The sequence below is a fragment of the Panthera uncia genome, assembly GCF_023721935.1.
Source record: "Panthera uncia isolate 11264 chromosome B2 unlocalized genomic scaffold, Puncia_PCG_1.0 HiC_scaffold_24, whole genome shotgun sequence".
Taxonomy (NCBI): domain Eukaryota; kingdom Metazoa; phylum Chordata; class Mammalia; order Carnivora; family Felidae; genus Panthera; species Panthera uncia.
In genome coordinates, this window is record NW_026057580.1 from 88,162,185 (window position 1) to 88,234,273 (window position 72,089).

Below are 72,089 nucleotides of genomic sequence, written 5' to 3' on the forward strand. Positions count from 1 at the left end.
TATTCAAGTTAGGGATTGTGGCTTTTATCTGCGTTCTTAGCACCTCGCACTTAGATGCCTGGCACTAGAAGGTGCTCAGCAAGTCTGAGTGGAATGAATGGACGTGATTTTTTCTGACCTAAATTTAGAGTTCTGTCCTTGACCACTGTGCTGATTCCCCTGGAGCAGTGTTTCTCAAAAAAGGGGTCTGTAGAAGAATGACAGAATTGTGTGGGATGCTTGGTTGAAGAAGCATATTTCGGGTTTTACTTCAGTGCTAGAGAGAGGTTGGAACTTTGGGGTGTAGCAACTGGAGAGCTTAAGAACCTCACATGATTCTAATGAGGACCAAAGTTTGAAAAATTGTCCGTTTCTATGGAGGGCTGGCTTGGAAGAGAGAGTGGAGATAGCCACCTACCTGACAAGCTTTCAAAGTGTTTGGTGTGGGGCTTATTTTGCAGGGATGGGGGGAAGGGGCTAATTTTGTTGGCAAAGGGGCTCATTTTTAAAGAGATACTTCCTTCTGGGCATTTACCGACTCAGCTTTTGTTTGGGCTGCCCAGTACTGTTCAGAGTGACCGCTAAGGGGCAGCAGAGTATGGGGGAAAAAAATGAGAGCGTCGTAAAAGAGAATGGAAACCTTACTTTTGAAATAGTTCCGTAAGAAAGACAGGGCATTCAGCCATCAGAAAGAATGAAATCTTGCCATTTGCAACAACATGTATGGAGCTAGGGTGTATGATGCTAAGCAAAATAAGTCAGAGAAAGACAAATACCGTATGATTTCACTCATATGTTGAATTTAAGAAACAAAACAGATGAACACATGGGAAGAAAAAAAGAGAGACAGAGAGGGGAACAAACCACAAGAGACTCTTAATGATAGAGATTGGATTGAGAGTTGATAGAAGAGGTAGGTGGGGGGTGGGCTAAATAGGTGATAGGTGCTAAGAAGGGCACTTGTTATGATGAGCCTGGATATTATATGTAAGCGATGAATTGCTAAATTCTAGTCCTGATACCAATATTACACTATATGTTAAATAACTAGAATTTAAGTAAAAATTTGAAAAAAAAAAAAAAAACATGCCAAGAGGTAATGAGTTAATATGCCCCATTCCCCTTCACATTTTTACCTATCATTTTGGGGATCCAATTTTCAAGCGTAATAATTTATATTACTATTAAGTATATGATTTCTAGATTATAAATTAAATCCTCTCAAAACCAAGAATATAGTGTTTAGAAACACAGTTTTGCCTTAAAATCAAAGAAACTGTCTCAACTGACGATATGTTTGACACCGATAAGTCAAGAAACGGAAATTTTTTTAATGGCTGAAAAAAACCCTATAATATCATTTGAACTATGTGACGGAAAATACTGCATCAATAAGATTTTGGTCCAGAGAGAATCTAATAATGGAAATTTCGTCATTATACCTAATTTGTTCCATGCTCTACAAAATAAATCTAGCATCTTGGAAAATTTTATTCAGGCCATAATGTAGAATTGTAAAGTCATTCACTGACTTGTAATTTTATGGTGTTATAGTGACTCTCAGTAGATGTCTGACACATAGTATATTCATAATAAGTAATCATTCCCTTAGCACCGTCAGTTTCCTCAGTGATTGATGATGACATATGATGGTCCCCAATAACACTTGCTAGCCTTTTGCTTCTACAAAAATCTATCCATTTGTCCAGTGGACAAGTCCCAGGTTGTTTGTCCATAGGCATCTCAGCTTCAACAAACCCCACCTGAAAATCCCCTCCCCTCCCCAGCTCCTACCCCAACTTTCTCCTCTGTGGGTAATCTAAGCCCCAAAGCAAGCAATCACCCTGGAATTCTCATTTTTTCTCATTCTTATTTCTCATTTTAAGTGGTTTTATGGAGAAATTCAACTAATTAGAAAGGTTTAGGGTAGGCAGGAGATCTCTAGGAAGATTCTTGAGCTCCAAAAACTACCAGGCATAAAAGGAGATGGGGGCGGGGGGCGGCGCCTGGGTGGCTCAGCTGGTTATGCATCTGACTCTTGATTTCAGCTGAGGTCATGATCTCAGGGTCATGAGATCAAGCCCCCAAATCTCTAGGAAGGCTGGAGAACCAGATTCAGAGAGGAACCAGAGGAAGATTCCTCTGCAGGAATTTTCTTTCTCAGCTGGCCTCTGCCACCCTATTAATGGAACAACATTATTGCCTGCTCTTTGGACTCTACTGCAGCTGCTGTGAAGAACCTCTTATCCGAGTTCTGAATGGTTATGTGCATTCACCCTTTGGGCATTGGTGTAGGGAGAGGGTCATAACACAGGTGTTGATTTCCCCTAGCTTGGTATCGTCACAATAGGAAGAATATTTGAATACTGGGCATTCAAATTAATACATGTCGCCTACAGTCAACATTCTCTTTTCCCCATACTTACATTTTCAAGTGCTTCTTTTTCTCTTCACATAGTATTCCTTATATAACCCCACACACATTCACTTCTTACCCAAGTGGCAACTCGGTCCTCTTAATTACTGCTTCCAGCTCCAAGTTTATGATTTCTGGATGGCATACAATACTCTCTCAATGTCCAATAGCTTACAGAGTAAATTATAAAGTTAAACACCACTAATACACCCTATGTAAAGTAGTGAGATAGAGGGAGATAAAAGAAATGAAAAAGGGAATTATACTATACATGTTTTAAAATTAAGATACTGGGAAAATTACGTTAAGTGAAACAATCCCCTTTTCTACAATTGATCATGGGGTTGTAGTTGACATATGTTTTTTTTTTTTTTTTTTTTCCCACCACTGATTTCGTCCTCCTTTGCCTTTGGCCAGTACCTTCGCTGTTAGGTTTATTTACTCAGTGGGGGTGCTTCATTTCTGAGAAAATCGAGCCTTTAGAAATCCTACCTTTATTTGACTAAGTTATTTCTTTAACCTTTGCCACTGGTCAAGAGTTCCAGCCATATCATTTACTGTGCTCACTGCATGGGACAGCCCAGGGTTACTGCTGCAGGAGCAAATATCCTAACCTCCTTTTTTTTTTTTTTTTTTTTTTAGGTTTATTTATTTATTTTTGAGAGAGAGAGAGAGAGCACAAGCAGGGGAGGGGCAGAGAGAGAGGTAGAGAGAGAATCCCAAGCAGGCTCCATCCACACTGTCAGCATGGAGTCTGACGTGGGGCTCGATCTCATGACCATGAGATCATGACCTGAGCCAAAATCAAGAGTCAAATGCTTAACCAGCTGAGCCACCCAGGCTCCCCCCTAATCTCCTTTTATGCCTGGTAGCTTTCAGAGCCCAAAATGACCAGATAACAATCTCAGCTTTGAATTAAATGATTACTCACATTTGTTGAAATTAATATGGAAGGATTCTTCTATTGAATGATACATCTCCAAGCTCTCAAGGGCCACAGTGATTATTATGGGAAGAAGCAATTTTCAAGTGGATGGTCATGGAAGTACCTCTCACATCAGGTGCTTGATAACAAGATGGACACTTAGGCTCAAGTTTACCTAGTTTCTTAGGTAAAAACTAAGAAACCGTGGTGATTTCTTTTCTCTGCTTCACAGTTACATAACTAACTTTGCTTTTGTAATTTTGTATTCTTTTTCTAAAGGAAGATCCTGTCCATGAATGTTCCATCTACCTCTTAACATCTTTGCACCTCATTTCTGCCTTATTCATGCATTCTTTCCTAATACTGTCTCAATTTTTAGATATTAAAATGACATTTGGTTGAATTATGACAATTGCTAATGGCTTTCACTATATGGTCACTGAATATACCTACAATGTCTAGGTTCCTTACATGAAATTCTGGTTCTGTTGGTGTAGGATTATATTCTGGGCACCCGAAAAACCACTTCGAAGTCAATTTTGGGTAGAAGCACAATTACCCTTTCCCTTTCTCTGGTTTCCTAAGTTCCTCCATGATTCACAGCCCTGCCTCTCGGATGGGGCAAACTATTCCTCCCTATTCTACAACCGTAGCCACTCAGATAGACTCATTTTACGTTCTCTGTCGTTCACAGAGAAATCATGAAGTTGCAGAAATACGAGTGAAGATGTGAAGCGTTGTGCTTCGGGGGTGTAAAAGGTAGCATTATGTTAAAATGAGATGCATCTCAAGGCTTTCTGCACTTACAGCGGCGGTGTGAACAGGAGAGGTTGGTTCACTCAGGCAGGACACCAGAACCACTGCTGGCATAGAGGTTTTCTAGGGGCAAGGTGGTGGGGGGTTGAGAGTGGCTTGCGCATGATGATGAATAAAAAGGAAGCTACTAAAGGTCCAAGTTTTCAAAATTGTGTTTTGCAAAAGAAAGTTTTTATTTGGAAATAATTTTAAACCCGCAGAGAAGCTGTACAAAGTTGTACAAAGCACACTTACGTACTCTTTATCTGGGTTCACCTAGGAAAATTTTGCCCTGTTTGCTTTGACATTTGCCCTCTCTCTCTCCATCTTTATCGGTATGAGAATATAATTTTCTTCCTGAACCATCTCAGAGTAAGTTGTATACATCATGGCCCATTAGCCCTAAACATCTCAGTAATTTAATACTGACACAATACTTTTACCATCTACCACTCATATTTCCATTTTGTCGATTGGCCCAGTAATACATTCCATTCTAAAACCACACATTTCCTTTAGTTGTCTTGCCCTTCAGTCTTCTTTATTCTGGAAAGGTTCTTCAGTCTTCTATCACACAAACATTTTTGAAGACTATAACCTTCCCTCCTCCTGCCTTTCAAAAATAGAATGTTTCTCAACTTGGTATTATCTGAAATTTCTTCATGATTAGATTCTGGTTATGCATTCCTGACTAGAATACCATATACGTCTTATCGTGTGCCTCTCAGAATATCTCTCCAGAGGTATATGTGGCCATGTCCTCCTCAATCAACATCATTAGTGATGTTGATTTGATTACCCAGTCAAGGTTTTATTTAGTTTCTTCACTGGATAGCTACTATTTTTATTTCTCTTGCAACTAATAAGGACTCAGTAGGAGATGACATTTTATACCATATAAATACCAGATTCTCATCAAAATTCTTCTCCCCTATTCTAAGATTTAGCATCAATAGATGATTCTTGCTTTAGTCAATATTAATGTGATGCTTCCAAAATTATGATGTTCCAGCTCTAGCACTTTCTCTCTCTATGTCAGTTGTGCTTGGTATTCTACTATAAGGAAGAGCCCTTCTTTATCTATCTATCTATCTATGTATCTATCTATCTATCTAATCTATCTATCATTAGCATGGCTTTATAGATTCCCTTTCCCCACACAACACACCCATTTACAACCTTTTATTCTCCCTCATTATTTTGGCACACAAATTATCCAAATTTGACTAGTGGGAGTCTATTCAAGTTAGCAACAGTGTCTTTGTAAAATGCCAACATTAAAAAAAAATCTGTCTTAGTTTCTGATATAAAAATATATTCCAGTTTATTCCTATACCTTCCCTGTCCCATCACTTGGATGAACCATGTTTTTTTGAAGCTCTATTTCATTTTACTGGCGAAAAGTATTAAGCACAAAGATGTGGGTCTTAGGAGTACTCGTTACTTCTCAAGGGTCTTTGCTTCTATGGAAGGACACATTTTAAGACCTTCTATAGGACTGAAATCTGTTATTCTAAGGTCCGAGTATGAAGGCCTGAAGAAGGGCTCAGGGTTTTTGTTTTTTTTTCACAGTAGAAGCATTACTTGGACACCAATGAAATGGCGGGGGGGGGGTGGTTAAAGGTTGGGGAAGGTTGGGGATATTATCTTTTACATAGACACTCAGACTTTCAGGTAGGGCATCATCTATGGTGGCAATGGTAAAATTCCTTTAGTCAGATTGAGAATAAAATAAGAGATCTGGTAGACTTTATCAGGATAGCTGAGGAAGAAGAAGAAAATACAGAGCATGTCAAATGGAGATTTTATTGGGTAGACTAACTTGTGAGTACATGGATGCACTCAAGTGGGGAATCCCAGGAGTAAAGATGGGACATAGATTTATGCCATCAAACCAGTGAGGGCCTAAATAAAGCATTAAACTGAGAAATAAAAGGAAAAATGAATTGACTTAAAACACCCAGAATGGCAAAGCCTGAAAACACCATGGGTGTATACCCCCACCTCCCACACCCCCCACACCAACATACCCCTGTACACAAACACTTAAAATTTACAGACTAGTGGTTTCTACTACCTGGAGAGTATAGATAAATAGATAAAAGGTAAACACACCTATATGTATGCATATAGCTTTTTCTTTTCTTTTTTTTTAAATTTTTTTAACCTTTATTGATTTTTGAGACAGAGAGAGAGAGCATGAATGGGGGAGGTTCAGAGAGAGATGGAGACACAGAATCTGAAACAGGCTCCAGGCTCTGAGCTGTCAGCACAGAGCCCGATGTGGGGCTCAAACTCACGGACTGTGAGATCATGACCTGAGCTGAAGTCGGACGCTCAACCGACTGGGCCACCCAGGCGCCCCATGCATATAGCTTTTCCTAGGATCCTTCACTTTCAACAGAGGTCAGACCTATGATATGGGATACATGGCAATACAAATACTCCACTCTCTAGTTCAAACATTAAGATTTAGATGCAAGATTATACCTTTTCATGATTAAATAAAGTAAAAATTAATTATTCACTGTTACTTGGTGAGATCTGCAAACTGTTTTAAGACTGTGTGTCTCAGGATTAAAAGAAAAACTCTCAGATACCTAAAGAAAGAAACTTATTCTCTATTTGAACTTTGGGTAACTTTGCTTGAATCCATTCCTGCCAGAGACGTGACTAATCTACAAATTAGATCCAGTGTACTGCAGGGAGTGCCTACTTCTCTGTGCTAGTTTTACAACTATACTATTTTTTTTTAAGAATGGGGAGGTGAAGGTCTAGAGGAATTATTGTTTACTTTAATCAATCTTATCATCTAGGGGAATTATTGTTTATTTCAAACAATCTTATCGAATTTAGACATCTGAAACTAGCTATTAGCCTGGAAAATACTTACACACAAATTATATTAGTATCACTTTCTAAGAATAGTTCTGCAAATCATCTCAAGCTGTCCAAACCATGAGTAAATAAAAAAGAAAAAAAAAACAAAACACCCAAACTCTGAAAATATAAGCAATAGAAGAAGTGTGTTACCTAAGTAAGTTTAGCAAGCTATTATGAACAAATGTTTCCTCAGTCTTCACATGCTATACTATAGGGATTTGGAGGTCATAATTTGAAGACGTAATTTATTTTTCCCTTCTTGAAAAAATGGAGTATAGCTTGTCATTACTGCTGAAGTAGCTACTCAGGGGAGATAACTTAGTGAATATAACTCAACCTTTGGTAGCCTAATTATTTCTCAACTCAGGTGGTTACAGGTGAAATTTCCGAAGGTAAAGTCACACAAAAAAGGGGATTTTTCTAATGATGAGCCAATTACATTTTAATATATATTAATCTATTATTATCTGATATCAATCTAATACCTAAGATGTACATATATATCGTTGGACTAAATGTATTGCCAATTATTTATTTTGTACTATACTTGACTATACTTTAATGGCTTTCTGAAACAAGTTCCCACTCTAAATATATTAAAAACATGGGGATACTTTTTAGAAAGATCAAGGGGTGGTAGTTAACATGCCAAAAAAAAAAAAAGGTAGAAAATTACTAGCCTCCATTTTAACCGGATATTTTCCCCCTCCTAGACACTCTTGAAATTAACCTCTTCTTGTTTTAAATCGCTTAAATAGGGAATTTGACAACTTTAAAGTAATTCAAACCACAGGGCAATGGTGAACAATTCCGCCCAAGCTGCAGCTGTGGAACTTTGCTATGAGAATGTGAATGGATCCTGCATTAAAACCTCGTACTCACCGGGTCCTCGAGCAATTCTGTACACAGTCCTTGGTTTTGGGGCTGTGCTGGCCATGTTTGGAAACTTACTGGTTATTATTGCTATCCTTCACTTCAAACAGCTGCACACACCTACAAACTTTCTGATCGTGTCCCTGGCCTGTGCTGACTTCTTGGTGGGGGTGACTGTCATGCCCTTCAGCACAGTGAGGTCTGTGGAGAGCTGCTGGTACTTCGGGGAGAGTTACTGTAAATTTCATACATGTTTTGATACTTCCTTCTGTTTTGCTTCTTTATTTCATTTATGCTGTATCTCCGTTGATAGATATATTGCTGTAACCGATCCTCTGACTTATCCAACCAAGTTTACTGTCTTGGTATCAGGCATATGCATTGTTCTCTCTTGGTTCTTTTCCATCACCTATAGCTTTTCCATCTTCTACTCTGGGGCCAATGAGGAAGGAATCGAGGACTTGGTTGTTGCTCTCACCTGTGTAGGAGGGTGTCAGGCGCCACTGAATCAAAACTGGGTTCTACTTTGTTTCCTTCTATTCTTTATACCCACTGTCGCCATGGTGTTTATATATGGTAAGATCTTTTTGGTGGCCAAACATCAGGCTAGGAAAATAGAAAGTTCAGCCAGCCATGCTCAGTCTTCCTCAGAGAGTTACAAAGAACGGGTAGCAAAGAGAGAGAGAAAAGCTGCTAAAACATTGGGTATTGCTATGACAGCATTTCTTGTCTCTTGGCTGCCATACATTATTGATGCCGTGATTGATGCTTACATGAATTTTATAACTCCTCCTTATGTTTATGAGATTTTAGTGTGGTGTGTTTATTACAACTCAGCTATGAATCCCTTGATATATGCTTTCTTTTACCCGTGGTTTCGGAAGGCAATAAAACTTATCATAAGTGGTAAAGTCTTAAGGAGAGATTCGTCAACAATCAATTTGTTGTCTGAAGAAGCAGATATAGAGTGACAAGATGGCTGCAGGGATTTGGAAACTAACGTGGAATTAAGGTCAAGTGTGAAATTAAGCACTTCAATCAAGAGAGGCAAGTGTTATCATCTGCCAAGTGGGAGGATGTTATATTCAACATTTAGTTGTTCTAAAGCATTTGTTGTCCTTATGTACTTCAGCATTTTTTTTTTTTTGAATTTAGTTATAGACCAAAAAAAAAAAAAAAATCCTGATTACTTCCTATTTAGTATTCTTAGTTTTCCTCTATGGGTTTCTAATTTCTATGGTGATTTCTAACATCTTCTCTGAATTTCCTACTTGTTTCTTCAAACAATTTGAAGCTTTGTAGTTTCTCCCACATTCATTACCAATGTTCAGTTGTTCAAAAAACAGAGAAACAAAAGAAGAGTTTCTGCCTAACTTGTAAGTTAGATGTTTTAGGGACAAAAATCTTTTTTTTTTTCTTTTAAAGTTTATTTATTATTTACTTAGAGAGAGAGAGAGAGAGAGAGAGAGAGAGAGAGAGCTGGGAAGGGGCAGAGATAAAAAGGAGAGAGAATCTCAATCAGGCTCCACGCTGTGAGAGGGGAGCCCCATGCAAGACTGATGACCTGAGCTGAAACCAAGAGTCGGATGCTTAACCCACTGAGCCACCCAGGCACCCTGGGGCCAAAATCCTCTTTAAAGTATACTTTGTTTGAAAAGTAAATACAAGATTAAAATTCTTGGAACTTTTTTTAGCCTAAAAGGACTTTGTAGAGAGTTGAAATATGGAATTTCCTAGTTACTGAACATTGTGCAAAAAACCCTGGAACTCCTGTGTTTTCTGAACCCTGACAGTGCTTTGTCTCCATTTCACAGAGGCTGCCTTCACAAAAAGCGTGTGTGATGATTATGTGATTACACACTACATCTTACTTTTGGGTAACATAATTTATTACAATCAAAAAGCAGGTGAACAAGAAAATGGTTTCTGGACTTCTTGTTTAGAAATTTGGAGTAAAATATGTATAATTTTCACATTCACAAATGTGTGACTTTTGAGTCCTTTCTTTGCACCAGACACTGTATTTGACATTGGAAATATAAAGCTGAGTGACCCAAATATAACCAAGTATTATTTTGGAATAGCTAACACCCAAACTGGCATTATACATTTTAGGAATAGCTCCAGTTTTCTCATACGATAGCTTGTCTTAGCCACATGAATTTTTAAAAATATATGTTTATTTATTTTTGAGAAAGAGAGAGACAGAGAGAGACAGAGACAGAGTGCGAGTGGGGGAGGGGCAGAGAGAGAGGGAGACACAGAATCCGAAGCAGGCTCCAGGCTCCGAGCTGTCAGCCCAGAGGCTGACGCGGGGCTCGGACCCACGAACGGTGAGATCACGACCTGAGCTGAAGTCGGACGCTTAACTGACTGAGTCACCCGGTTGCCCCTTAGCCACATGAATTTTAATTCATTTTAACTAAAAGAATATATGTTGACTATTTTAAGGTAGAGTTAAAATTTGAAAGAAACTAATAATAGGGTGATTCGCCTTCTCAAATCTTTGATTCACAGCCTTAAATCTTTGCTTATTTTCACAGACTGTTCTCTACAAATCTGTTTTATGAAATGAAAAGAAGAGATAGCTAAGTAAATAGAGGTACATAAACTTTACATGTTACAGATTTTGTAAATAAATTTGTTTGGAAATATTTTATATGAAATTAAGCTGTTTCATATTGGCATGTTAATATCTTTCAGACAGAGCTCAGAGAATTTGGGGGGAAGTTAAAGATAACTTAAAGAGGATGAAAGGAATACGAATGAATGCCTTTGTAGCATAGTACCTGTTTGTGATTGAGATGGTAAAGTCAAGGAACAGGTGTATTGACCACCTTTCAAAGGCTCACAGCTCAGGTGCCCCGCCCACATTCCTTCCCTTTGATGGTGAGTCAGGAATGTTGTCTTCATAGAAACGTGTCCTTCTCTCAAGTGCAAGTGTAAACTTACACTGACACTCATAAACAATAAGAAAAATCAATCAGGGAGGCTTAAAAATATATACTAGACTTCTGGTCACTCGCACTATGTAGAGTGTAATCTTTAGATAAAATTACAGAAATTCTGTCCAGTGATGTTTTGAAGCTGTTGTACATATCGGTAAATGGAGAATAATACTTCAAATGTGCTCTCTCTTGTTTATTTTTCTATTCTTCTTGTAGGAAGCTTTTTATAAAAAAATAATACTGACTTATTTTCCCCCAAACGAACTAGACCATTGCTATAGCATTACTCCCCTCCTCTACACCTCAATTATTTATACAAGTAAGCTATTAATTTCTTGGCTAGCTGCATACCAAACGGCATCAGGGCCATCGATCCATTCGAAACAAGACACATTGGCGATGGGAAACAGGCTTCATTCTGCAAGACTGTCCTCAGAGTAAAACCTGACCTTGACACTTGTTCCTGAGCTGCGTCTCTTAATCCTAATGAGCTCTGGTTCCCAAGTTGTCTGCTTCAGCCAACAGGAGGCAGCAGAACTCTTGCAAAGAACTAATCAGACCACTTATGCCCCATGTTGTAGGGCACATAAATACAATGTATGTACTACTATTTAAAATACGTTTTTATTTTTAATTCATAAACTAAAAATTCACATAAAAGCCTTACTGAATCCATAATAGCTTTTGTCCACATGTATTTTTCTCAATTTAGTAAATCCTGAAAGTACGGCTGCTACATTGTATAAGGTTTTGTATAATTAAAAAAAGAAAAAAGTTGAAATGGAGAGCTCAGACATTGAAAGTCACAGAACAATAGCTGTGGTTCAGGTGATCATCAATTAGGACATCAGGAATAAATGAGGAAATGCCGTGACAGCAGTGCCCAGTTGCACTGCTGGCTCTCTGAAAGCACCTAGTCCTGGTCTACGCTGTCTTTGTAATGTGTTATTGACGGATTATTCACAGCCCTGCCACTTACTGATAAAGTTGCCCTAAACCCACCCAACATAATATTTTCTGATTAGAAATCAGAGCTCATGCAGGAATAACTGCAGGGTTCTGTGGAATGAACCACTTAGCTGGTTCAGAAAATGACGTAAGGTCAAAATAAACCCTTCATGGAGAATAACTTCTCTAAGTGTGTTCATAAGAGTCAAGGAAGGCAGAAATTTAAAAATCTGAATCAAAAACTACATATAGCTACATAAATAAAAGGACATGTGTATAAACTGCTTACCTTGCTTTCCTATTATGTGGATTATGAGGAGTATTTTGTTTTTCTTGCTACTATTAGTCATAGGAATAATTAATGAGGAAACCAGCTCTGCAGAAATTATATGCACTAAGTGCTGGAGCTACGTATTTAGACCTCTGTCTGTCAGCCTTCAAAGTCAATGCTTTCCTACCATTGTGACCCAGCCAGAAAAACCAACAATATTTCTCAGAAATGAAAACGCATGAACTATCTTCCCAAGCATTGCTTGGGTGCTGACATATTTATTGTGTATAAACACACACACACACACACACACACACACACACACGCAGCCCAAGTGTAAAGATAAGCCCTCAACTATGTCTCATGCCAAAGGACAAATTTCATTAGCTTCTGAGGTTTGTACTAAGCTAAGGAGTATAGACCATTTCAAAGGTAAGAACGGATAAGATCCTTGTTATGACTCATCCTGGTTGCATTTACGGGACAGACAAATTCCACTTGAGTCCCCAGCCTGCCCTGCCTCTACTTTCTACCATCTCCTAGGAGCTCCCTTTCACTGCTGGCTGGGAACAACTATTTGTGCTGTGTCCTTTCCCACCAGTAATTTGAGCTCCTAAGCAATAACCATCGGCTAAGTTAATTTAATTGTTCATATTCGAGCATTCACAATAAAACATACTATTCTCAGAGTTTCCCTTTGGAGTGGATGAAGGCCCAAGAGACACTTTAGGGGACATTCAGAGAGAAGTACTTTAGAAAAAGAATAAAAAGCTAATGAAGAGTGAAGTTCAGGTAGAATAACTTTTTGGTGTCCTTCAATTAATATAATTAGTCAAAACAAATGTCTTCCTATTGAGAAGATTTTCATCCCTGGGCCAACGCAAGTCTGTAAGGCCACTGCTGTCTATTTTTGGTTTGCACCCACAGACTGAGACAGCTTATCCATAAACCAGGCTAGGTCTTTTCATCCTCTTCAGTTTGCTGAGATGTGAGACGGAAGGGACACTGGTGCAACTGTGGTGGGTGACATGGGCTCCAGGCTCATGCTGTCCGGCTTTGCTCAGTCTTGGTTCCGGGTGTATAGTTTCCATTTCACCAAGAATTTGCCAGACCCACCCAACTTTATGACTTTGAAGATTCAAGAAGACCTACATAACCATGGCTAGTAAGACACAGATGATCACTTGGTATCACAATGTCAAGTGTCCCATCACTATTTGGCCTCTATAGCACCCAAAGAGCCATCTTTCAAAAGGTGTTTTATCCTTCGCTTTAAATAGCATAGCCTTGCTCAGAACCCCAGAGGAATGCATTATAGTTCTCCCACTGAAAACTTCCATAAAATCTAAACTGCATTTTTTTTTTTTTTTTACCATTATGAATACCTCTAGCACCACTAGGCCACTAAATTGCATGGCAATTAACTGTAGCCCAGACCCAGACTCCAATCCCTATACAAATCTGGCAGACTTTTTTGTTACTCAGTATATGGACCCGAACAGTATTCCTAAGGGTGGAATAAGTTGTTTTGGATCCCGAAGAGGTCCACCAGGTAATGTGCTTCCTTCTTTGCCATAGAAAACACAAGATTGTGCGCCGTCCAATCCGAACCTAACCCATCATCTTTCCTCACCAAATGTCGTCTTTCTTCTACACACTGTATGTTTCCTGTTGGCAAGTTAAAAATCTGGGAGTCATACGTGTTTCCTGCCTCCATCGTACATCCCTGGAGCCCTACATTCTTTCAGCCTTTCAATTGTGTGTTTCACATTTTCAGAAAGCAGGGAGGCAAAGTTACTGAATTAGAGTGGGATGGAATCAAGTCAGGTTTGAGAATATAAAGAGAAGATAAGATAGTATCACCGAGAGGAATTTGGTGGATGATCAGTTGAATAATTGTTTTCATGTCACACCTTTAATATCTGTTCTGTTCTTATTCCAATATATTTTATTTATTTATTTATTTATCTATTTATTTATTTACTTTTGAGACAGAGAGAGCAAGTGGGGGAGGGACAGAGAGAGAAGGAGAGAGAGAATCCCACAGAGGCTCTGTGCTGTCGGTGTGGAACCTGGGCTCCATCCCAACCAAGTGTGAGATCGTGACCTAGACCAAAACCATGAGTCAAACTCTCAACAAACTGAGCCACGCAGGAGTCCCAATATACTATATCCTAAGTGACAGATCATATTTGTGTTTTCCAAGTCTTAAATATATTGTTGTGGAGGACAGAAGTGTTTAGCACTTCTTACTTGCCTTATAAGATCAAAGGTAGCTTATTTCCTCAGACCCGAAATCTTTTTATGTAGCTTTCAGTATCTTCAATTTCCTACTTGAGCTCCCTAAATTCCTATTAATATTGCAAGGGCAACGTCTGTGTCAGGAAAGGCTGCTACTATTGGAACTCCCTGGCTCTCAGCTCCTGTGCCTTCCCATCTGGCAGTTTCACTGTCACCCCCGTTGGATTTTCTTTGCTTCATCATTTAATTGCTATTGCAGAGCTCATTTAATCTCTGAAATGAAATAGGCAGGGCCCTTCTTTGGGCTCATGAACAGCCCAGTGGCACAGAACTCTGCTATTGGGGTTTGATGTCTGTTTTTTGTCATCTTGAAATGTTCAAAAATTTTATCTTTGACTTGGAGTTTGTATGTAAAGTCCTAAGACACAACACAGCATGCATGGGGGGCTTGGAACCCTTAAAACACATTACATGCGATTATCCTGCATTATACAACTTCCCCTGCTCCCTTGGACTAGTTCTTGGCCGCCTGTCCCCCAGCCCCTCCACCACCGGCACCTTCAACTTGGTCCAGCCTCCCCTTCCTCACCCTGACCTACTAAGACTGCCCTCTTGGAGGACCGGATACAGGGCAGGGAGGGTTGAAGCAAGATGGCGCTCCATGGTCTTAGGGTAAGTCACGGCAGTTGTTATCCCATCCAGGCTGGTAGGTCCACAGCACATTAGAAGGGTGCCACAGCAAGTGCAATCCTTTTACCCACCCTCAGCCCACGTTTTGAGTGGGGCCCAATGTGGAGGTTACAATCCCGAGGGTGTCAGCAATCTGCCTTTGGTTGAGGTGGCAGGCCCGGGGGAAGGGCAGATGCCTTCCTCGGCTTCCTAGACCCCCAGTCTGGGCACGCACATTGTTTCAGCAGTTGGTGGGAGGGGAAAACTGGCAATGGGTGGGCCAGGTGTACTGAGTCCTAGGGCAGGGTCTCCAGGCATCTGTGGGGGTCTGCACTTGCCCTGCAAACACCTCCATATCTGAGGAAGTGGGACATGATAAATAAAAATCAAACATCATAGCAGCTCAAGAAAGACTGCAGAAAAAAGGAAAAAGCTTTATACTCAAGGGCACTTTTGTCCATATTGTTGAGAAAAGATCTCCATGTTTTTATTTTATCCTGGTCTCTACAAATTATGCAGCCAGTCTTGTAAACAGGTAATATACTGCCAAGTACTGGATGAGGCTATTTTGGGACAGTTGAACTTAAGGAAATCTCTTGGTTATGAAAATCATGTCTTTCTGCGACATAATAGAACACCAAGTAATACATTCTGCAGAAAGACTTAACTAATTATAATTAGCAAAAGTTTCCTTTCTGGATTCACACCTTACACTGTAGGGATTCCTAGTGAGGATTTATAATGGGTGAAGTTTATTGGCTGGCTTCCTAAAACATTCTAGGTGTTAACTTCTCAGACAATGTGAAGGTGGAAGTCTATTAAAAGGTGACTTTTCAAATATGTAATTATATTATATGTGATTATTCGTTGCAAGGAAGGACCTCACAGGTATAAAGAATCAGGTATTTAAATTGCATTTCTTTAATTTTTCAGATACTATGGATTCGGGCTTGATGAAAATTCATAATAGATTAGCTTGGAATTCAGTATCTATGAGCTTTAGATGTAATTACAGAAATAATTGCATGCATTAAAGTCAGAAAGGATGCATTTCTGAGTTTTGAAATTCTTTTAACTTCTCTTTATACTTAAAATGGGGAAAGGATAGAATAGGAGGCAATACTTAAAAGCAATTGCTCAAATATGCGATTTGATTTTTTTGTTTTTAATTCTCAGAACTGAAAAACTTTATTTCCTACTGCAAGGAAGGGCAGAAAGACAGCAGGCATCAAACTGCAGAATCCATGCCCGGCCATCTTTCCCCACCTCCTGTTGGGCAGCTTTGCTATGAGAATGTGAACGGGTCGTGTGTGAAAACTCCCTACTCACTTGGATCCAGGGTGATTCTGTACGCAGTGTTTGGTTTCGCGTCTTTTCTGGCTGTGTTTGGAAACCTGCTGGTGATGACTTCCGTTCTGCATTTCAAGCAGCTGCACTCCCCTGCCAATTTCTTGATTGCGTCTCTGGCTTTTGCTGACTTTCTGGTGGGGGTGACCGTCATGCCCTTCAGCATGGTCAGATCTGTGGAGAGCTGCTGGTACTTTGGGGCCAGATTTTGTAGCCTGCACAGTTGCTTCGATGTGGCGTTTTGTTACTCTTCTCTCTTCCATCTGTGCTTCATCTCCATCGACAGGTACATCGCTGTTACTGAGCCTCTGGTCTATCCTACCAAGTTCACGGTGTCCGTGTCGGGGACATGCATCGGCATCTCCTGGATCCTGCCCCTTGTATACAGTGGTGCCGTGTTCTATACAGGTGTCAATGACGATGGCATGAAGGACTTAGTAAGTGCCCTCAACTGTATAGGTGGTTGTCAAATTGTTGTAAATCAAGACTGGATCTTGATAAATTTTCTGTTATTCTTCATACCCACCCTTGTTATGATAATTCTTTACAGTAAGATTTTTCTAGTAGCTAAACAACAAGCTATAAAAATTGAAAATACTGGTAGCAAAGCAGAATCATCCTCAGACAGTTACAGATCCCGAGTGGCCAAGAGAGAGAGAAAAGCGGCTAAAACCCTGGGTATCACAGTGGTAGCATTTATGATCTCTTGGCTACCATATACAATTGACACAGTAATTGATGCCTATATGGGCTTCATAACCCCTGCCTATATTTATGAGATTTGCTGTTGGGGTGCTTATTATAACTCAGCCATTAACCCTTTGATTTATGCTTTATTTTATCCTTGGTTTAGGAAAGCCATCAAAGTTATTTTAAGTGGAGAATTTTTAAAGGAGAGCTCATCAACCATCAGTTTATTTGTTGAATAAGTATGAACACTAAGTCGAGAAATTTAAAAATATTTTAAAAATGATACATTTATGATGAAATTAGATATAAGAAATGAATAAAGCCTTTCAAAATTGGGGAAATAGCTATATATTTCTCAAATTAGCTAGGAACAAAGTCACAAGAAGATAACTCCATTAAATCATTGCAGAAATATTACTGAACTAAACAGTAAATAATGAAGTGGTTTACGTGTGTAATCTGCCTGGGTGCTCTGTACACATCCTTGTTATATGTACTTGTCTCTTCCAATTTCATTGAATTCTGAATCTCATTTCGGTTGTGATCTCTCTAATCATTTTCTCTTTTATGGTCACCTCTCACCTCTCATGTATCTTCAAATGGTCTTTTACAACACTGTATTAATTTCTAGGGCTGTCATAACAAAGTACCACAGACTAGGTGGCTTAAACCAGAACAATTTATTCTGTTCCTAATGATTTCAAAGCTAAACTTCCAAAGTCAAGGTGTCAACAGGTCTGGTTTCATCTGAGGGCCCCCTTCTTTGGCTTATAGGTGGCTAGCTTCTCTCTGCGTCCTCATATGGTTTATGCCATATTTATGTCCTTGTCCTAATCTCCTTTATTAATACACATTTTAAATGTTTATTTATTTTGAGAGAGAGAGAGAGAGAGAGAGAGAGAGAGCATTGCACCCACACATACAAGCACGAGCAAGAGAAGGGGAAAGAGAGAGAGAGAGAGGGAGAGAATCCTAAGCAGGCTCATGCTGTCGGTGCAGAGCCCGACACAGGGCTCAATGACACAAAGCGTGAGATCATGAGCTGAGCTGAAATCAAGAGTCGGAGGCTTAACCGACTGAGCCACCCAGGATCCCTTTATCTCCTCTTCTTGTAAGAAGCCCAGGAATATTGGGCTGGGGATCACCCTTTAAAACTCTCTTTGATTACCTTTTAAAAGGTCTTATCTCAGCACATGGTTCCATTCTAAAGTACTAGAGGTTAGGACTTTGATATATGAATTTTGGAAGGATACCATGCAGCCCATAACAGGCACAAGCCCAGAGTTGGTGACACTACCCAAGGGTCTGTTCAGCAAATGATTTGTGATACTGTCTGTACCTTCCAGGAGCTTTTGGGGCAGGAGGTAAGCCTTTCTTGCTTAATGGCTGGGCAGTATCTTGGAATATTCACCTGTAATATCCTGGGGTCAGTAATTTGGCCTTGGAATCAGGTATTAACTACGGACATTGCACAGAAGTGAAAAACCGCTAATGGAAAAATGTGCCACAAGAAAGGTGGCCCAGCGATCATTAGCAATTGGAAATTCTGCAAGGGAAAGAATGATCAATTATTGCTATCAGTGACACTAACTTTTCTCACCTGAATATACTGCATGCTTCCCTTTCCCAGAATGTTGTGGGGGTGAAAAAGTCTTTGCTGGTGCTGCAAAAACTTCTAATAAAAAGGATATAAAAAACGATGCTCTAATTTTACATTTTGCTCTCTGGAATATTTTACATTGTTGATGTAACAAAAGTATTCTGGAATGCATATGTACAGTATTTTGTATAGTGAATCTAAATTGTAATAGAGTACTGGTTTCAAAACCATTTTTTTTTCTCTTTTTGGTTTATCTTTGGGTCACTCAATTAAGATGATTGAAATCTTTTTTTTCCCATTGGCGTTCACTGAGATTTTTCATTTTTTTCAAGCAAATATTGAGCATAAATTACAGGCAAGTACCTGAGTTAGGAACAGCTAACAATAAAAAGTATGTTTTATATAGTGTTTTCCTCAAGGAACATGATTTTGTAGGTAATAGGGGCTACACATTTTAAATTACGTTATTGAGAATGAAAAAAGTGTCAGAGATGCTCAGTCTTGTGAACAGAGGACTCATTGTCACTATTTGTCATAAGGGTGGTGTTAGGTGTTGGGCATTTCTAGGACATTGTCTTCTCACTCACATGTGGTCTCATGAACTGAGGGCTTAAAAATTGTCAAAGACTCTACTTCCTTAGTAGGAGGGCCTTTCGATGAGTCTTCAAGCATTGGACTTTCATAGGCAGACAGGAGTGTGGACATTTTTTGACAGGAGGGTTAATTTCCACAAATAGAGGATTGGCTTGGCCAACCGTATGACAATGAATACATTATAGCACAATGACCAATTCATGCTGCCACTTACTATATACTCAATAGATCAGATTGGCTGTCACAGCTTTTAAAAAGGACTTCATGTTCCTTATTTTTAGAGTATAGAGGACAAACATAGAAAAAAGTAACTGAGAGAGTAGAAGGGTCCCATTTTATAAATGTCTCATAGCATTACATTGTTGCTAAATTACAACGAATATGACAGAAGTTCGAAGGCAAATTAAGGATTTTTGAAATTTATCTTATGGGCAAGCAAAATATATTGTGGCAAATGCTACCAAGACTTCCAATACAATTCTAAATATGAAATCTGCTGGGTATGTGAAACGTCACAAAGGAGAGAAAAGAAAGAAATTAGATTCTTCCATATATTTCATGATAGTCTTTCCTAGGAATGACTACCCGAGATATGGATTCAAAAATTCAGGATTAAATTCTTTGTTGTATTTTATCCTTAGTTTAGGAGAGAATTAAAACTTAATATAACTGGTCAAGAAGTAAAGAAATGTAAAGTAAAGAAATGAACATAAATATGTTTTCAGGATAAAACTAAGTTAAGATCAAGGAAATTGTGGGATGTTGGGAATTTCCGATGTATTATGATGTAGAATACAGTGTTGATTATGATATCAAATTTGAAAAAAGGTGTTCTTCAAGTTCAATTAAATATTGTTTAGAGTGAGCTTCTCCAAGCATCTACAAACAGATTGACTGACGTGGTGAACGAGGTCCTATTTCCTACCGCTGATTCTGCCCATTTCTCTGCTCTGTCACTTTTCTGCTTCCCTGTCTTTGGTGGTGGTGATGGCGGGGGGTTCGGGAGGGTGGTGAATTTCTTGGTATTTTCACTTTTTATGCTTACCTTCCTGTTAGCTTCAATGCTCATTTTCTTCTTCCTCTTCTCTATTAATGTCATGTGCTCTTGGCCTTCCCCTAGACTCTTGTTTTTTTCAGCCAACTTTCATTCCAACATTTTCTTTTGCTGGAGTTCTTTTCTTAAATGTCCTCAGCTCCCTCTGCTTCATGCTCTAGCGAGGAGTTGAGTTCCTCTTACTTCTCCTCTTCCAACAGTAAGGGAATCGGATGTCACATTCAGATCTGGCTCAAGCCTGACATTTAATGTTTAGAGGACATTGGACAATTAACCATGACAAAATGATACATTCACCACAATAAATAGTTCTTCAATATAATTACTTTCATGTGGTATGTCACTTCATTTCTTCCTCATGACATGGGAATAATTGCCCTATACTGGCATATTATAAACATCATCTACCGCTGTCATAATTGATCATAATGCAAACTTATGATGTCACATAGTCATGAGGAAAGATGAGCCAGTCAAGAAGTTGTGTTTGAATATTTTGATATCTATTTGGGAAAAAAAAAAAAGTTCTGATTCTCACTCTTCCCTTACTCACACATGTGCCCTTACATACATATTGTTCAGGACAGATCTTAGTGTAAAATATAAAGCCAGGAAAATTTAGAAGATAATGCTGGAGATTATTTTCATAGTTTCTCATGGAAAAGATTGCCAGGTTAACTATAGATTTAATATTTCCACATGGTAAGTCAAAATGTCAAAAAGATAAACTTGAAAAAACTCTTTAGAATATTTATTTTATTCTAATGGTTTTTGTTGAAAATGGAGGAAAAAAAAGATGTTTGGGGCACCTGGGTGGCTCAGTCAGTTGAGCATCCGACTTCAGCTCAGGTAGTGATCTCACAGCTCGTGAGTTCGAGCTCCATGTCGGGCTCTGTGCTGACAGCTCGGGGCCTGGAGCCTGCTTCGGATTCTGTGTCTCCCTCTCTCTCTGCCCTTAACCCACTTGCATTCTGTCTCTGTCTCTCTTAAAAATAAATAAAAATCAAAAAAAAATTTAAAAAGAAAAAAGAAAAAGATGTTTGTTTTCTTGGCCTTGAGTCTCAAAAGTCTAGGCCCTGGGAGAAAGGAAAAAGAGCCTACCTTGAACAGATTTGGGGAAGTAAGGGCTATAGAAAAGCTTGCCTACATCCCCGAGCAAGAGTAGAAAGATAATTGGAGTACAAAAATAAGTGAGAAAATAGTGAAGGTCTCTGAGGGAGGAGCACCCGATTTCTCCTGGATACGGTCTGGTTTGAGAAAAGGGGTGATATGCAACTGATATGCAATTGTGGTGGGTTGAATAAGAACCCCACAAAGAGATCCATATCTAGACCCTGGAACCTATACATATTAAAGATTATTTGGAGAAAAAAAATAAAGGTCGCTGAAGGTGTGATTGAGTTAAGCATCTTGAGATGGGGAAGTTAGCCTCGATTGTCCAGGTGGGTCCAAAAGGCCATCACGAGAGTCTTTACAGGAAAGAGGCTGAGAGAGATGACACACACGGAAGAGAAGGCAGTGTGATCACACAGGTAGAGACTGGAGCGACGAGACCACAGCATGTCAGCAGCCAGCAGAAGCAGGGAGAAGGATGGATTGTCCCCAAGCCCCCGCAGAGGGCGCACCGCCTTGCTTTGATGTTGGATTTCATGCTTTCAGCCTCCAAGACTCTACAGGAATAAAATTTCTGTCGTTATAAGCCCCCAAGTGTGTGATGAGTTGTTACAGCAGTGACAGGAAACTAATATATCAAGTCTGTTTGCAGGGACAAGCTCCAAATGCAAGGGGAAACTCGTTCTCCTTTCCCTGGACAGAACTCAGTGTGTATAAAGACCACCGGGCAGAAATGGCTGCATAGGCTGAGCTCGTAGCCTGAGACAGCACCACAGAGCACCTCATTGCTCTGCGTGGTACAGGGACAGTAAAAGATTCTTGAGCCCCTGATCATGCCTTGGAGTCATGACAGGTCCTAGAAACCCCTCCAAATGTTCCACCGCCCGTGATGCCACAAGTATAGCTGAATTTTTCTGAAAAGGGAAAGGAATTGGCCGATAAATGTAAGAGCTAAAGAAGCCTTACTACCAGGTAGGAACGATGACTGCTCTGTGACAGGACTGGGCCCACGTCCAGAAACCAGGCAGGACATCTCATTGAATATCAGGGAGAGTGGATGGTCACCCAGACCAGATCTCTAATCTACAGAGTCATTGGTGATGTGTGGTTGACTCAGAGAAGAAGGTAGGGAAAGCCCAGATAGACGGAGAGGAAGTTTTTATCACTTGGAAGTTAGGGGCATGGCACAGACCTTAGGTTCATTTATAGTTGTACAACATAGGGGAGCAGAACACAAAACCTGGGGCTAAACTGCTTGGATACAAATCCCCAGTTACCATTTACTAGAAGTTCACGCTGGATAAGTGATCAACTTGCAGGGTTTCAGTCCTTCATCTGCAGAATAGGGTTAGCAGCTATGCTGACCTCATTGGGTTTTGTGTGTGTGTCAGTTTAATAACTGAATACATGTAAACTCCCAAGATATAGCAGGTGTTCAAAAGTTGTCTGCTACTGTGAAAATGATAGTTGCCTAAACAATAAAGTAACACGTTTTGCACACCTGTGCCCTGTGTTCACAGAAAATACTTGTGGGTCTTTCTAGATTTACTACCATGTTTTAGGAAGCATTTCTGTAAAACAGACAATTAAAAGCCGTAAGATAAGAGCTATTACCCAAATTATAAGAAAAAAACTTTAAGTTTATTTATTTATTTTGAGAGAGAGAGGGAGAGAGAGAGAGCTTGAGCAGGGGAGGGGCAGAGAGAGGGGCAGGGGTAGAGGGAGTCTTAAATAGGCTCTTCACCATCAGTGCAGAGTCTGACCCGGGCCTTGAAACCACGATCTGTGAGTTCACGACCTGAGCCGAAATCTAGAGTCAGACACTCAACCGACTGAGCCACCCAGATGCCCCTCTGAGAAAACTTGTATAAAGATGTTAGGTAGGTGCTCCGCAGTTACATGTTGAGAAATACCTGGTTACTATGATGAGACAGAGTTGAAAGAGAATGTTCAGAATGTTTTCGATTTCGTGGACGGACATGAGGTATTAGCAGAGGCTGAGCGGAGGCAAGGGAGGGAAGGAGGGAAGGAAAGCTAGAGAGAAAATGGCAGACTACTCTGATGTAACTCAAATCTCTGAGTCAAGGACACCGAAAAGGAAGGGGCTTGAGACTCAGGTTTAAGACCCTCAATTAATCACATACTCTCAAACAAAAGAGTGGAACTCTTTCCTGGAGATAGAGGAAAGACTGATGAGGCTGTGAATTCTGAAAAAGCCAAAACAGCATGCCATTCACTGAGCCACACCTGGATGGACTGGAGCAGTGTAAGAGGTTGCCAGATTCATAGTCTAGAGGGGGGCTATTGATAAGCACATTATTCAGAGTTTAGGGTCCTGTGAACATCCGTGTTTTCATTATGAGATAGACGGCCATTTCATCCTAGAGGACACCTACAAAGACAATCCCAGTCTATGCATGCAGCATCGAGGCAGACTGCATAGGACCCTGGAATTTAGAGGAAAGCTTGGAAGAAGACAGTGGGATCCCATGACATAGGGGCTTACAAGAGAGTTAAAGACATGTTACCAAAAAATCAAGAAGACTGCCTTCTGTGGTAGGTGAGATCTTCACCTGCTAATATGTATGTTTTCTCTACCTCCACGCACTAGTCATCAGATAAAATCTGAAATGATCATTGCGATGTACAAAGCTGTGCACGACATCTGAATCTTTCCCTGTTCTTTACATTAGTACCTTCCTTTCCTCCTCATCCTTCTATCCAGGCCCTAAATTTATACCCTCAGTGAATTCTATTTATTCACCCCAGTTCTATTAGTTGTTGACGTCATTTCTCACTTTACACTTTTTAAATGTGTTTATTTTATTTTATTTTTTATTGAAATCCAAGTTAGTTAACATATAGTGTAATAATGATTTCAGGATAGAATTCAGTGATTCATCACTTACATGTAACACCCAGGGCTCATCCCAGCAAGTGCCCTCCTTAATGCCCATCTCCTATTTAGCCCTCCAGCAACCCTCAGTTTGTTCTCTGTATTTAAGAGTCTCTTATGGTTTGTCTCCCTCCCTGTTTTTATATTGTTTTTGCTTCCCTTCCCCTTTTGTTTCTTGAATGCCACATATGAGTGAAATCATACGACATTATCTTTCTCTGACTGACTTATTTCGCTTAGCATAATACACTCTCGTTCCATCCACGTTGATGCAAATGTCAAGATTTCATTCTTTATGATTGCTGAGTAATATTCCATTGTATATATATACCACATCTTTATCCGTTCATCAGTTGATGGACATTTGGGCTCCTTCCATAATGTAATTTGGCTATTGTCGATAGGGCTGCTATAAACATTGGGGTGCATGTGCCCCTTCGAATCAGCATTTTTGTATCCTTTGGATAGATACCTAGTAGTACAATTGCTGGGTCGTAGGGTAGTTCTGTTTTTAATTTTTTGAGGAGCCTCCATACTGTTTTTCCAGAGTTACTGCACCAGTTGGCATTCCCACCAGCAATGCAAAAGAGATCCTCTTTCTCTGCTTCCTCCCCAACATCTGTTGTTGCCTCCTGAGTTGTTAATGTTAGCCATTCTGGTAGGTGTGAAGGGGTATCTCATTGTGATTTTACATGTGTTAATTTTAGCTGGAAGCACAGTGAATTGTTATGTTATGTCTGTCTCTCACTTTAACATGGAAACTCCCGCTAAGGGAAGAAGAGATTTTGTGTTTATTCCTGTATGTTGAAGACCTTGCACAAATAGATGCTTCATAAATAACCAAATATAAATATTGCACTACACAAATGATTGAACTGCAGGCAGATTTATGGGCGTCTTGGGAGAACTTCTGTTCCCTGAATCTTTTACTAAAGCATCTAAACCTTTTTACTCATCTTGAAGAGAATATTGTCACATTTCAGTATTGAGTGTATCATATGCGATAGGTCCTTTTTGTACAGACCTCTATAGGTACAAAAGACCTCTAGTTTTTTACAGTAAGCTAAGAATTTTTCTTGTTAGTGATGAATACAGTTTGAAATTTATCAAATACATTTTCTCACTTCATCAGATGATTGTTAGATTTTAATCTGTTACAATGCTGATTTGTATTAATAGATCGTCTAATTTCAAAGCAAACTTTCGTTCTTGGCATCAACTCGAATCATGATGTATGATCTTTTTTATATATTTCTGGATTGAGTTTGTAACAGTTTGTGTAGGATTTTTTGCATCGTTGCTTATGAGTGAGAGTTTTCTCTCATTTTCCTTTTTCAAGTTGTCTCTGGGAGTTTTAGCATTGAGGCTACAGCCAAACAAACTTTAGTGGAGATAATTAAATATAAGTTTCTTGTCCCTGTTCACACCTTACGCTACAGGGATTCCACCTTAGCTTTTGGGTGTGGATTTGGGGTGTGGGATTCAGCAGTGCTTCTGGGGATTTTGTCATTACTCTTCAGACAGTCTTGGGGTGGGTGTAATAAAAGGTAACCGATAGATAACAAATCACACATATCTCACTAACGTTGACAAAGAGAAATATCCCTGTATCACGACCAGGTAAATAAAAGATTATTGACAAGTTGTAAGGCAAGAAGAAATCTTTGGGATTAGCAAATTGGTAAAAGATATACTTGAAATTAAACAATTGCACTTAGAAAATGGATTCCAAGTATATTCTAAGGTAAGCAAAATAATGGTAACAATGAATTAAGCTAAGATTTGTTGAACATTTGAATTGAATATATTACTTCAAGTGTTCAGACATTAAAATTAATAGGAGTACCTGACAGGCCATGGAGATGTTGTCTGATAACTGTAACAAAGGTAGGCAGTTGCAAAGGACCTTTTCTCCGCCTTAGGAAATAAGAAACCGCTCTGCTTGGTGCTACTGGCCAAGGGCAGACTGGCCAAGGGCAGAACTTCTCCACGTTTACAAGCTGTTTGCAGCAGCACCATGAGCACCAACCCGTCCCCCGCTGCATCCGAGCAGCTCTGCTACCAGAACGTGACCGGATCCTGCGCGAAAGCCCCCTACTCGCCCGGACCCCGGCTCATTCTCTACACACTGTTCAGCTTGGGGGCTGTGCTGGCCGCTTTTGGAAACCTCCTGGTGGTGATTTCAATCCTGCATTTCAAGCAGCTGCACTCGCCAACCAATTTTCTCATCGCCTCTCTGGCCTGTGCTGACTTTCTGGTGGGGGTGACCGTCATGCCCTTCAGCATGGTCAGGTCTGTGGAGGGCTGCTGGTACTTTGGGCCGAGTTTCTGTACCTTCCACACGTGCTGTGATGTGGCATTTTGTTACTCTTCCCTCTTCCACCTGTGCTTCATCTCCATCGACAGGTACGTCGCTGTTACCGAGCCTCTGGTCTATCCTACCAAGTTCACGGTGTCCGTGTCGGGGACATGCATCGGCATCTCCTGGATCCTGCCCCTTGTATACAGTGGTGCCGTGTTCTACACAGGTGCTTATGATGATGGGCTGGAGGAATTATCTCGTGCCGTCAACTGCGTAGGAGGTTGTCAGACCGTTGTAAATCAAAACTGGGTGTTGATAGATTTTCTATCCTTCTTTATACCTACCCTCGTTATGATAATTCTCTATAGCAATATTTTTCTTGTGGCTAGACAACAGGCTAAAAAGATTGAAGACACTGGGGGCAAAATAGTATTGTCATCAGCTAGTTATAAATCCAGAGTGGCCAAGAGAGAGCGAAAAGCAGCAAAAACCCTGGGTATCACTGTGGTAGCATTTATGATTTCATGGTTACCGTACAGTATTGACTCATTAATTGATGCTTATATGGGCTTCATAACCCCTGCCTACATTTATGAGATTTGCTGCTGGTGTGCTTATTATAATTCAGCCATGAACCCTTTGATTTATGCTTTATTTTACCCGTGGTTCAGGAAGGCCTTAAAAATTATCATGAGTGGTTGGGTTTTCGAGGACAGTTCAGCCACCATGAATTTGTTCTCTGAACAAATGTAAGCATTTGGACTGACGAAGTTCAATCTTTACAATTTCCATATGACACGAGTTGGTAAAAATCAAGTAAGACTATTAATGAAGAGAAAACCATTTACTCTTCAAATTTAACAGGATAAATCAATGCTTTCCAGTATTAACGGTGCACTTCCTTGTCATTTCTCAAAAAACAATTTGCATGACTGGTAAATGTCAAATCCCTATTTGTTAACGGCTACAGAGCTCACCATACCTCCTTTTCTGCACATACTTCCCTCCCTCCCTCCCTTTTGCTCTTTTATTTCATTGATTCTTCCCTTCGTAGCCTGAAAACACCTTTAAAAAAAAAAAAAATTCTTTCCTCTTTTCCTTAGAAAGTTTTCTGCTCACTCCCAACTTGTCAAAAATTTTTCTGTGGTTAGTTTTCACATGGTTGTTGTCTTGTTTGTTTTTGTTTTTGCTTTTGTTTTGTTTGTTTTTGGCTTTGTTTTGCTGCTTTTCCCAAAGGAAAACTTGGGGCAGCAGTGAAATCTATTATGCTGGATGTCTGCATGGTGTCTGCGTCAGGAATTTGCTTCAGCAGCTCCTGGATCCTGCCTCTTGTATACAGTGTATACAGTGGGTGCCTATGAGGATGGGATGAAGGAATTAGTAAGTACCCTCTGTTCCATACGTGGTTGCCAGCTTGTTATAAATCAGTTCTGGATAGTGATAGAATTTCTGTTATTTTTCACATTTAGCTTTCTTAATATTACATCTAGTAATATTTTTCTTGTGGCTAGAAAACATACTAAAGAGATTGAAAATATTAGTACAAAACAAAATCATTATCAGGAACTTGCGAGGCTAGGATGGCTAAAAGAGAGAAAAACAGCTGATACCCTGGCACAGTGTAGCATTTTTGGTCTCATGATTACCACATGCAATTGATTCATTCACTGATTCTTTTTAGGGGTTTATAACACCTTCATGTGTTATGAGATATTTTATTGGGTTGGTTATTGTAACTCTGCTCTAAATTCTTTGATATATGCTTTACCCTTGGTTTGGGAGAGCAGGAAAAACTTATTATAAGTAAAAGAGCATTCATCGACCACAAATTTAATTTCTAAGTTAACCTAAATTGTTAATTTGAGAAAAAAAGACATCAATCTGGTGACGTGTTGCAAATTTCCTAATAATTATAAATGTGAATTATAGCACATTAAAATGATATTTTAAATGATGGTGGAGAAATGGTACCTCAATTTTAGTAGCATACCCTATAGGCTTTTACTTCCTTGGTGAAATGAACATTTTTAAGCATTTGATAGAAATGTATTTACTCAATAATGGTTGGCACAAGGGTCCTTAAATCTGTGCAGTTCCCTGCTTTGTCAGTTGCTGTTTTTGTCTTTCAGGACTCACGTTCCTTTCTTACCTTTCTTTCACTGTGAAAGATTTCCTGATCCCATGTTCCCTGTTAGTGTCTTGTATTTCCTGCCTTTTATTGAACTGGGTTAACTTGTTTTCATTTGAACAGCTTGTTTCTTGGATAGGGGCGGGGAGGGGCAGTTTTCTGAAGCTTCTAAGATGTCTCTCAACCATAAAGGTGAGCTATTTCAAACTCAGGACAAGACTCATATTTTATATGTTGGGGGCATATAATGTAAATGTGGGAATAATCATGAGCAGATGGCACAATTTCTTCAACAGTGATTATCTATTGATATGATAGTTTTCTTATCACGAGGTTTATTTTTTTATCTTCAATCACCATGGAGGAAAATTTATGTCATTTTTTTTTTCTATTAAACAGTGTCCACAGTTTATATGTTTTCCATGATAAAAAGAAGTAACACTGTGTTTATGGGAAAAGGATTCAAGAAATGTTGATGTGCCTGGGTGACTCAGTCGGTTAAACGACCGACTTCAGCTCAGGTCATGATCTCATGGTTCGTGGGTTCGAGCCCTGCATTGGGGTCTGTGCTGACAGCTCAGAGCATGGAGCCTGCTTCGTATTCTGTCTCCCTCTCTCTCTGCCCTTCCTCTGCTTGCACTCTGTCTCTCTCTCTCTCTCAAAAATAAATAAACACTAAAATTATATTAAAAGAAAGAAATGTTGATGTGGTATTTAACTTTCTGATAAAAATATTGTTCAGCATCCTGCTTCGTGTATTTCACAAAATCAAAATGGATTTCTATCAGATTTATAAAAATTAAAGAAAATAAAGCTTTTATAATTTTTCATTGGTGAAATAATAACAGAAAACCCACAGGGATTCATGCACTACTTTAAGATTTTTTAAATTTTAAAAGAAAACAAAGTCACGCTAAGGAAAAAAAGACAACGCTGAAAAAACTATTGGCAGTTTACATGATGAAGAAGGGTTAATAGCTTTCAAAACATAAAAACCTTTTACAAAACAGTAAGACATAGACAAATACTACACTAAACATGTCAATAGACAGTTTTATAGAGGGAAAATACAAATGACTAACGAACACATTAAAATACCAAATATACAAATAATTAAAATACTAATAAAAATGTATTAGAGTTTCATATATCAAATTGGCAAATATTAGAAGGATCCATAAAACCCAATGTTAATTAGAGTGTGGGAAATTATGCACCCTCATAAGAGTTGAACATGCTCCTATACATCTGGGAAAAAATATAATTTAATTCCTCCTTTCTGAAGTGAACTAAAATATTTATATTAAATTTAAATCATACATGTCACTTAACTCTGTAGTTCCATTTCTAGAAAGTAATCCTAAGAAAAGAGCCAGGCAAGGAAATAAGCATGACCAGGGCATTCTTTGTATAACTCTTGACAGGGAAAGACAAGCACAATATATTTTTTTATTAAAATCAAAACAAAAGCAAAACACTCTGACTCAGATTATAAAACAGTAGATGTGACACGGCTCCCATATATGTATATTTCTATATATACATATATATAAAGCACATATTTCTATATGCTTTTACAAAGTCCAGCTTTATATATAATGGGCAGTTTGTGAGGGGGGTTTCTTTGCATTCATCTTTATCATTTTAGTGTTTGTGATGAAATAAACATACTAAAATTGATATTCTAACATATATCTCTATTCTTACCTGAACATTGAAATTAGATTTGTCTGTTTGCTTCCTTGCTTTATTTTAGGAGAATATCTTTTGAACATATATATTTGCTATATTTTTTCTTAACCTAATGAAACTAAATTGCAGCTGCCTTGGTATCTTTTAGGGACTACTTTTTTTTTTTATTGCTGCAGGTTCTTTAAACATCTATTTCATATACAACAATGTATTCGCAGTTACTTTTGGCCCACATTACCAAAAAAATTTTTTTTAACTTCTATAAACATGCCAGTAGACATTTAAATTTTCTTCTTGGATGATTTCCATGCTGAGCAAGTGTGGCTATTATAGTTGATTCCTGATGAATTTTATAACAGTGAAGATACTAGATCATTGGATCCCTCATTATCTATTAACCATAACATTGCCATGCTGTTGAAGTTTTTTAGGGTTTTAACCAGGGGGAAAGAATGTTTGTAAATCAGATTAGCCTATTTTTTGCAGAGGGGAAGATAAAGGTTTGGGAGAACTCGGGAGTTGAGGGGATCCATGGATAGACGCCGGAAATGCCAGCTGTTCTGGCTTGAGCACACACCTCAATCTTTGCACCTAAAAGTGGGAAGGAAGAAAGTTCTGGGAACTCAAATGGCATGGCATCCCTTGGACGTCAAAAAGATTTTTCCTTTTCCCTTCAAAGTCCCAGCTGGTGACACTGATCCAAAAAGATGTTGTTTAAATAAGTAACTCCTAAACCTTCATGGTTAAGCAACGTGTTTCCCTTCAAACTGTAACTAATGAGGTGGAAGAGGCCCTAGGAGGCATCAGTAGCAGTCCCCAGGCAAGCGGCTGCTGCGGGGTCTCTCCTGGGTAATTCTACTTCCTCCCAACATGGAAGTCCTGCCCTCAGTAGAGGGGGCCTTCCCACCCATACTGCCTGGTTTTATTTTTGTTTTTAGTAAATTTATTTTGGAGTAATTTTAGGTTTACAGAAAAGTTACAAAACTAGTACAGAATTTCTGAATGCCGTGCACTCAAGTCTCCCCCATTGTTAACATATTGCCATAGGACCTTTGTCACGGTTTTGAAACTGCCATTGGTAGAATACAGTTAACCGAACCCCAGCTTTTATCTGGATGCCACCAGCGTCTCCATTAATGACTTCCTGTTCCAGGATCCCATCCAGGATCGCACTTCGTTGTCGCATCTCCCCAGCCACCTCTGGTCTGGGCCTCGTTTCTCACGGCTTCGACAGTCTTGAGGAGCACGGGCCACCCAACCGATGGGTTAGGTCTCCTTTTCCTTGTTGGGCTACGGAGTAGAGAGAATTACTCCGCAAGGATCTGCTGGGCTGGGAGAGCACAGAGGGGCCTCGGGGGCTGAATGTGTGGCATTTCTGCTTGAAGACACGCAGGGAGATCCCAAAGGCTGGGCCATTTCCGCACACATATGTGCATACGCATGTGCGTGCACTTCTGTGCATACGTGTCCATTCATGCACGCACCCTTAGGGGCTGCATCAGAAGGAGAAGCTACTGCCACGGCCACGGTACTTTCCGCCCACGAAGTTAGGGAACATATGAGCACGTACTTCTCCTGGTCTCTGAACAGTGGGTGATGTGGGCAGATCAGACTCTACACAGAAAAGAACTGCTTGGGGCGCCTGGGTGGCGCAGTCGGTTAAGCATCCGACTTCAGCCAGGTCACGATCTCGCGGTCCGTGAGTTCGAGCCCCGCGTCAGGCTCTGGGCTGATGGCTCGGAGCCTGGAGCCTGTTTCCGATTCTGTGTCTCCCTCTCTCTCTGCCCCTCCCCCGTTCATGCTCTGTCTCTCTCTGTCCCAAAAATAAATAAAAAATGTTGAAAAAAAAATTAAAAAAAAAAAAAAAAAAAAGAAAAAAAAGAAAAGAACTGCTTGTTTTAAGATGGCCTGAACCTGTGCCTCTGTAACCGAGAATGTCATTTGGATTTTGTTTTGTTTTTTTATACGTTTTAAAATGTTTCTTTATTCTGAGAGAGAGAGAGAGACAGAGCATGAGAGCGTGAGCAGAGGAGGGGCAGAGGGAGACAGGGAGAGAGAGAATCCCAAGCAGGCTCTGTGCTCTCAGTGCAGAGCCCCACATGGAGCTCGATCCCGCAAACCATGAGATCATGACCTGAGCCTAAATCAAGAGTCAGACACTTAAGCCACCCAGGCGCCCCTGTCATTAAGTTTGGTACTCAGGCAAAGCGGAGTGAGTCTACACTGGTCGCTTATTAGTGTGTACCCTGCCTCACTGGCAAGAAAGGCTTTGGAATGGAAGGGGACTCTTACGGCATGCTTTGGCTCCCTTCAGGCCCTGTGGGGAAATTTGAATGGCAAAGTTAGTGTTTCTGTGAATGCATTTTCTAGCCTGAGAGCCAGACAATATCCTCTGGCTTAAAGAGAGAAAAAAAAAACAAAAAACAAAAAAAACCACCCCTTTTCATGATGCCCTAATTTGGAAACGTCTATGAGGGTGTGAGTGAGAGACTGAGGTGGGATGGAGAGGATTTCCAGGACCCCGAAGACAGCTTAGCACATGGACCGGAACATGGACCCTGGGTCCAGTCGGTCTAGGCTAGAATCCAGTTCTCCCCAACTTCTCAGTTGGGCCTCAGTATTCTCTGCTGTGAAGGGGGGATACCAATACTACCTTCTTCGTGGAGTTATTTTGATGATTATAGGAATTAATATTTCTTTTTTTTTTTTCTTTGAGATCCTGCTTTTAATTCTTTTGGGTATATATCCAGGGGAATTGCTAAATCATACGACAGTTCTATTTTTTTTGTTTTTATGTTATTTACGAATTACTATTTCTCAAGCACTAATACAGCAAGGTATTTATGTTTTACATGTTGTATGTATTGAGAGCAGTGCTGGAGAGACTGAGAGAGTGCAGGGTATTAAACATTCACGTGAAATAAGGAAAGAGCACCCTGGGGTCCATGCTGGACAATACTGAGGAGAGCATAGGAGATGGGTATTCAGGGAGGGTGAAGAAAGAATGCTCTAGGACCACGAGGACAGACAAAGGAGGATACCCACCTCATCACCTGCCTGCTGGGAAGCACAGTCATCAGGTGAGGGCTAGGTTTCTGGAAGGTGCAGGGACTCCACACAGAAGGAAACATGTCTCTAATGTTATTTCTCAACAGTTATGCATTTTGGTGTTGTCTTACCCGGAGATGCCAGTCTGGGAACAGCACTGGACTTTGGCAAACCTCTCACTGGGGGGAGGAAGATGAGAAAAATAACAATGGGACACGTGTCGCATGATGGAAATTTTATTCAATTTACAGGACTGTCCTTTATTCTTAGGTTATATTCTTCTTCAACTTTTGATATTAAAACATTATTCACATGAAATTATGGCAAAGTACCTGGAAGTTGTCCCTGGTGCTATTGCTGCTTTTTTATCATGACCTTAGTTGGCAAAGTTAAAATTTGGTAATTAATCTGTTTAGTTCTCCAAATTTTTTAACCAGTTTTATTATTTCTGATCCAAATTTCTAGAAACCACTATCTTGACCCATTACTATTTAAAAAAAATTTAAGTTTATTTATTTTTGAGAGAGAGTGAGGGGGTAGGGGTAGACCAAGTGGGAGAAGAAAGAATCCCAAGCAGCTTTCACACTGTCGGCACAGAGCCTGATGCAGGACTTGAACTCACGAACCACAAGATCATGACCTGAACCAAAATCGAGAGTCGCTTGACCGACTTAGCCACTCAGGGGCTCCCCACTGATATTTTTAATAGCAAACATAGTGTTTTCAGCAGGTAAGCCTTTTATTACTCCCTCAAATAAACCTGGGCAGCATTTGGTCAACTCTAAGCTAAATAAAGACAATGAAGTAATAAGGACTGTTAATAAATCTGACATGATCCAATGGAAGCAGATGTCCAAGAAATCAACCTTCTAGAGAAAGAAATATGAGGTTTCTACTAAGAAAAAGAATTCTTATGCAAATTTCCTTTTTCTTTTTCTCCCTTCCTTCCTTCTTCCCTCCCTCCCTCCCTCCCTCCCTCTTTCCTTCCCTCCCTCCCTCCCTCCCTTCTTCCTTTTCTTTCTTTCTTTCTTTCTTTCTTTCTTTCTTTCTTCTATATCATTGAAAGTTATTAGCAGAATCTAGGTTATTTTATATACTCATATCTGGGGTTAGTCTATAAACAGCAACTAGCCCAGAGCTGAGATGCCATGTAAATTAGAGGCATTTCCTAAATCTACAATTCTTGCACATGTATGAGTCTTCCTATCTTGCTCATTAGACCATCTTGAGGGAATGCATCAGATAACGATCAAGGGTAAGTGGCAATCATGCTTTTCAGGGATTATATTTTCTAACATCAAGGGCAGGACTTGGAGGCAAACTTTTGATTATCTTGCATCATACAAAGTTTTCAGTCTCTTTCTGCACTCGACAATCGCTTTGGAAGTTTTGAACTTCTCAGACATTCCTAACATAAAAAGTCATTAAATAAACATCTCCCCAGTGACTGAAAGTGTGAGACAATTCTCATTATCAGGAAGAAAGATGCATTAATGAGCTCTGTGTTCTTTCCAGTGCTCACACTCATACATTTGTTAATGAGAGGAAGGGGAGAGAAATGTTTTGTACTCTTGTCTCTTTGGACTAGAGGCAAGAGGTAACCAAACACTAATCAGAGTCAGAGGATTAAACTGTAAATGAACATTGGTTGGCATTGGTTACAAAATCCATATGTTCAATTGCCAGTCTAAGCAATCCTTCAAGTTAATGAAAAACTGAATCAGTTCTCATTTTGATTCATCACATAATTAATTTGTGTTTAACAAGTATTTCTTAGAGATGTGTCTTAATTGCTTATGGAAATCTTTGGGATGAGAAGCAGCATGAAATTAATTTTTCCCCAAATCACAGTCTCTAAAATGGGCTCTAGCAAATCTTCCCTGTTTATTCTTTCATTAAATCTCAGGCATATCTCTACAGTCACTCGTGAGTGTTAAAAATTCAATTTTATTGAATTCAATTTCTAAAAATTAAATGACTCCAATTTTAAACTCAAGTTTAAAACTATCCTCTGTATCTAATTGAATATCCCTGTCCTCGCTATTTCCAATGCTAGCCAAGTCTGAACTTAAAAAGCCTGGTTTTAGGGATGGGATGCATCTGATTTTTCATTCCTTACTGCATCCTCCTTTTCTGCTCCTCTCCATAGGGAACAGGTAGAGTAGAAGAAGAGGAGAACAATAATTTTACACCGAATTTGGTTTCCTCATCACATTTGCTTCATGCTCATGACCCTGGTGTTGTGAACCTTCCAGTAACATCCCTCTTGTGCAGTGCGTATGCGGGTTCTTCAGGCAGCCCTGCAGGACGCAGTCCATCCTTCTGCTCCCTGGCATGCATCAGTGCCACCTGAGTAGGTGACAAGACAGGCCTCTTTTCCTGCTGGCCTGTCTGCCTCACAGCCATCTTCCTCCAACTCTACTTTCCCCTACTTGACATGAAGACAGGGCAGGTCAGCAGGGCTACTGAATAAGCAGATCTAAACAGGGAATCAGTTTGAATCATCTTGCCAGTACCTTCTTCAATGGAGTGGTTCCCTGGATGGAGAGACCCTAGAAAGAAAGGTCTATAAGGTTTCCCTTCATGGACAGACTCTAAGGAGGAGTTGGAAGTTCAACGGGAGTGGCTCACTGATATCAGGGGACCAGATGGCGGGCAGGCTCCCTGGCCCCCCAAAAGAAGTCATGTATACACCTCATCACAGAGCCTCCACTTAGGTACCTGGCACATTCAGGGCATTGTCCACCAAGACAGTGACCCTACCAGGCATGAGGACAGCTTTTGTCCCATTAGTAATATTCTCTTTATTCCATTGCTGCCCCACTCTGGAGGGCGGGTGGAAGCAGAAGCAGAAAAGGAGAGAGGAAGAAAGAGTGAAAAGTAGATATACACTCCTCTGTACGCTAGGGCCCAAGGGCCTGGGCCTAGACACCACTGAAAAAATATGGAACTGGGTGTGCTTTTAAAGTTTTAATCTGAATTAGCTAGAATTTATTATGGGCTTATAAGTAGTGGAAGTTGAGTGGAAAGCAATAAGATTTGCTTAGAGAATCAAAAATGAGTAAGGGAGAGTCAAAGGGTGTTTGCCTGCTCTAGTAGATAGAATGGTGAAGCCATTTGATGTTTGTGATGTAACCAAGCTCAGACTGTCTCAAATCTAGTAACATATTCAATGAGTCAGACTTCCAATTAAACTAGCAAGCAGGAAGGATGAATCTGATGACCAAGGACTCATTCCTTCATGCTTTTCCTGACTAATTTGAAGAATACGTCCCACCACCCTACCACACATTTTGAGAGATCGCATTCATTTCTTAGAAACAAATGATAATTAATTAAACGACCATTCGGTAATTCTGAATTCATTCTTAAATTTCCCCTATTTAAGCATTCATGACCTAAAATAAATTTATCATTGATGAAGTGCTCTTCAGCGTGTGACCACTTGATTTCCAGCTCAATAGTCAGGGTTGATATTTCAACACAGTAAAAAAAAACTGTAAAGCAGACGGAGGAGGCAATGACGGTCAGAATGCAAGCTGTGCTGACAGGCAGAGCCAGCCCTGGAGACGTCCTCCTTAGCCTTGCATTGATCTTTCTTTCTTTCTTTCTTTCTTTCTTTTTTTTTTTTTTTTTAACGTTTATTTATTTTTGAGACAGAGAGAGACAGAGCATGAACGGGGGAGGGTCAGAGAGAGGGAGACACAGAATCTGAAACAGGCTCCAGGCTCTGAGCTGTCCACACAGAGCCCGACGCGGGGCTCGAACTCACGGACCGTGAGATCATGACCTGAGCCGAAGTCGGACGCTTAACCGACCAAGCCACCCAGGTGCCCCAGCCTTGCATTGATCTTTCAAGAGCTGGATCAGGAGGAGCCTTTGCAGTCTGGGGAGGACTTTCTAGGGAAAATAAACAGGTGGTTCATGGCGGCTCAGGGAAATAGATATTTACCAACCAGTAGTGAGCATTTCAGTGTTTTCACAACTGGAATAGTTGAATTGGTGCCTACCGTCAGAAAATCAGCCCTACGAAGATAATTAAGCACTGTACCTTACTCCTGAAATCCCAATGAAATGTCCCCAAAAGTATTTCTGAAATATAAAAACCAGATGAGATCAAATTGATTGAAAAACCAGAGTAAAGCACAACCCAAGATACACATAGTATAAGGTTACCAGAGAGGTAAGAGCTGTTCTTTCCAACAGAGCCTGGGAAAAATCCTAAGCTCCAGAAAGAGCAATCACAAAGAGTAAACGGAAGAAAATGTTGAAAGCAATTGTAGGGGAAGCTTTTTCTGGGTAAAAGAAAGGTCCGAGGCTTCAGACTGAAAATGCGAAGAGGACAGACAAAAAAGATCACACAGGCAACAATGCAACAAATACAAAAAGAAAATCTTAAAAGCTCCTAAACAGGGACCACCAAGAAACAGCTTAAAATTAAGGGATGGCCATGATGCCGGCATCACGCTTCTCCTCAGAGTACTTGTCCTCGAAGGCCATGGAGAAATTCTTTTCCAGTTCTCAGGGACTTTCTTTTCTGAACCAGGATTCTAATTCTGGTTCAAGTTGTCATTGTAACTGAAGTCCTGTAAAATTCTTCAAAGCTAACTGAGAACCAACCCCATGTGTCTGTGTATATATTTGAGCAGACCATGGATCTATAGAACCAGGTGAGCCAGATCGAATGGAGGAGAGTTGAGGCAACCTTCAGGAAGGGGCGGTTGTACTGTGAGCCCGTGTTGGAGGACAAGAGGGCGCATCGACTCGGGCCCTGTGCACACCCGGATGCTGCTGGAGTGTGGCCGACACTCTACACGAATTCACGAGATGCCCGCAATCAGACCTTGTGGGGGTTACATAAGCCGCAGCCTGCATCCAACAGAGGATGGTTTAATTTAGATTATTTTAAAGATAACTTTCAGTTTCAAGCCATGAGGAGTCTACCTTCACAGTCTAATGTCTAGGTGGTAACGGGAGTGTAGAAAAATACATGTTTGGATTTGGAATTGTTGTGTCCCTTGAATTCAACTACCAATGCCCCATAGTTAGGGAATGAGACTCTTGTCAGAGGGTAATTCAAATAAAATTCATAACCATGAATGGTCACACTCGTATACTACAAATAAATGTGTATGTTCCTGCAGCATTGATAATGATAAGCACTGTGAGGCATAAAGAATGATCCATACAGAATCTGAAAGGTCAGATAGGATCAAACAATTGAAAAATCAGAGCCGAGAGAAAGACAACCCAAAATATGCTTAGTATAAGGTTTTTAAAGAGGTAAGAGCCATTCCTATCAATAGAGCTTGAAGGAAATTCTATTATTTTCTCAATGTGACCAGGCACACTCTATATAAACTTATTAAAAATGTTCTATATTTAAATGAATACACATCTATTTATTCAGTAAACATTTATTGATTATCCATTATTTCCAAGTACAGTGTAAGGTCCAGCTGGGGGTATAAAGAAGAACAAGAGGGACATTCTCCTAAGTCATGAAGTTTTTTGGGATAAACAACTATGAACAACAGATCACTAGAAAGCAGAGAGTAATGTCATGGACACAATGGGCATGGCGGTTCCTGAGAAAGGAGGACATACAGAAATGTTTCTACAAGCTCTATTGTTTTCATCTTTGTACATGGAAAAACAAAGAGAGACTTTGCAAGGGACTGTTAAATACATGAGCAAACATAATCATACTGTTACTCATAATAATGTACTAACAACTGATCCGTGGAAAAAAGAAAATGAAACTTCTAATCTCAACAATGATTAGATGAGATGGGGGATTTGTGTGGAGAAAAGGTGCAAAGGAGCCAAAGAATGAATAGTATAAAACAACAAGATCATGGTTGTGCATGATGTGTGGGCCAACCCTGACTTAGCAGTTAAGATACAGTTTATCTGAATGGCCCTCCCTTCAGTCTCAGGGGGAAAAGCGTTGTACAGGAAATACTATTTCCAAGGGGCCCCTGGGTGGCTCAGTTGGTTGAGCATCCGACTTTGGCTCAGGTCATGACCTCACGGTTCGTGAGTTTGGGCCCCACATCTGGCTCTGGGCTGACAGCTCAGAGCCTGGAGCCTGCTTCAGATTCTGTGTGCCCACCCACCCCTGCCGCACCCCTGCTTGTGCTCTGTCTCTCTCTGTCTTTGAAAAATGAATAAACATAAAAAAATATACTATTTCCAGAATGAAGGAGTATAGATGAGTGGGAAACTATGGATTAAAATGTTACAACATAGGGGTGCCTGGCTCAGTCGGTAAAGCGTCCGACTTCAGCTCAGGTCATGATGTCGCGGTTTGTGAGTTCAAGCCCCGCGTCGGGCTCTGTGCTGACAGCTCACAGCCTGGAGCCTGCTTCAGATTCTGTGTGTCCCCATCTCTCTGCCCATCCCATGCTCATGCTCCATCTGTTTCTGTCTCTCAGTAATAAATAAATGTTAAAAAAAATTGTGTTACACCATAGCAAATCAATTACTCCTTCCGATGTCCCCATCTCCCCAAAGAACTTTGCACTTTTCTTTATGATGCTCATACTTGCCCTTGGTAGAAGGAAAGTCCCGTGTTCCAAATGGCTCCCAATGACCTGAATACAGAGGTGGGGCCACAGTCTCCTCTGTAAGGAAGAATAGTTGGTGTTTGCTGCACTTACTCTCTGTCTGCCTGGCTATGAATAAGATTCTGTTGTTGAACAAATATGCTACCTTGGCCTTCTACTCACTTCTTTAAGCCTCAGTCTCCTCACTTAGGAAATAGAATAACATTGGCCCTCTTGCAGGGTTGTTGAGAAGACTGAGAGTGCAGGTAAGGGATCCCATGCACCCAGTGAGAGGGCTCCGTGACATGGATAAATCATTATTAGGTTGAAATTGGCTTTATTGTTATATCTTTCCAGTTCCAGAGCCCACGTGTTGCCACCAGACAGAAGCACTTAATAAATGTTCACTGATGCAAAGGCCAACAGCAAAGGCAGCACACAACTAGAATAAGTTCACAGAAGAGAACGATGAGGGAAGTAGCTGGTGTCTTCCAAGCGAAAGTTTCAAACACTTATAAAAGTACCATAGTATGTTGGTCTAGGAAGAAAGTGGTAAAAATGGAATGGTTTGTCGAATCTATTTGAGAGGCTACCCCCCAAAAAGAGAGAGAGAGAGAGAGAGAGAGAGAGAGAAAAGACAAGTGTAAACGTATTAAACTAGATGTTGAAAGTGCTTGCTTGAATCCAGAAGCTTTACGATATTCACCAGAGTTCTTAAACACTTTTGTTTTAGCTTCTTCATCTTTAAAATGAGTCCGGAGGAGGATTCTCTAGCTGTGGAACAGAATGAGAAAACGTCGTTACACTAAAACCACTGGAATCGTAAGACATTGATGATATTCAGTGTTGGAACTGAAGAGTTGTGGGTAAAATGATACTAAACATTCTAGGGTGCCTTTAATCATATACAAAATCCAATAAAGACAAGACAGAGATAAGACAGTTTCTCATAAGCACAGTAGAATTGGAAATGATACACTATTTCAGGAAAGGTTTACCACTTCACAGCATTTGTGTAAGAACAGAAATGTTGTGTAGTAGATACTGTTGATGTAAATTATTCTAGAAATTTGAAAAATACAGCAAGAATATTCTGATATATATTCACTCCTGCTCCCAAGATCTGATACTCAGTCTGTGAGTTCGAGCCCCACGTCTTCCTCTGTGCGGACAGCTCAGAGCCTGGAGCCTGCTTCAGGTTCAGTGTCTCCCTCTCTCTCTGCTCCTCCCCCGCTCATGCTCTGTCTCTCTCTGTCTCTCAAAAATAGATAAATAAACGTTAAAAACATATAAAAAAAAACCCCTCCGTGTCTGATGGCAATAAAAGTAGAGCTGAACAACATCAAGTGACGTATCACGTTGTTCATGGGGCATAAAGCACCCTTCAGTCTTAGTACCACGAAAAGTCTCTGAAATAACTGGCTTGGTTTATCCATGGTGAATTGCATGACTAGTTCAGCTTTGCTTTTTAACCAAGGAACCAAGTTTGTGGGTCATATGAAATGTATTTTGCAGATTCTTTCTTGGCTTCTTTTTATGCCCTATATTTCAGTTTTCTTTCTCCTTTTGAACATACTTTTAATTTACATTTTCACATATGTCCTTGAAGGCTTCTGTAAGTAGTTTTTGGAACAAAGTTCAATTACATGAATAAAACATAAATTAATTTGAATATTAATCTTAACATGATGAATGACAAGCTTAAAACCCTTTCTTTAAACATATGTTAACTGGCAAAATTTCTGAAGCCTACCGTAATTCTATGCGGAGACTTACCAGGGGGAAGCTTACTGAATAAATGTTTTTTATGATGCCATTTATCTTTCCCATTGTAAATGCCTGCATTGATATTACAGTTAAGAGATATGTCTCTTGACTGATTTTTTTCTGGCTCTGAAATCACACATTTGGACCCATCAATCTGAACACCAGGCAGTGCAGACCCATTCCTTTACCCTGTCAGAGCAAAGAGTCACTGCCTCCTTAAGTGTCTCTTAGTTGTATTTACAGTTTATTAAAAAAATATTACAAGGAAACAAAGAGAAGATATAGCTTGAGCAGAACTAATATAAAGTAACCAAAGGCAGGGTTAGAATAACAAAAATATACTAGGTCCTTTATATTATTGTCTTAATCTTTCTGAAAAATCCTACCAGGGAGTGATTAGTAAGCAGAGAAGTACAGTTAAGCTCAGAGGAAATGAAGCAGCCCAAGGTCATGGTGCTAAATGGCAAAGTTGGCATTGCAGTCCAGGCATTTCTGGCTCCAAGGCCGTGCCATTTCCTTCCACAAATGGGTTTCGATGTTGCATTTACCAAAGAACTATGAACTTGAACTGTGAGCCTGAATTTAAGTGTTTGGGTCAAAACTGAAGCATACTGCGATTATGTCACGTGAGAAGATCTTGCACAGTTATGATTCATTTTTCTTCTTCCCAATGCCATGTTCATTGTGAATCTATTCTCAATCTATCACTTACACTTACTCAGAAAATAAACTTATTGTTGAGGAATTCTCTCTCAAGATCTTCTCTGCCAAGTGACCATCAGTTTGATGGCTTTTTGAAACCAAGGATAAAAGAAAGCATAAATTAAGGGGTCCATTGCTGAATTATAGTAAGCAATCCAAACCAATATTTCATAAATATATGTGGGTATGATGAAACCCAAGAAGGCATCGATTATTGGATCAATGAAGCATGGCACCCATGAAATCAGGAAAGCTATCACTGGTAGCCTATCAGTGATAGTGAAAGCTATCACAGGAAGGTGATTCCCAGGGTAGACCAGAGGGTCAGTGACAGCCATGTATCTATCGAGAGAAATAAAACCCAAATGGTAGATAGAAGCGTATCAGAAAGACCCTTCGAAACAAGGGTGAAATTTACAGTAACTCTCCCCAAAGTACCAGCAGCTCTCCACGGACCTCACTGTGCTTAAAGGCATGACAGTCACCCCCACCAAGAAGTCGGTGCGCGCAGGCCAGGGGCACGATCAGAAAGTTTGTAGGTGTGTGCAACTGCTTGAAATGAAGAATCGAAATCATCACCAAGAGGTTTCCAAATATGGAAAGCGTGACCCCAAAGTCAAATACTGCATAGAGAATCATGGGGGAGCCTGGTGAGTAGGCAGTTTTGACACAGGATCTATGCAGGCTCTCAAAGCACTTTTGCCCAGCTGCAGGGGGGAGCAAATCACTGCTCATGATTCTTCGTTTCGATACCCGGGAAACTGTCTTCTACGGCTAAGAGTGGCATTCCAGTTTTCAAAAATCGTTAGGGAAAAAAAAAGATATATACAACATACCAGTAATTGCCAGTACATTCTTTCCCTATTTTTTTGTGAGTAAAATTCCCTGTTTTCATGTTTAAAAAGTGATTGATTCATATCCTCACCTTATAAAATATTTCACTTTGTAATGAATAAGCAGTTAGTTTTCATCTTTACATAAGATGCTGTTTATTTTAATTAAAAAATATTTTCCCCGTATCGCCCACTAGTTCATATCTGAGAAGCATTGGTCATCAAAGAGCTGTTATGTGATGCATGCATAATGCCACTTTTTATTAGCATTTTCCCCCTAATTTATCAGAGCTTTATCAATGCCCAAATCACTCTGTCCCCTCAGGAAAGTAGCCAAATAATTCCAAATACCCAGAGCCCTGAAGATTGAATCCCCATAGTGCAAGGTGTGGAAAGAAAAAAAAATCTAAATAATGATTATCTTTAGGCTAAAAATAAGTTTATACTCTTCTAATTTCCAGATGACATCTGACTTTTTCATGAAATAGAAATAGAAATAGTGCCTCTCCTTGAAAACCTTTGTATAGAACTTGAAAGCCATATTGTTCATTCTTACCAATTACTGGAGACCGCATAATCATTTTTGTAAGAACCATTTATTTATGATTCCTGTTTGTCACTAAAACCTTCAAATAAACTCTTTCTCCTTTTCATTGTTGGTTTGTGTTAAAGAAATTAAATGCATAATCATTTATTAAAATCTGGAATGTCTAAGGTTGAGTTTTAATAATTCTGATTTGAAAAAATGGGGGTATAGAAATATAGCGTTTCCTTCATGGAAATACATAAAGGAAGTATATGTCCACCTAAAAAGCAGGTTTCTGCTAAGGCTTTTTGTTTTTGTTTATTTGGTAGTTTGTTTCTAAATGGGAACTGTTGGGAAGATATTAAAGAAGAAAAATCTTTGGAATGTGGATATTCCTACATTATACTTTAGATTTTACCATTGACAAAGTTCTTTTTCCTCTTAGCTTTCTAGAACAGAGCTCAGCTTTAGGCTTTGAAAAAGATTTTTGTTTTTAAATAAATGAGTTCTGGTCACTTTTAAAAACCAGCTTTTTCATTATGAGGGATAATTTGTGCGTGGAAAATTTACACTTTTACGGTGTTCAGGCTGATGACTTACAATAAATAGATCCATCTTTGCCATCAAAATATAGAACATTTTCAATGCCGCAGCAAACTTCCTGAGCCTTTTGTAGTAGATCTTACCCATTTCTCTTCTCCCGCCCTAGGCAACCAGTGATCTTCATTCTACTACTACAGATTAGTTTGTGAGGTCTAAAAATCACTCGGGGAATGAATCACACGATATGTACTCTTCCGTGACCTTCTTTCTCTCAGCTTAATGTCTGGGAGATTCATCCATTTATTGGCGATATTTAGTGGTTTGTTGTTATTGCTAAATAGCAATCAATTATATGAATAAATCACAATTACTTTATCCATGTACCTGTTGATACACATTTATTGTGTTTACTTTGGGGTTATTAGTAACAGACTCGCTATAAACATTCATGTGCAATTCTTTGCGTAGACATACGTTTTCATGTGTTTCTGGGAAATACCTAGGAGTAGAATTGCTAGATCATATCGGAACCTTATGTTTAACTGTACAAGAAACTACAAACTGTTTTGGAAAGTAATTGCACCATTTGACGGGCCCCAAAACAATCTGTGAGCATTCCACCTGCTCCAAGTTGTCTTCAATATCAGTATTCCCATTTCTTTTTGTTTTAAACAGTCCAGGCGATGTTAGCAGTATCTCGCGATGCTTTTAGTGAAATGAATGGTGATATTAAGAATCTGTTCATGTTATTATTGGCCATTGATGTATCCACTTTGGTGAACTATTCATTAACATTTTTTCCCACTTGTAATTGGGTTTTAAGAGTTCTTATTACTACTGAGTGGACTGGGTACAAGTCCTTTCTAAATATATGTTATGAATGTTGGACTTTGCGATTTCTTGAGAGTGTTTTTCTGATGAGTAAAGGTTTTAATTTTAATGAAGTTCAACTTTTTTTTTGGTTAGCGACTTTGTTTCTTACCTGAGAAGGCTTTGCCTAACTCATTGTCACAACTATATGCTTCTATGGTCTTTCTGAAATTCTTGTAATTCTACTCCTAATGTTTACTTTTGTAATTCATGTCATATTAATTTTAAATATATTGTGAGGAATTTTATTATTACTATTATTATTATTATTATTTGAAGCTTAGTAGCATTAGCAGTAGTAAGATATGGGTATTTAGCACTTCCAGCAGCATTTCTTGAAATGACTATTCTTTTTCCAGTGAATGATGTTTGTTCTTTTGTCAAAAACCGATCAACCGTGTACATGTGAACCTGCTCCTGGACTCTCTATTCTAGTCTGTTGATCTTGTTTCTGTGTTTAGGTTCATACCTGAGTGTCTTAACCGAAACATGATAGTAAGTATTAAAGTCAAGTTATGTAAGCTTTCCACTCTGCTGTTCTTTCTAAAATTGTTTTGGCTATTCTGTTGTCTTTATGTTTCACACAACTTTTAGAATCACCTTGTCAATTTTTAGGAAAAAACCAAAACCTGTGGTTTTGTTATTGGTGTAAAATTTCATCTGTAAAAGTTACAGAAGGACATACTGAAATATTTGATCAGGACAGTGAATTTGCTCATTTCTCCTTCTAGTTTTGTCATTTATGGTTTATGAGTGTAGATATTCTGCCACTAACTGTATACATATTTAAGATTGTTATATTTTCCTGGTAACATTTAAGGATTGGACATCCTAATAATATTGAATCTACTAAGTCTACATATTATATTTCTCCATGTATAAGAAGCCCAAAGAAGAAAATAACGGTAACTAAAAGTGTTTTTTTTTAACAAAAACTAAGGCAAGAAAGGAGCAACAGGGAAACAAAATACAAAAGTAACAAATGAGAAACAAATATCAGATAATAGAATTAACTTAAATATGTAAAATTTATATCAGATGTAAGTGGATTAAACTCTCCAATTAATAGACAAAAATTGTCAGGCTGCATAAAAACAGTAAATCTCCACTATTGCTGTCTAGAAGAGACACACTGTTTAAAGGAAAAAAGAATTAAAAAAAATATATGCTATTCACATAATGAGCATAAGAATGTTGTTATGGCTATATAAATACTGGACAATATAAAAATCCTGACAGATCATACCTTCAGAAATAAAGACCGATTCCATAAAATGATAAAAGAACTATATTCCAGAGGAATTGAATCTTAAGATGAGTTCTCTGAATAGGTTCGGGGTTTCCTGGAATTGGTTCTTTGATGCATTCATGACCCCATTTCCAGAGGTAGAAAGAGAATTTTTAGCCCGTAGCCTACAGTGGCAAAACATTTACTCAAATTATTATTGTAGATACCTGTAATCAAGTGCCTACAGAAGACGAGACTCTGGTGACCAAGGATTTGCTGCCATACCACATTTTAGTTAAAATAGAAGTGTAATACATTGGCTAGTTTCTTTTAACTGCTCTGGAGAACCTGGGGAAAGAAAATGATGAGCTTGAGAGTCTTTTGAATTCTTTGCTCAAGGCCCATATGAAGGATTGGAACGTTCCCTGAACACTTTGAAAGAATCCCCTCTCTGCCATAGCCATAGGACTGAGTTTCTGAGAACCAAGCCCCAGGCCCAATTCTATAGCTGGCTGAATTACCATGCAAGCTGAATTCTCAAACTCCCAGAGCATCTTTTGCTAAAATTCTGGCATTGGTTAGGAAATAAAGATTCTAGATATTAGAATGTTGACCTATGGCAGGTCCTGATAAAACTGATTACCCCTGCCCTCTAATTCTCACAAGCCTTTCTCTGCTGGAAGAGGCAGCTGGTCCACTTCTGCCTGAGGAGGTCACTCTCCTTTGTTTCAAAAAGCTATAATGGCCTTCCCTGGGGAAATTGCCTTACGGTGCACCACTGACCCTCCTCAGGACTTCCCCTAACACCTTTTCTTGCCTCCAAGAAATATTAAAAATATTTTGATAACATTAAGATGTAACTCTTAAGATACTTTAACCACTTTTAAGAGGTACTTCCTAAAATATACCAATGCAGCTACAATTCAGTTTCCTTACGTAAGACAAAATATGCTAGGGATATATACTCGAAGAAAATCCTCATTTGATTAAAACAAGCAAACAGACAAACCTGACTCAGTACTCAAGTAAAACAGATGTTGTGAAATAGTAATGTCAATTTTGATACATTAATTTTTCATCACAAACACCGCAATGATAAAGATAAATGACACAGTAATCCCTCCATATATACACACATTGTCCATTATACATAAAGTTAGACTTTAAAAGAGCATGTGGAAATATACATATGTAGGGGCCATATTACTTATGCTGTTATGTAATCTGGGATTTTACAATCAGGGTGTTTGGGTTTTGTTTTATTTTTATTTTATTTTATTTTATTTTATTTTATTTTTTTTTTAATGTTTTTTTTTTTTTTTTTTTTTTTTTTTGAGACAGAGAGAGACAGAGCATGAACAGGGGAGGGTCAGAGAGAGGGAGACACAGAATCTGAAACAGGCTCCAGGCTCTGAGCTGTCAGCACAGAGCCCGACACGGGGCTCGAACTCACGGACCGCGAGATCATGACCTGAGCCGAAGTCGGCCTCTTAACCGACTGAGCCACGTAGGCGCCCCTGTTTTATTTTGATTTTAGTCAAAAAATATATTGTGGTTGTTTTTCCATGTCAATTTATACAGAACTCATTAGCACTTTTTAACAGTTTCATAATGTTCCATTACATAGGTGGAGCATAATTTATGTAATTTATCCCATATTGACCTTGGCTTTTCCCAGTTAATAATTAAAAGTTATACAATGAACGTTATTGTCACGTTTGCTTTCTTGGCTGGCTCTTTTCTTAAGATTACTTTCTAGAAATGGAGCTATAGAGTCAAGTGACATGTATGTTTTAATTTTTTTTAAATTTTTTTAATGTTTCTTTTGAGACAGAGAGAGAGAGAAAGAGAGAGAGAGAGAAGGAGCACAAGCAGGGGAGGGGCAGAGAGAGAGGGAGACACAGAATCTGAAGCACGCTCCAGGCTCTGAAGGGTCAGCACAGAGCCCAGCCGTGGGGCTGGAACTCATGAGCCGTGAGATCATGACCTGAGCTGAAGTTGGATGCTCAACCGACTGAGCCACCCAGGCGCCCCTTAAATGTTTAATTCCTCTCAGAAAGGAGATACTAAGTTATAGTCTCCCAAGATGTATGTAATTATAATCTACTTGCATGAAAGTATCCAATTTCCCATACTCTAATATCGGGTATTATAGAAACTTCAAATATTTGCCAATTTGGTATATTATACCATATCACACATTCATTAGCATTTAAAAGTTATTTTTAGATTTGCATTTTAATGTGTTTATTAAACATTCGTATATTTTTTCTCTGTGGAATCACCAGTCATATGCCCAAGGTGTTAACCTTGTCTTACTGTTTTGTTAAAGCCTTTACATGTTTAAATCTATTAACTTTCACCATGTGTGCTGCCCAGACTTTTCCAAGTGTAACTTTTTAATTTTTCCCGAACTAGGCTTCGTTTCCTTTGAATTAAAAAAAAATTAAATTGAGTGCTTGAATCTATACAGATGTTCAGTCATGATTTCTACCATGAAAAATTCTAAAACACTAGTTTTTTTTAACATCTGGAAATACTAGTTTTGATTTTGTTCATGATATGAGGCAAGATGCTTAACATTCTTTTCCAAAAAGCTGTATGCCACACCATCACTTCTTAAATAATCCATTCTTTCTCCATAACTTGCAATGCATTGTTATTTTTGTCATCAACAATGTACTACTTTGGATATTTTTTATAGAAAAAAAAAAATGCCAGAAAAATGCCCTCCACAACAGCAGAAAGGTGAACTAGCTCACCGCGTAGGGTGAGAAAACGGTCCCATGAAAGAACAATCACCAGTGTGGAAATTGCATCATCTGTTCAGAATTATTCCGTAAAATATGCCCCAAAATATAAAACACGAGTCCATTTCGGAGTCTGAAATAAGCCTCAGAGAACTATAGGAGCTACAGAAAAAGACCAGACCCAAGAAACAAGCTGCTTAAAATGGAAGTCAAGTGCTCAGAGTCCAGAGATGACAGGGACAGCAAGACTTTCACAGGGAACATGGAACCAGGCAACCTTTGAAGGTGACACAAGGGTAAGCCTAACGAGAGGCCTTGAAAAGGAAAATAATTAACAACTGACAAAGCAGGGAATGCACAGATTTGAAGACACTAGAAAATATGAACTTATGTCAGCCATTTTTTAGTAAACATATTTCTTTCAAATGCTTAAAGGTGTTCACTGAGAAAGTAAAAACATAAAATTATGCTCCTGAAACTGTGGCATTATTTCTCCTCTGCAGTTTGATGGGTCATCTTCATACAGCGTGATTCATGCCACAGTTCTGGGGAATTTCGCACTAGAGCAACAGATTCCTCGATTTGAAATTTAGGATCATTAAGAAAACAGGCTTATGGTTGAGGAACTGTCTTTTAATACTTGACCACTTATAATGAGTTTTACTGCTCTCCTAAACCAAGGGTAAAACAAAGCATAGATCAAAGGATTTACCGCAGAGTTATAATAAGCGAACCAGCAAAGTATCTCATAGACATAAGAAGGTGTTATAAACCCCCCAAAAGAATCAATGAATGAATCAATCATGTACGGTAACCAGGAGATCAAAAATGCTACCACCGTGATACCCAGGGTTTTAGCTGCTTTTCTCTCTCTCTTACCCTGGTTTTGTATGTCCCTGATGCTTCTGTTTTGCTACTAATGTTTTCAATCTTTATAGCCTGTTTTCCAGCCACAAGAAAAATGTTACTGTACAGCATCATCATTACAAAAGTAGGTGTGAAAAATAATAGCAAATCTATCAAAATCCAAAACTGATTTATAAGTGGCCGACAACCGCCTACGCAGCTGAGGGCACTTACTAATTCCTCCAGCCCGTCATCATGAACACCTGTGAAGAACACGGCACCACTGTATACAAGGGGCAGGATCCAGGAGATGCCGATGCATGTCCCCGACACGGACACCGTGAACTTGGTAGGATAGACCAGAGGCTCGGTAACAGCGACGTACCTGTCGATGGAGATGAAGCACAAGTGGAAGAGGGAAGAGTAACAAAATGCCACATCACAGCACGTGTGGAAGGTACAGAAACTCGGCCCAAAGTACCAGCAGCCCTCCACAGACCTGACCATGCTGAAGGGCATGACGGTCACCCCCACCAGAAAGTCAGCACAGGCCAGAGAGGCGATGAGAAAATTGGTTGGCGAGTGCAGCTGCTTGAAATGCAGGATTGAAATCACCACCAGGAGGTTTCCAAAAGCGGCCAGCACAGCCCCCAAGCTGAACAGTGTGTAGAGAATGAGCCGGGGTCCGGGCGAGTAGGGGGCTTTCGCGCAGGATCCGGTCACGTTCTGGTAGCAGAGCTGCTCGGATGCAGCGGGGGACGGGTTGGTGCTCATGGTGCTGCTGCAAACAGCTTGTAAACGTGGAGAAGTTCTGCCCTTGGCCAGTCTGCCCTTGGCCAGTAGCACCAAGCAGAGCGGTTTCTTATTTCCTAAGGCGGAGAAAAGATCTTTTTAACTGATACCCCTGTTGTAGTTATCAGATATTATCACTGTGCCCTGTCATATGCATTTTATTTTAAGCTCACAACATATAAAATAGTACTATGTTCAATTTAAATGCTCAGTAAATCTTAGCTATTAGTATCGTTTTTATTTTTACTCTTTGGCATGTAGTAATTGGCATGTAGAGCCAATTTTTTTAATCCAATACGAATTTTACTTCACGTAAGACTGTGGCAAATTTGCTTTTGCCACAAGAGATTTTGTTTATCTTGCAACTTATCGAACGTCTTTTATTACCTGCTCTTGATATAGGGGATATTCCTTTTTGCCAGTTAGCGATAATTGTGTGACTTGTGTTTTATTAGTTACCTTTTACTGCCACCCCCCACAAAACTGTCTGTGACGTTAATGACAAAAAAAGATCCCAAGAAGCACCACCAAATCCCATGTCTCAAGTCATCGCAAATCAACTGGAGTCCCTGTAGTGCAAGGTGTGAATAGAGAGCAGAAACTTAATATTCTCCACTTAAAATTCATATTTTGACATAGAATAGCCTCCATACTAAAACCCAACAGAGACTATGTGAAAAACATAAACGAAAGGACACCTCACTCATATAAATAAATGCAAAAATCCTGAACAGAAGTTTAACAAACCAAACTAGAAATATATGAAATGATAACGCATCATGATTGGAGTCGATACAAAGAAGGGAAGTTTGCCTTAACATTAGAAAGTAAAATAATACAATTCTCCATTTTAACATATCTGAAGGAGGAAAGAAAATTATATAAAGTTCAACATTCATTACTGAAAAAATTCTTAGCGGGGAGCCAGGGTGGCTCAATTGGTTAAGCATCTGACTTCGGCTCAGGTCGTGATTTCATGGTTCAATGGGTTCAAGCCCCACGTCGGGCTCTGCGCTGACAGCTTGGAGCCTGGAGCCTGCTTCAGATTCTGTGTCTCCCTCTCTCTCTTTCTGCCCCTCCCCTATTTGTGCTTCTCTCTCTCTCAAAACTAAATAAATAAACATTTAAAAAATTTTAGCAAAATAAAAATACAAAAAATCTTTGTAGGTATAAAGGTCTCTACTGAATGCCTATTACATATAATTTACTCCAACGTGCTATTTGAGAGCATTCTCTTTGAGTGACAAGGCAAAGATGCTTCAGTAATCACAAGATTCAGAGGGTAAGTCCTCCCACAATACCCATAAATTCATGTGCAGTCCAATCATTCATGCATGCACTGTTTATGCTTATTTATGTAGCATCTATTTGTATCAGAGTCTTGAAGATACAAAAATAAGCAAGGAATATGTCCTGCACTTCAGGGGGTATCCATGTTAATATGAGAGACAGACGTATAACAATAGCAGTTCACTGTGCTCTGAGTTAAAGTTGACACATGTAAAAAGGGTAAAGTGAAAAATGACATCAGCAACTAACAGAATTGGGTGAATACATAGAATTCACTGGGGGTATAGATTGAGAGCCAGATCTAGAAGGCTCTTAATACCTTCCAGGAAGGTATTAATGTAAAGAACAGGGAAAGTTTCAAAACTCTGCACAGCTTTGAACACCCCAATGATCATTTTAGATTTTATCCTATGACTAGCGCATGCAGGTAAAGAAAACATATTTATTAGCAGGTGAAGATCTCAACTACCACAGAAGGTAATTTTCTTGATTTTTCTGTAACTTATCTTTACCTCTCTTAAAAACCCCCATGTCATGGAATGCAGTAGACTTAAGTTCAGTCAATTTGGGTTTCCCACTCTCTTCTCCCAGAGTAGGTATGTAGTCTGCCTCATTTCCACACGAATCGATTAGGATTGTGTCTGTAAGTGTCTTCTAGGATGAAATGGCCATCTATCTCCAAATGGAAAAATGGATGTACACACAACCCGAAACTCTGCATAATGTGCTTAACAATAGCCGCCTCTAGACTACGAATCCGATGTCTCTTATGCGTGTTCCAGACCACCCACGTGTGGCACAGTGAGGGGCATGCTGCTTTAGCTTTTTCAGATTTCACAGCCAATGTACCCTCATCAGTCTTTCCTCTATCTCCAAGAAAAATGCCACTTTTGTTGAAATTGAGATATTAATTGGGGGTCTTAGTTCTCTGCCTTCAAGGCCTTCCTTTTCGGCGTCCTCAGCTAAGACTTGGAGATTTGAGTTATGTGAGAGTAGTCTGTCATTTTCTCTCTAGTTTTCCTTCCCTCCTTCCATCATCTCTCCCCTCCCCTCAGCCTCTGCTAATTACTTTCAGGATATTGAAAACATGCTGAAGTTCTCTTTCAACTCTGTCTCATCATAGCAATCAGGTATTTCTCAGCCTACTATAACTGCAGAGCACCTACCTAATGTCTTTGTATGAATATTCTTACAATTCGGATAATAGCTCATTATCAGATTGTTATGGCTTTTAACAATCTGTTTTACAGAAATCCTTCCTAAAACATTACAGAAATGCCGGAAAAAACCACAAGTATCTTCGTGAATCACAGGGCACAGATTCAGGTATGCAAAACATGCTACCCTATTGTTAAGGCAACTATCACTATAACAGTAGCAAACAGCTTTTGAACACTTGCTATATCTAAGTGTTTTATACGTATTAAATCATTAAATTGTCACAGTAAGAACACATGAAGTCATCATGGCTATTTTACTGAAACACTACAAGTTAATCATGTGCCCAGGGTAAACGTCTAGTAAATGGCGAGCTGGGGATTTGCATCCAAGCAATTTAGCTCCAGATTTTGTGTTCTCTGTGCTCTACAATTATAAATTTACCTCATTTCTGAGCCAAGCTCCCTAACCTCCAGGTGATAGAAACTTCCTGTCAATCTGGGTTTTCTCTACCTTCCCTACTCTGTCAGTCACCCATCAACAGTGATTCTGTGGATTAGAGATCTGATCTGGGTGACCATCTACCTACAATGATGTCCAATAAGATGCCCTTCCTGGTCTCTGGACTTTGGTGCTCTTCTGTCACAGAGTAGTCATTCCTCATATCTGACAGCAAGGCTCCTTTAATTCTTACTTTTATCGGCCAATTCCAGTGCCTTTCTCAGAAGAACTCAGCTACGCTTGTGGCATCACAGGCAGTCAAACATTTGGTGGGGTTTCGAGGACCTGTCATGACTCCATGGCACCCTCAGGGGCTCAGGAATTTTACTGTCCTTGTACCATGCAGAGCAGTGGGGTGCTCTGTGGTGCTGTCTCAAGTTGTATGCTCACACAGCCTATGTAGCCATTTCTGCCCCGTGAGTTCTGCACAAGGAAGGAGAATGAGTTTCCCTTGCACTTGGATCTTTTCCCCTTAAACCTACCTGACTATATTAGTTTCCTGTGGTTACTGTAACAAATTACCACCGCCCCTGATGGTTTAACACAACACAAATTTATTCTCTTAGAATTCTGGAGGGCAGAAACATGGAATCAGTTGTACTGAACCAAAATCAATGTGCCTACATAGTCTCACGCCCTCTGGAGGGTCTGGGGGAGAATCCATCCTGGCTTCCGCTGGCTGCTGGCACTCCTTTGCTTCTGGCCCCAACACTCCAATCTCTACCTGTGTGGTCACACTGCCTTCTTGGTGTGTGTCAGCTCCCTGTGCTTCTTTCTTATAAGGACACTTGAGATAGCATTTAGGGCCCTCCCAGTTAATCCAGGATGATTCTTCCATGTCAAGATTTTTAATTTAGTCACATCTACAAAAATATTTTTTTCCAAACAGGATTAACAGTGGCAGGTTCCAAGTATTAGGATATGGATCTCTTTCAAGGGGCCATTATTCAACCAACTGCACTGGCATGTCAATTTTTGCCCTTTCTCAACCCTCTCCCAGAGAGGGAGAGATGGGCACTCCTGTCTCAGAGATCCCCACTACTTTCTCTCTTATTTTGGCCATCCAATTATCTTTCCTACTCTTATTCTGGAATACAGGGAAATTTTGATAGTGTGCATAACTTCCTCAAATCTAGTGACTATCAGCTCTTTCTTTTCTGAACAGGGCTTTGGCTTTTAAGGTTAAAGTGCTTGGGAAAAAAAAATCTGTCTTGCTCATTTCAACTAAATCAATTAGAGCACAATAGATGTTCCAAAGAGTTTTTTCCAAGTTTATCTTTTCTAAACTTTATTATATGGAAATTTTAAGTTTATGTTAAATCTTCCAAAATTTTCCATTTGAAACTATGAAAGTATTCAGTATTTTTTCTAAATTTTTATGGTTTTGAATTAAAAAAATTTTTTTTAATGTTTATTTTTGAGACAGAGAGAGAGAGAGAGACAGAATACGAGTGGGGGAGGGGCAGAGAGAGAAAGAGACACAGAATCTGAAGCAGGCTCCAGGCTCTGAGCTGTCAGCACAGAGCCCAATGCGGGGCTCAAACCCACAAGCTGTGAGATCATGACCTGAGCTAAAGTTGAATGCTTAACCAACTGAGCCACCCAGGCACCCCTATGGTTTTGTATTTTATACTCAGATCTGTCCCAGGGGAACATCTATCTATTTAGATACAGATATAAATATAGATATAGATATATAGATATAGATATAGATATAGATATAGATACTCAAGTGTTTGTAGAAGAAGGATATAACTTTTTTCCTCCAAGGTAAATATCCAAACATAATTTGTTGAGTATATCATCTTCTATAAATATATGACATTGTAAGTTTGCATTATAACCAACAGTGACAATATTTATAATATGTTATGACAGGCAACTATTCCCACGTGATGTTGAAGAAGTGAAGTGAAATAAACATGTTGGAAAGATAGTTATTGTTATAAATACATCATTTTGTCAATTTCACAATGGAGAGATGTCCTAAGGAGAATGTCCCTTAAACATCAAATCTCAGGCTTGAGTCAGATCTGAATTGGATGTCTGATTCCCTTGCTGTTGGAAGAGCATTGGCGAACAAGAGGAACTCAACTCCTCGCTAGAGCATGAAACAGAGGGAGCTGAGGAGATTTAAGACAAGAACTCCAGCAAAAGAAAATGTTGGAATGAAAGTTGGCCGGAAAACACAAGAGTCTAGGGGAAGGACAAGAGCACATGACATTAATAGAGAAGAGGAAGAAGAAAATGAGCATTGAAAGTAACAGGGAGGTAACCGTGAAAGGTGAAAATACCAAGAAATCACACCCCCAGAAGGCTGGGAAGTGGAAAAGTGACAGGACAAGAAGTGGGCAGAATCAGCAGTAGGAAGTAGGTCTGTTCACCACGTCAGTAAATCTGTCTGTGGCAGATGCTTGGAAAAGCTCACTTTAAGCAATGTTTGATTAAATCTGAGGAAGACTTTTTTCAAATTTGATGTCATATTCATACACCGTATCCCATGTCATAAAACACGGAAAATTCCCAACATCTCACAAATACCTCAATTTTAAGTTTAGGCTGATCTTGAAAACACATTTGTGGTGGACAAGCTACCCTGTAGTTCCTGAGCAGTTAGGTTGTTTGACTTCTCTCCAAATCTCAGGGTAAATAAAACCAAAGATTTGGTCCTGAAGTTTGAAATCCAGGTCTAAAAGTTTGTTACCAATTTGAACGAGTCTTCTCCTATTTTATTATAATCATTGATGCATTTGAGTTTAAGTCAACTATCTTAGTATTTTTCTTCATTCTTCACATTTTGTCTTTGTTCTTTTATCATTCTGGACTCATTTTAAATTATTATTTTTATTATTCACTCTTTCTCCTATGAAATTATAAATTGGACTAACATATTATTCTGTTGGAATCCTGGAGTTTTAATATGTATCCCTGATTAATTAAATTCTCCAATAAGTTAATAATTTTGCCAAGTCAGGGCAATGCAAAAGCTTGCCAGGAATTTCAATATATACTTTAACTCCGTTTGTCTTGGCCATTTTATTGATACTGCGGTCATTTATTTTAATTCTGCGTATAATTTAAGTCAAAAAGACATTTATTTTTACTTTTAGCATTCATTTTATTTTCTGATATTGACACTCTGTGGCACACTTCGTTACTTCCCACACTACAGTGTTTCCTCTGGGATTGTTTTTTTTCTGCCTTGAAAACTCCTTTAGCTTCTTCCTTTTGTGTGGGTATGCTGGCAATGGAGATTCTTGGGTTTTGTTTATCTAAAAATATTTTTATTTTGCATTCAATTTTGAAAGGTATTTATGCTAATTTCAGAATTCAATGTTGTCAGTTATTTGTTATAAAGGCTTTAATGATCAGGGCACCTGAGTGTGTAAGTCAGTTAAGGGTCCAACTCTTGATTTAGGCTCAGGTCATGATCTCAGGGTTCGGTTCCTGAGACGGAGCCCAGCGCTGGGCTCTGTGCTGACAGCGTAGAGCCTGCTTGGGATTCTCTCCCTCTCCCTCTCTCTCTCTGCCCCTCTCCCTCTCATGCACACACACACACACACACACACACTCAAATTAATAAAGAAAACATGAAAAAAGAAAAGAAAAACATTCTTAAAAATCACTGTCAAAAATAACCTACCAAGTTCACACACCTTATGCTATAGGGATTCCATGCAGGGATTTTCCCGTTGATGGCATTTATTTATCTGGAAGGACTACATGTCCTAGTAAAGCAATGCTGAGATAAGGATAAGAAGAGGTGATCCTTCAGTCCCAGAGTTACATACCGTATCAATGACTGTTGCAAAGAGAAATGCTAAAGGTAGAAAATAAAGATATTTATGACTAAAAGGAAATTTTATCAAATTAAGGCAACCAAATGTTTTTTAATTGACATCAACCCCTCAGTAATCTTTTATTATATAATTTTAATTTTATTATAGAAATCAAAAGATTTACCATAAAAATGGGAGATTGAAAAATATAATAAACATCCTATCTGATCATTCCTTTAGACATCCTTGTGGATTTTTTCCCAGATGTGTTGAAAAGTAAAATCCCACTTCCTCTGTGAAAATGAAGAAACACAGAATTCTCCACATGTAAACAGCAGCATCAGGAGCGGCACCTGTCCTCACCTGCAGCCCAGAGCTCTGCTACCAGAACATGACTCTGACCAGATCCTGCGTGAAAGCCACCTACTCGCCCGGACCCCGGCTCATTCTCTACACACTGTTCAGCTTGGGGGCTATGCTGGCTGTTTTTGTAAACCCTCTGGTGGTGATTTCAATCCTGCATTTCAAGCAGCTGCACTCGCCAACCAATTTTCTCATCGCCTCTCTGGCCTGTGCTGACTTTCTGGTGGGGGTGACCGTCATGCCCTTCAGCATGGTCAGGTCTGTGGAGGGCTGCTGGACTTTGGGCCAAGTTTCTGTACCTTCCACATGGGCTGTGATGTGGCATTTTGTTATTGTTCTATCTTCCACTTGTGCTTCATCTCCATCGACAGGTACATCGCTGTTACTGAGCCTCTGGTCTATCCTACCAAGTTCACGGTGTCTGTGTCAGGGGCATGCATCGGCATCTCCTGGATCCTGCCTCTTGTATACAGTGGTGCCGTGTTCTACACAGGTGCTTATGATGATGGGCTGGAGGAATTATCTAGTGCCCTCAACTGTGTAGGAGGTTGTCAGACTGTTGTAAATCAAAACTGGGTGTTGATAGGTTTTCTATCTTGCTTCATACCTATTCATAATAACTCTTTATAGCAATATTTTTCTTATGGGTAGACAACTGGATAAAAAGGTTGAAGATACTGGGGGCAAAATAGAATTTTCATCAGCTAGTTGATTTATATCCAGAGTGGCCAAGAGAGAGTGAAAAGCAATGAAAACCCTGGGTATCACTGTGGTAGCATTTATGACTTCATGGTCACCGTATAGTGTTGACTCATTGATTGATTCTTTTATAGGCCTCATAACCCCTCCCAAAACTTATGAGATTTGCTATTGGTGCGCTTGTTATAACTCAGACATGAACCCTTTGATTTATGTTTTATTTTACCCATGGTTTCGGAAAGCCATAAAAGTTGTGAATGGTTGACTTTTCAAGGACAGTTCAGCTACCGTGAATTTGCTCTCTGAACAAACGTAAACAATTGGACTGGGAAGTTAAATAAATCTTTACAATTTCTAAATGAAACGAGTTTTAAAAATCAACTAAGGCTATTGAGGAGAAAACAAATTACTCTTCAAATGTAATAGGGTAAATGTATTTATGAGTAAAAGGAAATTTTTTTTCCACTTGTTAAAATGTGAACTTCCTTGTCACTTCTCCAAAAGCATGTACTTTATTAATAAGTGTTAAATTTTTATTTGCTAACTACCTCAGAGCTCAGCATACCCCACTTTCTAAAAAGATTTTTCTCCCTCATTTCTTTCAGTTCACTGACTCTTCCCTTTGTTCTGATACGTCATCTATAAACATCTTCATTCTTTGATTCACTTTCCTCTTTTCTAAAAAGCTTTTTTAACTCTAGCAACCAGTCAAAACTTTCACCTATGAATTGCATCCCAAGGTTCTTGCTGTCTTTTGGTTTGTTTCATTTCCTGAGGGAGCCTTTTGGGGAGCAGTTACATGTCTTGTGCTTAATGTCTGAGGAGAGAGATCTGAAATATTTATCTATAAATTGTGTGTAGACTAACACAGCCACTGTGTCTGATTTAGAATTAGTGGAGATCTCTTGGGGGTTGGGGGGCATTTGCAAGCATAGATATCGTTTTGACCAAGCTGTTGTGATGGCCAAACAGATTACTGTCATCTTGTGTAATTATTTCCTCCCCCAATGTAGGAAGCAGAAGCCACTGTACTTCCTGAAACGATGATAGGATGATTATTTCTCTGCTCTTCTCGCTACTGCTGTTACAACTCAGAACTGTGTAAATGGTTGGTATGGATAGGACTGTATGCTATGCTCTTGTGTTTAAACACATTGAACATTACTTTCCCATTCAGGGTAATTCGTTTTTGAAAGCAGTCTTTAGTTCTTTCTTTTCTATAACAAAACTTAATTTCAACAGAAAATTTGCTAGTTTTAGGAGATAAGTGAAATATACATCAATAAAGACATTGACATATTCACCTTGTTTTTCATTTTTGACATATGAACCACATGCCCACATTGTACCAAGTCAGTGCTAGATTATGTAGAAATGGTTATGTTTCAGAATCTGTAACTCTGGCAAGAAGCAATGTTGTTAACTGTGAAAATTTTAAAAGGATAAACACTAGTTCAACTAGATCAAGATTAACATCGATAGTGACAAGTCATGTTGATAGCAGTGTGCCCTTGTCATGATGTGATGAGAATGGCATGTTATTTCAATGTTTTTTCCCCCAAAAAACCTATAACCTCAGTGGAATCATGAGAAAAATCATTACACAAACCCTCATAGAGGACCATCCTACAAAATGCCTGACTAGTGCTCCTGAAAACTGTCAAGGTCATAACAAATAAGGGATAAAAGAAACTGTCAAGGTCTAGAGGAGCCTAAGGAGACATAACAACTAAATGTAACGTAGTGTCCTAAAGGGGAACTAGAACAGAGGAAGGACATAAGGAAAACCTAAGGCAATCTGAACCATGTATGGACTTCTTACTGATACATTAATAATACTATATCAATGTTGGTTCATTAATTGTAAGAAATTTATGATACTAATCTAAATTGTTAATAATAGGAGAAATGGGGTGTAAGGTATAGAAACTCTGTACTATCTTTGCAGCTTTCCTGTAAATTTAAAATATTCTAAAATAAAATGTTTATTTTTAAAATATAGGGCACACAATTATGTGAGGACAGTGAGCATTGATCCTTATACTACTGATTCATTGATCCATTTCACAAATACCTTTGAAAACTTAGCATTCTGGGTTCTGGTTCAGAGCTTTAGGAATACAAAACAAAAACCTTAGACTATCTTGTAGAAAAAAATGGTATATCAACAATTTTTATGGTTTGGAATGCATGGAAGTTTAAATGATAAAAGATGTGTTTGAGAAGCACGAAAGAAAGGAGAACTTGGCTTCTGGAAGGAAGATCAGGGAGACTTATTAAAGAAGTGGCACTTAAGCTGGGCCTTATGAGATTCAGAGTTTTTGCAGGAGGGAAAGGATGGAAATGGATTTTCAGGCTGAAGGAATGGCATGACCAAAGAAACTGAGAAAGTGCACAGAGTATTCAGGAAATATGGAGATAAAGCAGCTAAACAACTACCAAGGGAGTCGTCACCCTTTTGACCTCCCTGAGGTTGGCATTCAAGCCCCTCCACCTCTTCCTCTCCCTCCATCTTCCCAGGCATCCCCCACTTTAATTTGGAGGCATTCTTACCTCCACTGCTTTGCTCAGGTTTTGACTCCTCTGATTCTCATTGTCTTCTGAGCCAACATTTCCCAAATGAGGTTTTATCAGACAGTCATCCTCCGAAATGCTCCAGGGGAAAGAAAGTCCTGCATCCCCAACGTTTTGGAATTGCTGCATACAATAGCCTGCTCTTGGAGAATAACACTAGACATGACATAGTAAAGACTCTGAGAAGTCCTGTTTCAACAAAAACCTGTTTAACGTCGTTTAAATATGCACATAAAAATTATTTATGCAGAGTTCCACCTTGTGATATAGCAGAGCTTCCTTCTAGGACAGACAGTGCCATACTCAGTGGATTGTGAAGAGGTGTGGATTTCTCTCTAAGAAGAGGAAAATGTGTTCTTAAAAATTTTTTTAAATTTATTTTTGAGAGAAAGAGAGAGAGACAGAGAGAGAGAGAGAGACAAGAGTATGAGCGGGGGAGGGGCAGAAAGAGAGGGAGACACAGAATCTGGAACAGGTTCCAGACTCTGAGCAATCAGCACAGAGCCTGATATGGGGCTCGACCTCATGAACTGCAAGATTATGACCTGAGCTGAAGTTGGACACTTAACCACCTGAGCCACCCAGGTGCCCTGAAAATGTGTTTTTTAAAGTAATGACTGATTTATACTTTGCAGTTTTTATTTATTCCTATATCTAAGGCACAGTGTTCCTTGATATCTCAAAATTGCATATATTAGAATAAATTTTAATTTATAATTCTTTTTAAATTTAATTATGTGATAATACCAAAAAGTTAATTGGAAAAGAAAGAATAATTACTTTGAAAGAAAAAAGAAGCATTAAAAAATACATCGAAAAATATGTTTATAATAAATAATTGTTTTGAGAGAGAAAGAGAGAGCATGAGTGGGGGAGAGGGGCAGAAGGAGAGAGAGAGAGAGAGAGAGAGAGAGAATCTTAAACAGTCTCCACGCTTAGCATGAAGTCTGACTGGAGACTCCACTCAGGGATCATGACCTTAGATGAAATCAAGAGTCAGATACTCGATCGACTGAGCAACCCAAGTGTCCCTACAATAAATAATTTTTTAATTAAGAAAAACAATAAAGTCAATAAAAGTTATCTCTCTAGCCAGAAACAAAGGAAGGAAGGAAGGAAGGAAGGAAGGAAGGAAGGAAGGAAAGAAGGAAGGAAGGAAAGGAAATGAATTCATTTCAGCTAACTTTCATGACAAAATAAAACATTAATTTTTTTATTTATGGAGATTGATTGATTTATGTTCATATATATATTACATCTATCTATATGTTTGTACTTTGGAGACCTCAAATTAACTTACAAATAAGTTTTCCAAATCAGCAATTATTAATTTGAAAAATAGTCAGTAAGAAATGTGGGAGTTATTAGAGACCTGTAGGAAAAGATTTAGGAAGAAAAAAGAGGCAAAATGTACATAGAAGATGTCAGTACCTTTACTAGTAATAGGTCCTAAGAAACACTTGGTTCAGTGTTGAAAAAGCATGTGGCTTAAGTACTTGTATTTCCAAAGAAAATCATATACTGGTGTCCCTGGAAAGATAGTAGATCTAACTTAGGTAATTTTTTTTTTTAAAAGGAAAAAATATTACAATGGCCAGATGTGGATCATTATCACTTTACAAACATTTCACCATTTCCAAGTTTTAATAATTAAAGAAAAGCGAGAAAATATTCCTTCAAGAATACAATACATTTACTCAGTGATCATTGAAATGGACAAACGTAGTTTACAATCCTGTTTAGGGAGACAGGGATTCTAAAGAGGACATTTTGAAAAAGAAACACTCCCAACACTTGACTACAATTATGAAAAGTGATGTCAAACAGCGTTTTCCAAAGTTAAATTATTATACAATATTTGAGCTTCAGGTTACCTGAACAAACAGTACAAAACTCTAATTTTCCAGCTGCAACTCTGAGATGGGGAGAAATTCAAAGGTTGTCAAAATAGTCTCACCCAAGCACTGCCAGGAGGCAGAACCAGTATGAGAACTCAGAAATCTCCACCTTCACGCTCTTTTCTCTCCACCTCTGTATCTCAGTCTCAAGGAAGTGATAACAAGGAGCCAAATATTTTCACAGAAGTTCAACGCAGCCAATAAATACTTGGTTGATTTCATTCCCTCCTTTTCTACAGAAACATTGAATAAAGAGAGTGCTACATTCTACTACAGAAACATTGAATTAAGAGAGTACTATATTTCTTTTGAAATTAAGAGGTTGTTTTTTCTCCTCCACTTAAACCATGGTGCCCTAAAAGCATGCCCACAAACTCATGACACCGCCCCTGCCACAGAGCACTCATCCTTCCTGCAGGGACCTACCCCTCGCCTGCATTCAAAGAAGTCACTCTTGGTACAAGTCAATAGTGGGTGTCCGAGGTGAGAAGATCTCTCGACTCAGGCAGAGTTTCAGTGCCTTTCTGAACCACCGGTAGGAGAAGACATAGATGATAGGGTTGCAGGCCGAGTTGAAGTAAGCAAACCAAATAAAGATGTCAAAGACCAGTGGCGGTGTGACGAAGTTAAGGAGGCTGTCAACCAGCGTGTCAATGGTGAAGGGAAGCCAGCACAAGAGGTATATGCCCACGGCAATGCCGAGGGTCTTGGCAGCTTTTCTTTCACGTTTGGCAGCCCCAGCCAGGTTTTTGCTCAAGGTGCTGATCTGCTGAGCCTGCCTGATGGCAACCACAAAAATCTTCACGTACAAGCTGATCATGATGAGGCAGGGGAAGAAGAACATAGGAAAATTTAACCAGCCCCAAAACTTATTGAAGAGCAGTTGGCAACTGCCCACACAAGGCATCTCTTCCAGCCACTGACTGAGCGCATTCTCTACCACATCTGTGTAGAGGAAGAAAGCTGTGTAAGCTGCTGGAATCCCCCACCCTGCCAGGATGTACCTGATGGCCACCCTGACTGTGAACTTGGAGGGATAGATCAAGGGCTCACAGATGGCACAGTGGCGGTCTATGGAAATGAAACAGAGGTGGAAGATGGAGGTGAGGCAGAAGAGGGTATCCAGATAGGTATGCAGGCGGCAGAGGAAGTCTCCAAGGAACCAGCAGCTCTCCACGGAGCGAATGGTACTGAGAGGCAGCACTAACAGACCCAGAAACATGTCAGCCAGGGCCAAGGAAAGCAGCAAGAAGTTAGTGGGGGTGTGAAGCACTTTGAAGTAGGACACAGCAAACACCACAAACAAATTTCCTAGGACCGTAATCAACATGCCTACTGCACCGGCCAGGTAGATGGCCAACCGGATGCCCAGAGGATGGACTGTCCTGGGGCAAGATCCATTCACCTGGTAGCAGAATGCTGCGGGGTGTTCTTCAGCACCTTGGTTGAGGACAGCACTCATTTATGGTTCCTACTCTTCCTTTCTCTCTGGGAACTGGCCACCTGTACCACCCAAAAAACAAACAAACAAAAAAACAACCCCCCCCAAAAAAACCACAAAACAAACAAACAAACAAACAAACAAAACAAAACAAAAAGATGTGGAGGAGAAACTGAAGGGCATTTTGTAACCTAGTACAATTTACTTTGGTACTGAAGCTAATATTGCCCAAAAATCAGTATAATGTGAGATTTAAGGTCTCATAAGAGTCACTTCTCTGCTAGCTCTGGTTTCTCTAACTGGGCACTTTTGAAATTAGTGTAGACTGTATCTTTAAGGGAAAAGAAGTAGAATGTAAGCTAACTGTTCCCTCAGAGACAAAGCAGGCTTTGCCACGGTAGGTACTATACAATTATTGAGAGGCCGCCTCTTCCATTTTGATAAGTTGACCTATTGTCAAACATAAAGTGAGATTTCAAGTTACCAGTCTGAAACAAGGAAGAATTAAGTCTTTGTAATAAATCATTGCTTGGGGAAAGAATAACATCTGGCTCCTCTCTTCAAGAATTAAATAAAGCAACAGTAAAATCAACAGATCGAGCTGTTTAATTACATGCCAACCAAGAAAATAATTCAAAACACAAATAATTAAAAGAGTAGAGAATTACCAATTTCAGTTTTGCATGCGGCACAATTCCTAAAGAGAACACACATTGTTCATACATCCTGGAAGAACTATCTGTTGTGAAAAAGTATTTTTCTATCTTAACACCGGTCTGCAATTTTAAACAAGTTCCAGTAAATTGAATTCAAGGTTTCTAAACTACTTACAGAAGTAGGAATCAGGATCACTTCATCAGAAGTCCTTCTTATAGCAGGTGAACACAGGTATGTAGAATTCTCTTCCATCAGCAAAGACGACAGATGTGCAATCAGTTAATGATTTTATACTCCAAATAGAAACTAGTCCTCAGGGTGGTATGCCATGCAAATGAGTGTTGGAAGTGCTCCAAGGGACCTAGTTTGCACTATTCACAAGTTTCAGTAGTTTGAAGCTTCTTCTCAGCACGAGATCATTTATCTTGCCAATTAATTAGATGAAAATTGAAGACACCAGTTTTATATATCCTTTTGTTTAATTTTATTTTTAGTGAGTTCTGTATATCCTTTCTGCTTTATTTTTTATTAAATTTTTTTTTAATTTGTTCATTTTTGAGAAGCAAAGAGAGACAGAGCATGAGTGGGGGAGGAGCAGAGAGAGAGGGAGACACAGAATCCGAAGCAGGCTCGAGGCTGCTGTCAGCACAGAGCCCAAGGTGGGGCCCAAACCCACAGACTACGAGATCATGACCTGAGCCACCCAGGCACCTCACTTGCTTTAGAATTATTCGTGCACAGGGTGTCTCTGTGGCTCAGTTGGTTAAGGGTCTGACTTTGTCTCAGTTCATGATCTCACGGTTTGTGAGTTCGAGCCCTGCATCAAGCTCTGTGCTGACAGGTCAGATCCTGGAGCCTGCTTCGGATTCTGTGTCTCTCTCTTCTCTTTGCCCCTCCCCCACTTGAATTCTGTATCTCTCTCTCTCTCTCAAAAATAAATAAACGTTAAATATTAAAAAAAATTATTTGTGCACATTTCTTTCAACAAAATAGTTGAGAATAATTGATCATAAGCCCTTAGGTTCACTTCGTGTTGGTTAAAGAAGTCACAGTAGATGAAACAGTTCCCTGAATACAGCCGAGTTAGATTCTTGTTCTGTTACCCCCTCAGTCATCCCTTACCCTTTTCGTCCCTCTGCCTCCCCATTGGTAAGAGTACCTACAATTAGACTCATATGTCCATACTTTATGTGGATACTACCAAGAAAAATAACACATTCGATCATATTCTGCTCTCTCTGATTTTTGGTACCAAACCTCCAGGGGATGGGATGCCTCTTTATGGCCTTGGAGAGATCATTCCTCAAAATAAATCAAACCGGTGTTGCAAAAACCACATAACTGTAAAGGTGACAAAAGATTACATCTACCAATGGGGTCTGTAGTAGGAAGTATAGGGGTCGAAGGAATGAAATAAAAAAAAAAAAAAATGAAGGAGGTTGACAGACACCTCCACCTTCTCCACAAAGCCTGGGCCAAACCCAGTGATCGTCACTGGAAACTTGCACTGTATCCAGTCCACGTGCATAGAAATAGATTTTTAACTCCAGAACTTGATCAGACCAGGAAGGATCCTGCGTTATCACATACCTCATCCATCCATTTTGGACTTTGTCCAAAAGTCAAGGACACCTTTTGATTCATAAATCATAACCCACCCTGCAATTAGGCAGAGATTCCCATGGCTCTAAGTCTAATCTGACCAAGAGTTTGTGAAAAGTAAGGACAAATGTCTTCCAAATAAAAGAAGGCCTAAGAAGGAAACTCTCAAAAAGGGTCTTGTGTTTTGTTTGTTTGGGAGATATATTGCATCAAACCTGAAATGCAATATGCAAGCACATGTGTGATTCCTCTGTCAGAGATTACCTAACCTTCTGTGCCCTGTTTTCTAATCTATTAATTGAATATAATACAATACCTACAACCACAAGTTTGTCATGAAGATGGATGAGTGTTAAGAATGGTTCCTGTCACATGGCAAGCTGGACAGACAAGAGTGGGAATAGATACTAGTCCCGATTCTGTGTTAACCCTCCCAAGTTAGGGCTCTGATTCCCTCTTCCAAACTGACTTTCAGAAATACACTCCAGGTACATAACAACTGGGAGCAAAACTAATTGGGGTTTGGATCCTCTAGATTTTCTTGCTCATCTTGAGATTCATTGATGTTGCATTTGTATAGCTTTCATCAAAGAGGCTTTATATTTTAGAAACAAGACAGAAGAGAAAGTGGAATATTTATAAGGTAGTCAAAAGTGTTGTTTAGATTTAGGATCTTAACAATTAGTTTTGCTATTTAACAATGCTAAAGCTACTAGAGTAAGCTATAAGACAAGAATATTAATGTTCTCCCCTCTCCCCCAAAGCAATGTCTGACTCCCTTGAGATAAGCTGTGAGTGTTGGTCCAGGAGAGATAAAGGTTACTAGGAGATATTCTAGAAAAGAAAATAATCTAACTGATGATACTCGAGGGACTCATAAATGCTAGCAATATTTGAGACAGGCAGTCAGTAAGTTTTTAAGAATTGCTTCTATTCATATTTGCAATCTGAAACAGTAATCACCTTTGATGACTAAGGTCTAAGAAAGTGAGGTTTTTCTTTTTCTTTTTCTTTTTCTTTTTCTTTTTCTTTTTTAACAGAAAGAATAATAAAAGCAATTCCCTTGAGGACACAAATAAAAAAGCAATTGCAGAACAAGATTTCCTGTTTTTCGTAGCCCCTCTGCAATCCAGTCAAGATCAACTAAATGCATATGAAAGGGAAAACCTACGTTAGCAGTAGATGAGGCAAACAAATGTGGGCTTTAACAAGAGATACACCAGGTTTTGAATATTATGATCTTGGAAAAGTTGCCTAATCTCTTGAACAGGGGATTTAAGCTAGAGGTTATAGAGAGTGCTAGGAAGATTAGGTAGTTCAGTGGTAGGAAGCATCTCCTTTACTCAATGTGATGACACATTCCTTCGGCCTAAAATGCAGTCTTCCCTACACCCCAAGCCAGGCAAAATTTTCCTCCTCCATATTCCGTAACTTATTGTGCCTGGCTCTATCATAAGATATATTACCATGCAGGGTAATTGAATGGCTATGTTTCTCCTATTAGACCATGAGCCCCGTAAGGCCAGGATTTCAGCTTTATGTGTCTCTGAACAAAAAACACTCAGAGTAGTACTTGGCACATAGTAGATGCTCAGTAAATGTTTATTGAACTGAGTGGCTTTTAATATAGGCTGTCCATGGCAGCCACCATCCTCCTGGGATAATGGCTGCTCTATTCAACCTCAATACATTCTGGAAAGAAGAGCACTGGGTTTGTAATAATAATGGAATGATTCACTTTTCCTTGGACTAGCCACCTTCCACTAGGGAAGAGAAGGTGGAGCTGTTTTGAGAAACAATTGAGCCGATGTTCATGGACATCCTTTGTAAATTACAGAAGTGCTTTATGAAGGTAGGGAGTGATTATGACTGCAGCAGAAGCTTCCATATGCTCTTTTATTTCTCCTCTATTTAGCTATGCTTTTAGTGGGCAAGAGAAAATGTGGCCTGTGGCCACAGATCCGAGTTCCTTGATACTAAGTCAACCATTTTGTGTAATTCTAATTTTTGTAATGTTTTGTTTATTTTTGAGAGACAGAGAGACAGAGCACGAACTGGGGAGGGGCAGAGAGAGAGGAGACACAGAATCCGAAATAAGCTCCAGGCTCTGAGCTGTCAGCACAGAGCCTGACATGGCTCTCGAACTTGTGAACTGCGAGATCATGACCTGAGCCGAAGTCAAATGCTTAATCAACTGAGCTGCCCAGGTGCCCCATCCTTATGCTATGCTGAGGGTCAAATGAGAAAATGCGTATATACCGAGTAAATGGCTGTCCTTCTCATTCAGTCTCTCAGTTCTAGCAGTGCAAATAACCTTGTTGAATCCCGAAAAAGGAAGAGAGGCTCATCATGGGAAGCAGATTGTAAAATACTCTTTCCATCATATGGTGCTCTATCTATTGACCCATCTGACCCAGGAAGGAGGTCTATGTTGGCCTAAAGACCAAGGAACTCCTCCTGTTTCTTTGAGTCTTCAAAAGGAAGGAGTACCATTAGCCTCTGGAATGTCGTGTTTAGGATTAGGGGCAGAAGAAATCTCCTCCTGAAGGATTAAATGACTGTAGTCATTAAAGAATAAACCAATACTTTACCAAGCATCTCAAAACCTAATTCTGATTTCTAATACTGTCCTTTGATGATGATAATAATAATAATAATAATAATAATTTGCCAAAACATCTCAGGATCTGAATATGCTATATCTAAATGATTAAATTACAAGTACTGGCCTCAGGAAGCTATAAATATTCAACAGAACATGTAGATCCAGAGAGTATTGGGAATTCTCAACTGAATAGAGATGTTATTAAATGTATTTTGGAATAATGAGTAGTTCCTAATAGATAGTCTAGAGTGGGGATAGAGTCAAAAAAGCAAAAAGGTTCATAAACAGCATTTAGGATTTATATATATGTATATGGACATTAGAAACTTTAAGTATTAAGATATCCTGCATGGATGTGTGATATCATTTAGCTAGGCCAAAGAATGGAGGGGGTTTGATTAACCAAATATTCTGATATTACTATAAGAATTACTGTAGGGGCACGTGGGTAGCTTAGTCAGTTAAGCGTCTGACTTTGGCTCAGGTCATAATCTCACTGTTTTGTGAGTTCAAGTCCCACATTAGCCTCTCTGCTGTCAGCACAGAACCCACTTCAGAGCCTCTGCCCCACCCCCCCACTCTCAAAAATAAAAGAAAATAAATTACTGCAATAAAATGCACTTAATATTAAAGCCTATGCTAATGGTAACAAGATTTCTCTTTGCAACATACCAGTGTCTGAAAGTTATGAAAAGCAACCTTACTTCCTGCAAAAATAAGCAAAAGTTATAAATAAATCACATCAGCCACATACAAACTATTTGCAGATACAGTCTATTTGGCTGGAAGAGTCCTTCTATTGAACATCTCCATTTATGAAATTTCCCAATCTGTCAATCTATTAGATAATCAACAATATTTCTACATAACCAAAACTTTCAGTAAAATACTTCCGCCACTGAGGCATTAGGAAAGGAAGGGAAGATCTGACTTCTATTCTCGGGAATCTCACTATATGAGCATGAAAGCTTCATTTTGAGCGTTGCAAATGTTTCTGAGTCAGTAAGTCCTTTTCCACTATGTGCCTTTACTGGCTCTGTCCCCCAGTTCCCCAGTACAACATTGTGCACATGTGACCAAAGAAAACAGGAATTAAATTCAGTTCAATTTCTACTTTACAAATAGGCTTTTTCTTCCGTCTTCTTTCCCAAGGGAAGGAGTCCCTACTTGCCTAGAATTCTTTGCTTTGTAGTTGTTTATCTTGGTGGATTTGAGTAACTCCCATGTTTTTCAAAGTTTATATGTTTTAGTTATCCAGTGAACATGTTCAGAGATTTTAATGGGAAAGGAACCATTCCAGGCACTGTGGGATACAAAATGGAAAATATAAAGACATAGTGTCCCACAGAAGAAGCTTATAATCTAATGAGGAACCAACACACCGGTGCATACTCAACTCTGGCACAAAGCAGGAGTCAGAGAAATGGGTTTGGGGTGGTGGGTGTGCATAGAAGGAAGATGCTGGTTACATTGAGTTTGCGATCTTGGTAGAACATTCAAAATGGAAGTCTATTGGTAGTAAGAAATGAGGGGCTTGAGTTTGGAAGAAATGATAGGCTGCAAATAAATATACTTGAGAGAAAGATATATAGACATGAATATTGAAGCTGTGAGGTTAACTAAGGTTAAAGCAGGATTTCTTAACCACGAAACTATTGAAGTCTTAGGCCAGATAATCCTTTAGTGTGGGGGATATTCTGTGCATTGTAGACTCTTTAGCAGTGTTCCTTACCTCTACCCTCTAGATGTCAGTAGCATCCCTCCCTGGTTGTAAAAACCAAAAACATCTCCAGACGCTGAATGGCCACAAAGGTCAAGACTGTCCCTGATTGGGAACCACCAGATTAGAGAGACAGAGGGATGGTATGAAGGATGAAAAGAAGGTTGTAAAGGACAAAATAAGTTTATGGGGTAGGAGAAGCAAGAGCAAGACAAAAAAAAAAAAAAAAGACATGAAGAGACATGTACAGCATTAAAACTATGGGGTAGGGAAAGAACTTCAGTTGTGAATGAAACTCAACCTTAGTGAATAATTAGTATGTACACACAGACACCCAAAGACGTGGAAATACCACCTATGTGTATATACACAGGCTGTAAATATATACAGCATATATAATTACATATTGAGAGGGAGAAAGAATATATTCCTAAACTCTTATTTATTCATTCTTCTCATTCAGTAAGACAGTCCAATTTTACCAAAATATTACAAAATTCACATCAATGCTTTTTGAAGAGGTTTAAGTCAGAACCAAAAAAATTGAAAGTAGCTACAACTGTCTGCTTCCTTCTCCCCTTCCAAGTCAATCACATGCTAAATAATCCAGACTCCCAATGTTCTCAAGCTCTCTCCCTGGCTCCCCTAAGATAGAACAATAGTCTCAAGAAAGATTTAGATAAACTCTGCATGGCTGTCAATAAGTGTGAAGACCAACTCTGTCTCCTCTTCTGATGTTCATAAGAAAAAAAAAGATCTCCATTTGATTTAAGTCAAAGGAGTGAAATTCTAAATCTCTAATTTTGTGAATTCAGGAATCAGCAAGCCATGGGACAGAGTTTTTTTTTATTGGAGATGCCTTCCCCAGAACTCCAGAAATTAACCACTTTGGTAGCTCTGGTAAACCCAGAACGCTAGATCGATTGCTCCTACTTAGATAGATGTCCATAACACCAACTGGAAGAATATGCTTATCCAGTAAGTT

At 39.4% G+C, this 72,089-nt stretch overlaps 5 protein-coding genes and 1 pseudogene across 5 annotated transcripts; 4 read left to right on the forward strand and 2 right to left on the reverse strand.

Annotated features, from left to right (window-relative positions):
- Positions 1–7,107: 7,107 nt before the first annotated feature.
- TAAR9 (trace amine associated receptor 9) lies at positions 7,108–9,071 on the forward strand. Its single transcript, XM_049654391.1, has one exon. It carries the CDS (start codon positions 7,796–7,798, stop codon positions 8,840–8,842), a length of 1,047 nt encoding a protein of 348 aa, XP_049510348.1. The 5' UTR covers positions 7,108–7,795; the 3' UTR covers positions 8,843–9,071.
- Positions 9,072–16,068: 6,997 nt separating this feature from the next.
- TAAR8 (trace amine associated receptor 8) lies at positions 16,069–17,359 on the forward strand. Its single transcript, XM_049654392.1, has one exon. It carries the CDS (start codon positions 16,193–16,195, stop codon positions 17,222–17,224), a length of 1,032 nt encoding a protein of 343 aa, XP_049510349.1. The 5' UTR covers positions 16,069–16,192; the 3' UTR covers positions 17,225–17,359.
- An 8,658-nt stretch (positions 17,360–26,017) lies between these two features.
- LOC125938140 (trace amine-associated receptor 6) lies at positions 26,018–27,517 on the forward strand. The gene has a single exon (XM_049653183.1). It carries the CDS (start codon positions 26,260–26,262, stop codon positions 27,295–27,297), a length of 1,038 nt encoding a protein of 345 aa, XP_049509140.1. The 5' UTR covers positions 26,018–26,259; the 3' UTR covers positions 27,298–27,517.
- Positions 27,518–49,652: 22,135 nt separating this feature from the next.
- On the reverse strand, positions 49,653–50,846 carry LOC125937993 (trace amine-associated receptor 6-like). Its single transcript, XM_049652984.1, is given in 2 exon segments — positions 49,653–50,058; positions 50,061–50,846. Coding segments are annotated over 2 exon segments (1,020 nt in total). The 5' UTR covers positions 50,800–50,846; the 3' UTR covers positions 49,653–49,777.
- A 1,682-nt stretch (positions 50,847–52,528) lies between these two features.
- On the forward strand, positions 52,529–58,923 carry LOC125939144 (trace amine-associated receptor 6-like; annotated as a pseudogene).
- Positions 58,924–63,527: 4,604 nt separating this feature from the next.
- On the reverse strand, positions 63,528–64,541 carry TAAR5 (trace amine associated receptor 5). Its single transcript, XM_049652985.1, has one exon. The coding sequence runs from the start codon at positions 64,539–64,541 to the stop codon at positions 63,528–63,530; it is 1,014 nt and encodes a 337-aa protein (XP_049508942.1).
- Between the last annotated feature and the right edge of the window lie 7,548 nt (positions 64,542–72,089).

Excerpts from the sequence above, each read along its gene's own strand:
- TAAR9 (XM_049654391.1), top strand. The coding sequence starts at position 7,796 with ATGGTGAACAATTCCGCCCAAGCTGCAGCTGTGGAACTTTGCTATGAG.
- TAAR8 (XM_049654392.1), top strand. The coding sequence starts at position 16,193 with ATGCCCGGCCATCTTTCCCCACCTCCTGTTGGGCAGCTTTGCTATGAG.
- LOC125938140 (XM_049653183.1), top strand. The coding sequence starts at position 26,260 with ATGAGCACCAACCCGTCCCCCGCTGCATCCGAGCAGCTCTGCTACCAG.
- TAAR5 (XM_049652985.1), bottom strand. The coding sequence starts at position 64,541 with ATGAGTGCTGTCCTCAACCAAGGTGCTGAAGAACACCCCGCAGCATTC.